Genomic DNA, 72,089 nt, shown 5'->3' on the forward strand with positions numbered 1-72,089 from the left:
CAAGAGAATAATAAAGGCCAAAGGGATGGGAAAACAATGGTGATTGGAGGGTGGTAAAAATTTGCATATGCAATCTGCAAGTTGTAGGAAAAATCTGTGCGGCCTATATCCAAATTTCTGATATGCACTTACTGGTGAATGAGACTTTCCCTTGAGAGTGTGAAATTTGAAAATTTTCACGAAATCAAAAAAATAGTCCTTAAAAATGCTTCATAACCTGGCTCACAATACCTCTGTAACTGCCTTCAAACCTATATTTCATTTTGTACCCTCTACTCTTCCAATTCTGTCCTACTGTACATCCTCTCTCCACTCCACCACAGTCCTATACTCTAGAATTATCTTTCTAAATCCCTCTTCCATCTCTCTCAGTTTCAAAAGATGCCTCAAATCCTTTCTCTTCAGCCAAGCCTTTCATCACTTATTCAAACCCATTTTCATTGGCGTCAGTGGAATTAAAAATTTGGGGCGATGTAATATAGACTGCCAATCCACTATTACCCATTTTCAACAATCATACAAAGACAAAATGTACCCCACAATTTTCTTGGAGGGGCCAGTGATGGCAATCAGAAGTGGGAATCCTGAGTAACTTTTCATCCTGTAACCATGGATATTGAGCCCAATTGTAGCATCTTCAGCACTCTCCTGACTGAAATCAGCTGACTAGCACAATCCTTTCTGGATTGTATGGTTCAACTTCTCATTGGATAAACTTACTGGCCTGTCAGAGTGCAACACCCAGCTTCGTTATTTGCAGCAGGAACTGCTTTAAAAATGATCTGGAAGTATTTATGCTATGGAGCAGATTAAAAAACATTAATTCAAAAATACCTTGATTCGCACAGATCTACTGCTCAATTACGTGGTAGGAAATAGTTTGAGATACTTTTCACTGGATCCTTCTCTTGATACTTGGCTATTAACTACTTCAATGCTAATCAATTCTACTAACCACTAAGTTATGTTCTAATGTGAATGGAGGTAATATTGATTAAAACTGATTAATGATCCAAAGTTCATTTTTATATCTAACCGTAATGCTGATCAACTATGACTACAATTGGAAAATCTAAGAAAATACTTCCCTGGGTTTCACCAGCTGTCATTTGATTAGCTGTCCTCTGCTATTTCGCAAAATACATAAAGTCAGTTCCATGTATCTACTTACTTACATGAATATGCTATTTCAAACCATGGTGCAAACAGGTGTAAACTTGGTGCACTAGGCCAGTTCCTGATGGCAGAAACTTATGCAGCTATTTTCTTCTGCGTTGTAGTTCTACCTTTCTAAGAAGAATTAAAGCAAGGAAATAATTTTAATGAAATTAATTAATCAAACCTCACTCATCCCCAGTCAGGGGGCCTCAAGTTTGGAAAAAGACCTTCAACAGGCTTTCCTAAGCAACAGCAGCAAATTATATATAATCAAGTACATTGGCACACAAAAGTCACATGGCTCTGTTTTACTTCCCCAGGTTATGCTGTTCCTTAGGAAAGCTTGTTGAAGGCCTTTTTCCAAACTGGAGACCCTCTGACTGGGTTGAGTGAGGTTTGATTAATAAATTTCATTGAAATTATTTCCTTGCTTTAATTCTTCTGCGGGGAGGACGTAGAGAGGATGCAAAGAGACATTGACAGATTAAGTGAGTGGGCAACAAAATGGCAAATGGAGTATAATGTAGGGATGTGTGAAGTTGTTCACTTTGGTTGTAAAAATAGAAAAGCAGAATATGTTTTAAAAGGTGTGAAACTGATAAGTGTTGATGTTCAGAGAGACTTGGGAGTACTTGTACAAGGAACGCAGAAAGTTAGCATGCAGGTGCAGCGAGCTATTAGGAAGGCAAATGGCATGTTGGCCTTTATTGCAAGGGGATTGGAGTACAGGAATAAAGAAGTCTTACTAAAATTGTGTAGAGCTTTGGTGAGACTGCACCTGGAATACAGTGTGCAGTTTTGGTCTCCACATTTAAGAAAAGATATACTTGCACTGGGGCAGTGCAGTGAAGATTTACTAAATTGGTCCCTGGGATGAGGGGGTTGTCCTATGATGAGAGGCTGAGTAAATTGGACCTATATTCTCTGCAGTTTAGAAGAATGAGAGGCAATCTAATTGAGACATACAAGATTCTGAAAGGGCTTGATAGGGTAGAAGCTGAGAGATTGTTCTCACTGGTCAGGGAATCTAGAACAGGGGTACACAGTCTCAGGGTAAGGGGTCAATCATTCAGGACTGAGATGAGGAGAAATTACTACCCTCAAAGGGTTGTGAATCTTTGGAATTCTCTGCACCAGAGGGTTGTGGATTATCCATCATTGAATATATTTAAGGCTGGGATAGATAGATGTTTGGTCTCGCGGGGAATCAAGGGCTAAGGGGAGCAGCAGGAAAGTGGAATTGAAGTCCAAGATCAGCCATGATTGTATTGAATGGCAGAGCAGGCTCGATGGGCCATATGGTCTACTTCTGCTCCTATTTCTTGCGTTCCTATTGTAAGGTAAAATCACAACTACTATCGAGTCTGGAGTGAAAAACAGTGCACAACCTGGAGCTGTGAAATGTGGTTTATATTTCCTTAGAAGGTAAAGCTGTTGTGGTTAGTGTCACTAGCATAAACATGAAAAATCTTTACAATCCATTGGCATAAATTACATACATTGCCATATGATTTCTGATTCTGAATAAAAACATATGCACTGTAATTCAAATGACATTTTGAACCTGAATGTGGAATTACTGCCATATGGTTCAGTGGATGGCGCTGCTCTTCAGCTTCCCTCGAACTTCTTTGTTGCGGGGGTCAAACCATTTGTTGCTGACCCTCAGTGGGAGACCGAGTGTGGCTTCTTTTTGTCGACATGTCAATCATCAGCCGCAAAATTTCACTGACCCCGTTATTTATAACATTGCAATTCTGAGAATGCTGTACATTGTAAGCTTCTATTCCCCTGAGTATTGTGATAACATACGGCCATTGGATTGTTTACTATAGTGTAATAAGCAATAAACATTTAATTAACTGAAACCAGACTCATGGCAAATGACGAAGTTGTATTTACCTTTGCATTTGTTTTGTCGCTACAGAATTTTACGAGCATTTAAAAAAAAATACACCCACGAAATACATTTTCTTCAGAACACATTGCACTGAATAATATTAATACTCTACAGCTCGCAGGAGAGCAGGCTTTAAATGTCATTATTTCACACAATTTCATGTTAATTTTGCTGTTGAGAAAAAAATGTTCAAATTATTTTCAAATTTCGTTTTAAATGCATTTAACGAAAGTCCACTGTATCGCTCCCAATGACTCAGTCAGATCGTGTTGCCAGTGTTACAGATCCTACAATGAGCTATCTGGCTGACCTCCTGAGTATGGCTCTCATCGTCTATATACAGCAGAACGGTACAATCATTCACTCCGCCTACGTGTGAAGCATTCTCTCTTCATCCCGTAACCTTTCCAAACAGCGTCAACGTGACAAGATGGAAACATAATCTGCGCTCAGCGATAGTTGCTTTGAGAGATGGAAGGTAATATGAATGTCACATTGATAGGTGGTCTTTACAGTTTGCACTTTCTGTCTGAAAGGTCACCCTTTCCCTCCCCTCCCCAGAAAAGCCCATTAAAATGAGGATGGTGATCCCCTCTCGAATCGTGCCTTTGCTCTTTCAGTGCAATGTATTTTTAGCTGGAAACAACTGGCTTCTTAAAATGGAGTTTGAAATGGTAAGGGAGCAGGAGGTTGGTATGTGAGGTATCTTGGCTCTGCCTCCATCTATTCTTTCTCGGGGGACTGTTCTAACTTTGCTCTCTCTCTCTCCCGTTTCTCTGATCAGGAGTTGCAACCAGGACTGAAGGAGAAAGGCAAAGCATTTTCGGTGAAGCAATTTTATGACCTCTGCCGGCTGTTCTTTTATATAACCGTAACTTTTACAATGAAAGCAGTCTGGCTCTGTTTGGCGACTTTCTCTGTCGCCTGCATCAATTGTAGAGCAGAGGATGGACTTGAATTCCCCAGGTATGATGGAAAAGACAGAGTTGCCCACGTCGACATGAAAAACTATCAGAAGGTTTTGGAAAAGTATGATATCCTGTGCCTGTTGTATCACGCGTCAGTCCCTGCAGGAGACAAAGTTGCTCAGAGACGGTTTGACCGGGCGGAACTGGTGCTGGAGGTGAGATATGATTCAGGGTTGGTGGGGATGGGGGTGATCTTCGAACTTTGACAGAAAATGGACACAATTACTTAAAATAATAAAGGCACTGTGATATAGTGGCACTGGACACATGAAACAAAGTGGTGGAAACACTTTCAGCAAAATGTTTACTGCTGACGGTTGACTGATCAACATAATTGGAGTGCAAGTTAAAATCTAGAACTTTGATAAACTCCATTCTTTTTCATTGCAATAAAGATATATATGAAGTTGATTATGTGACATCTGAACATTTCAAAACACCAAAGCTAACAATTTCTGTTTCCCTTCTCTTTTGGAGGCAGCTGGCGGCTCAGGTCTTGCAAGACAAAAACATTGGATTTGGGCTTGTAGATGAGAAGAAAGATGCAAAGCTGGCTAAGAAACTGGGTGAGAAACAAAATATTAAAACTCATTGACATTTTGTAATGCTAAATACTGAAAAAAACGCTGAGATATCCCTGCCCTACTAACTGCTGACATTGCTGAATATAATAGTGACCAGAGACAGTAGGGACAGTTATTTAAAGAAAAGCTTTATACAAAGAGGTGAGTTCATTTCCTTTCCGAATTGTTTATTTAAACCCATGCTTACTGTGCTAGGCAGTGTATTCCATAAATTAATAATTTTACTACTTATATACTACCTATATGACTACTTATCAATTTATAACCTTCCCAAAATTGCCTTCACCTTGTTCCTGCCAAAGAACCTTTCCATCTCTAGTCCATCGCTTCCCTTCATGATTTTAAATATTTGGATCATTTGCTTCCCTTTCCCTTGTTTTTTCTCCAACGAAAACAGATGTAGTCACTTTAAGTACTGTTTCTAGCCAGTCAATTCAAGACTGAATTCCATCCTTATGCTTAGAATTAGCCTGATCTGTTTTGCACATTGTTAGTGTAACTTCCTCAGACTTACCCTTTAGGCTTCTATTTGTACAATGTAACAATGAAAATACTGCCATGGAATATGACAATGATTCTCGCATTTGGCCAACAAACACAGCCATAATTGTTTTGTGCTGGCCTTTATTTAAGTGAAATACTTTACTTTTATCATTATTTTTAGCGCACAGGTGCATTATTTAACATTATTTAATATTAAACAATATTTATTATTCATCTGGCCAGTTGGTTTGGAGGTTCGTGATGTTGTCAAAACATTCTGATCTAGAAGTGCGATTGGGCCAGACTTGTTTATCAGGTGTATAAGCCTCCAATATGGCAGGCAGTAAGCACATTCTCATTTCATGCCAGAAGTGCGCTCACCACCGTATTGGATCAGGTTTCTCCGTAGGTGTCTAAGCACATGCTAGGACTATTTAAAGCATTGAAGAACATATAACTAAGAGTCTTATGCTGGTTGGAGGACCTTTTTCTGATTTTGGTATGCCCCTGCATCTGACCTGCCAGCAGCTTGTGCCGCTAACAGGCAGGAAGAAGGATTCACCAGCGCTATTTAAAGGGCTCATGCAGCACTTACAGTTGCTGGTTTGTCACTTCAGGTTGCTGGCTAACTCTTGGGTGTTTTTTGGCTGGGTTTTCTATTTCTATAAAGTTATATTTGACTGCTGAGAAGAGGTTTTCGCTGGTGTTACTTTGTTTTTGGTTGCCTTGGACAGAGTTTGTCTCCAGAGATGTGTGGTCTGGTAGGCCTCCCTTCAGGGTTGGAGGAGAAGGGATAGCAAAAAGAAAGGCAAATGAGAGAACAAGTAGCTGCAACAAGAGGAAGGAGGAAAGCACTGCATAGGAGAGCATACCCACAGTGGCTATCCAGGGAACAGTTCTGCATTAACTTCACTGAGGAGCAATGTCTGATGCACCTTTGCTTCACAAAGGAGGCTGTTTCCAAGCTATGTCATCTGCTGCAGCCATAACTTGAGTCTTGCACCAGGACATGGACGGCATCTCCTGTGGTTGTGAAGATTGCCACGGCCCTTAACCTTTATGCCATGGGCTCTTTTTAGACTGCAGCAGCAACATCTGACAGAGCAGTGAACTGCGAACTATCAGGCAAGTCACTGTGGCTCTCTACACAAGGAGGAACATCTATATCCCATTTCTTGTGAACAGAGCGATGAAGGACAAGAGCACATTAGGCTTCACCCACATGGCAAACTTCCCAAGTAGAAGATGCCATATACTACACCCGTATTGTCTTATGCTCCCCATCACCAGCCAAGCACCTTTATCGAAAAGGATTTGTTTCCCTCAACATACAGCTGGTTTTCAACCACAGACATAATTCATTCATCCTGTACCAGTCCTCTGTGTCACCTTTATTCTAGCAAGGCCATCAAGTTTCACAGAGGGCTAGCCCCTCCTGTCATGGCACCTGACTTCTGTTAGGAACCCAGCCACAGTTGCAGAGCAAGCCTCCAACAAGAGCTGTGCCACTGCAGCAAATGTTATTGAACAAACAATGGCGAGCTCAAGCAATGCTTCTGCCTAAACCAGAGGGGATGGTCATGAATATTTATGGAGGGAGAGATTGAGGGAGAACAGGAGAGCATTGAAGTCAGAGGAGTGAGGGCAAGGGATTCAGAGGAGCTGATATGGAGATTGAAATCACTGAGGATGAGGAGTCTCCCAGTGAGGAGGTAGGGTACCTGGGGGAGAAACCTGGGTGGGGCTTGAGGAAACAGTAGACAGTGACAATTTTAAAAGTGGATTGCGAGAGGTGGAACAGGGTAAGTTGCTGAAAGGAAAAGAAAGTGTCAGAGGAGTAGATGAAGAGACCAAGGTGTAACTAGATGATAAGGGCCACACCACCATTGCAACAGTTATGGTTGGGGAGGTGGTATGTCCAGATGAGGAGGTAAATGAGGTAACTGTCACCATTCATGATCCAAATTTCAGTCAAAGTACCCAAGAAGGGAGAAATGAAAAGATATCAATACTGGGTGTCAGAAAAAAGAGGACTTAAGACTAAAAGAAGGAGATAGAAGTAAAGGGCTTGGGTCCAGAGCAACAGCCAAAATATGCGTGCAAATGGCACACAAAGAATAAGTGCAAATAAGGTGAAATTTATGGAAAAATGGAGCCTATGACATTGCCATGTCATTACTGCCTTTTGGAAAAATTAAATCTGTTTAATTGTGACAGTCAATACTTTACCTTCCCTTATAAGGTTATGGAACAAGGGCTGCAAAAGTTTATTGTGACAGCATGGGATCTGCTCCAGTATGCTTGGAAACGTGATGCAATCAAATTCTAAATCTAATCTCTGCCCAGAATCTAATTCTTCTGGGCAACCAGCATTCAGATAAACAGCACAACCAAGCTTGGGCACTGCTCTGTCTTTAATATTGATAGCCAACTCTTGAATGTCTTTAATATTGAAGCATTGTTACCACTATATTTCCTCAACCATTTTCTAATTTGGTAATCTCCATTGGCACTGAAGATAATTTCTACATTTGCTACATCAGAAATGTACAATGGACCATTTGAGCCCATATGATTTTTTTGGACTCGTCAATGAACGAGGTAACTTAATTCTACAACTTTGGAGTCTCCTTCCAGCGAAGTTCTTTTTCAAAAATTCTGCATCAACTGAGAATACCTATCCATTTTAGAGAACTTCATAAACCATTACTTCTGAAGAATAAAAATAAAACAGCCTAGTTCTGTGAAACCAACCAATCCACCCAACTTTCATAAAATTAAAACAGAAAGTGTGTGAAATAGTCAGCAGGTCTGGCAGCATCTGCGGAGAGAGAAGCAGAGTTAACGTTTCAGGTCTGTGACCTTTCATGAGAACCAAACTTTCATGCTTGATCGTGTGAGATTTATAGTGTAACCAGGCAACAATGTAGATTTTGATTTTAAACTCAACAAAGTTTATGATATCAGAGTTTCAGGGACAGTAAGTTCAGAGTATGGTATTAGCAGTATAACTGTATCTGATTAGGGAATTGCCATTGAGGTTCCTGGAAAAGATGATGATGAAGGAAGTGATCACTGATGTGGAAAGCTCCATGTTAATTCTTTTGGGGAGCCTGCATTTAGATAAGCAGTGCGACAGTGCCTGTGCACTGCCTTATCTTTAATATTGATAGTGAACTCTATGATGCCTTTAATATTGGACTAGTAACCATTGTTTAGGCAGTGCTTGTCCAAAGATGTCAGAGATTATTGACAGCAAAATAATTGGTACATGTTTGTTGATCAAGTGAAAGAAATGCTCATCAGCTACAAAAATATACATTGTACCAATCCTGCCTTACCTCTGAGACATTCGACTGGCTAGACATGCTACCAATTTGTAGGAGGAATCGCAAGAAATTACACTCCCTGTATAGCCATTCATTTTCTGTCAAATAACAGTGAGGCTCAGGGCCATCAATATTGCGCAAATGCTATAGCATAGCAGGTGAAGGCAGATGAGTAGTTAAACACGGAAATCCAAAAGTTTCTATCCAAATTGTGCTGTTAGCTTTGCAAAAACAGCATCTCACTGTCTGTCTCACCGTTCAAATGCATTGAACAGCATGAAGTTCCTGTACATGTGCAGTAGATACAAACTAAGCTCACCATAGAAAATGATGTCTTGTCCATTTCAGTCTAATGACGTAATAAGTGTTAACTAAAGCCAACCAACCTCTCTGGCACTGAAAATTAACTTTTACAGGTGTGGAATCTCATTCCTTAAGGTTTAAGTTTTAGAGATTTTAAAAATATAATTTTTTTAACGTTTCCTTCCTGTCTCTTTTTTCTCTCCCTTTTAATGCAATCTTTCTTTCCCTCTCATTGTTTCTATTTTTTTCCCTTTTAATCCAATATAAAAGCAAAATACTTCAGATGCTTGAAATCTGAAGTAAAAACAGAAAATGCTGGAAATATTCAGCAGACCAGGTAACATCTGTAGAGAGAGAAACAGAATTAACATTTCAGGTCAATGATCTTTCATCAGAAACTTTTAATCTAATTTTTCTTCCCCTCTTGTTATTTCTCTTTCTGTTCATTTTAATCCAATCTTCCTTTCCCTCTCTTTATTTCTCTTTCTGTACCTGATTTACCAGTGAATTTGGTCATTTACGCTTACCTCTCATTCTGCGCTGTTAATTGCGCAATCCTTCAATCTGATTGGTTAAGGAGATACGTAATTGCTTCAATTGTTCACTCTGGTCCCAGATGCCTGGTTTTCCTCATTGCAACTTTATCAGCTTGCACACTTGCGAAGCAAAATATCAACACAATTAAACAGAAAAGGGCAAGTTGCTCTGCTACAGCATATTATAGCCCATCATTTGAATTTGTTTCCTCTGAAGGAATATTAATTTAATTTAAAAAGCTGCAATATATCTGGTGCTGCATAAAAGGATGGTATTTGTATTTGTGGCGCTCATTTTCCTCACAGTCATCAATAAATACCACATAGGCAGTCATCACACTACCTCCTGATAACCATTGGAAGGAATCTGAAGAATCCTGAAGGAGTCTAAAGTGTGAGTAATTATCCTACTCATTCCTGCTGTTCTGTAGTGAAATTAAACTTTATTAGAAGGCTCTCCTGTTCCGAAGAGAACACACTTATAAATATAAATAAATACATATAAACCATAGTTTTAGATGACATGATTACCCTTTATGACAATTCTTTTGAAGTGTTACAACTATTTATCTATATTTTTAAAAAATAGGATGTTTTTGAAATAGGATTGCACTTTGTATCTTCATTGTTATGAGCTCTTTAAAAAGATGCACAAAATCACACTTGCTGGCAGCTTAAAGTAAAAACCAATCAAAACTAAGACTTTAAGAACTAACATGTATTCTCTTAAGTTGCTGTGCTACAGTAACAGATTTTGCAGGGGTCCAAGCTGAGACTGCATAGCTCCTATTTGAAATAAAATGACGACTGGAAGTGTGACCAGATTGCTGTCAGGATGTACTGCCAAGTAACACTAGTTGAATAGAGGTGTGAAAAAGTGATAACAATAACAGTAGTTTTCACGTGATATGGAAAATGTTCCTCAATATGAATTAAGTGGTAGGAGTACATTATTATCTTGCTTCAAAGGAACAACATCTGGTATTGCTCCTATAATGTTTAATAATTGTTATTGTAAGTTGACTTGGCTGTTGCTAACCTGTACCTAGACTCCATTTGGATTTAAGTAAGCATTCCATATTGGGAAAACAGGAACTTTTCCTATGTGTATCTGCCTTCTGTATGGATTTTTCAAATAGTCCTCCAAATCATCTGAGTAATTAAACATTGCTACAAATGCAACTTGGCTCTTGTGCATGGAGTAAACCCAACGGGGCAAGCCAAATTTCTTACCATCAGGTCCAAATTAAAGGAAATTAAATGTATGGGGGCAAATATTTATTTCAGCCTTTATAAAGCTTCAAAATTAATTTCAGTTATTTGACAGCTGTAGCCAAAATGAGGGAGAGGGAGAAGCGAAGGAAACACAATATAGATGTACTAAATTGACCCTGTGGGTAAGTGATTGAGTGGTACAGTTTGCCCTTTAAGGAGTAGGTTGCATGAGTTCCTGAAAGTCAAGGACTTGATAGGTGTCAGGTAACTTCAATTAAAGGTATACATTACTGCATTCTCCTGGAACTTGCTTGATTATCTTCAGGGGTCAGAGGAACTTCCGAATTATTTTCTTAAATTGGCGTACTTTTTTTCCTCTTTCCGCTCTACTACTCCTCTCCCAGGTAGTTGCATTACCGAGCGAGGGAGGTTGATGGTTCATGTAGGTTTCGTTATGCCTGGATGGGACATGCTGGATGAACCAGTGTGTCTTTTCCTGTCCTTTTTATATGCTCATTGCTCCTGTTTCCCTGTTTCAGGATGGCTTAATGGACATCCAGCTGTATAAGGTGGGTGTGAACCAGGTTGCCCAATTTGGCATTGCAGGGCACATTTGGCCATGTGCACCTTAGCGTACACGACCTGCAGGACTGGGGAACAGATGAGGAAGAAAGTAGAAACAAAGAAAGAACTTGTATTTTTATAGCACCTTTCTTGCTCTAAAGACGTCAGAAACAAATAACTACTTTTCTAATTAGGTTACTACAGCTATGTAGGCAAATATGGCAGTCAATCTGCACGTGGCAAGACCCCACAAACAACAATGGCTATTTAATCTGTTTTAGTGGTGTTGGTTGAGAGATAAATGTTGACCAGGACATCAGCTCATTTTCAAATAACACCATGGGATCTTTTACATCCAGCTGATCAGGTAGACAGAGCCTTGGTTTAACATCCCACCTGACAGATAACACCTCTGACCACATAACACTTCCTCAGTGCTATACTGAAATGTTAGAAAAAATTGTGTGCTCAAGTGCCAGAGAGGGTCTTGGAACGACCTTCTGACGATGTGCAAGTGTGCTATGACTGAGCCAGACTGAGAGGATGGTACATTTAAAGGACTTTGGCAGGGAAACAGCACTCAATAGTACCACATATCTCATGCATTACCTTAACATAAGGCATTTATGCTGCCTGTTTCACATGCACTGCATACTAGTGCCATTTATGGCACACATAGAGGTGTAATTTTAGATTATAGTCAGCCTATGCAAATTGAATTTTGCTGTGTAAACAAATGGAGAGTTAGATGAAAGCTCAAATTGTTATCCCTATTTATCTCTGTCGTTTGCCTACATAACAAGTCACTTAATTCCAAAATAATTTATTGCATGATGTGTGTACAACATGTGACTTGAAACATTAGCATCTGATTGGGTGCAATATAAATGTAGGTAATATATACTTTAAAAACTAATGAAATGTAAAATTGCAGTACATTTACAGCAGCGAGTGAATTATAATGAAAAAGAAACGATAAATAGCTAAAAACTCGCCTGCACCTCTTTTTGGGTGCAGGGTTGCAATTCGTGATTTGACAACACTTGGTCCAGTTGATTAGATTAGATTAGAGATACAGCACTGAAACAGGCCCTTCGGCCCACCGAGTCTGTGCCGAACATCAACCACCCATTTATACTAATCCTACACTAACCCCATATTCCTACCAAACATCCCCACCTGTCCCTATATTTCCCTCCCACCTACCTATACTAGTGACAATTTATAATGTCCAATTTACCTATCAACCTGCAAGTCTTTTGGCTTGTGGGAGGAAACCGGAGCACCCGGAGAAAACCCACGCAGACACAGGGAGAACTTGCAAACTCCACACAGGCAGTACCCGGAATTGAACCCGGGTCCCTAGAGCTGTGAGGCTGCGGTGCTAACCACTGCGCCACTAGGTATACTGGACTCGAATCAGCTGCCTCCAAATGTCCAAGTGGCATTGTCAGTGTAGACTGCGGCTTTCTAAGGAGGCCGTCACTGACTTAGACGCCATGCTGCAGGATGAGTTGCGACCTATGGGATTTGGTGGTCACCCTGTGCCAGTGGCCTTGAAGATCACCATGGCACTTACATTTTATGCATCTGGATCATACCAAGGATCCACTGGGGACATAGGCAGCATCTCCCAGGCAGCAGCTCACTGCTGCATGAAGGAGGTGACCAATGCCCTGTTCAAGCAGGCCAGTGACTATGTGTGCTACCAGACCGACCCTTACAGAGGGTCATTGGACTCGGGATTCCTGCTGGATTCCCCCAGGTGCAAGGTGTGATAGATTGTATGCATGCGGCCATCAAGGCTCCATTGGACCAGCTAGCCGCCTTCATCAACAGGAAGGGTTTCCGTTCCATCAACGTTCAGTTGGTCTGCGATAACTGAAAGCGTTTCTTTCAGATAGAACCATAGAAAAGTTAGGGCACAGAGAGAGGCCATTCAGCCCATCGTATCTACGCTGGCTGAAAAACTTAGTCGCCCAATCTAATCCCACCTTCCAGCACCTGGTCCGTAGCCTTGCAGGTGCAGGTCCAGGTACCTCTTAAATGAGTTGAGGGTGTTTGCCTCCACCACCGATCTGGGCAGTGAATTCCAGACACCCGACACTCTCTGGGTGAAAAGGTTTTTCCTCATGTCCCCTCTAATCCTACCAATCACCTTAAATCTGTGCCCCCTGGTAATTGACCTCTCCGCTGGGGTCCTTGGGTCCTTCTTGTCTGCTCTATCTAGGCCCCTCATAATTTTGCACACCTCAATTAAGTCATCCCTCAGCCTCCTCTGTTCTAAGGAAAACAACCCTAGCCTATCCAATCTTTCCTCATAGCTGCAATTTTCAAGCCCTGGCAATATTCTTGTAAATCTCTGTATTCTCTCCAGAGCAATTATATCCTTCCGGGAAGCAGCCATAATGCCTACATACTTCAATAGTCCCTGGTTCTGCAGCTTTTCGGCCCCCCGCTTACCTTCAGGTATGGATTCTCGGGGACAAGGGATACCCATTTAAGAAATGGCTATTCACACCTGTGAGGAACCCTTACACTGCAGCAGAGGAAAGGTACAACAGTTGCCACTGGTCCCCCAAAACGACCATCGAGAAGGCCATTGGGCTGCTGAAGATGAGATCCAGTGCCTGGATTGATCCGGTGGAGCCCTGCAGTATGTCCCAGTGAGAGTCTTTCGTATTGTGTTGGTCTTCTGTGCTCTGCACAGTCTAGCCCTGCAGAGGGGGTTGGTAGCCTTTCCTGAAGTGGATGTGATTGATCGCCACTTCTTAATTGATAAGGAGGATGTGGAGTAGAGTAATGAGCAAGCAGCACTGGATGTTGAACCCCTTGCACTGGAGGCCAGGTACATTGAGCGACAGGCCAAGGAGGCAACAGGCAATCTCATACTTACCCACTTCTGGCCACCATGATGGCCTCTCATTGTGAAACCAATACTCACCTCAATACATTCAGTTTGTCGCCTCATTTCTATTTGGGTTCTGCGCCCAGCTCAACCACACACTGTGGCCCATGTGAGACGTTGACCAAAGGAGGGCTGTGCCTACACTGGAGGGTGAAGTCAGAATCCCACAATTAAGGCATGAAGGAATAGGCATTTTTCACAATGAATGTGAACTGTAATAATGATAGAACTTTATAACACAAAACGAATGGCAAATGTCAAACACCCATGAAGCCCCAAGTGTGTCAAGATGCTTTTCTTTATAGATTTTTGTGTCCTTCTACCAGGTGTGACCCTTGCGCGAGCAGCTGGGCTGAAGGCAGGCTGCTGATCAGGGTGTCCCTTGGCCTGTGATGACTTCGGCAGATGTCCTCTGGCTGCCTGAGGCCTGGAGGGCCCAGCTGCCTAAGGGCTTCATGCACAGGAGCAGGACTCTGCTCAGGCATCAAGGCTACTGGAGCTGGGCTCACTGGCGGAGATGCTGAGGAGCCGCTGTCCACACTCAGAGTGTCCTGAGTGGAGCCTCCAGCTGTGGAGGTCAGCCTTTCCTCCTCCCTTTCAAGGATCACTTGAGCTTCCCTACTGACCAGAGAAGGACAAGGAGGTGGAGAAGACACCAGGCGTTTTGTCGTTCTCTCTCTTTGCCCCTGCTGTGTTGAGCACATGACCAAGGCGATGGTATGCAGGTCTGTGCACATCTGTAGGATCTGGCTCTTCATGAGGATCACCAGCCTCTCGATGGAGGAAGCCTTGTGCTTACATGCCTGAGATATGGCAGCTCTCATGACATGGATGGACTCCTCCATTGTCCGTCATGGCCGTGCATTGCCTCTGGCATCGCCGCCAGATGTTGCCTTACCTCTCTCTGCAAATCCAGCATGCCCTGTGCTGTTGACGCCAGAGGCTCATCATCAGCCTGGGACTCAGCATGGGCCTGGCCACCCACAGTCCTCTTGACTGTCAGAGGCCTCAGTTTTCAAAGCCTCAGCCAGCTGCTGGGGCACGTGTGTGGTGCTCTCACCAGCTTGTGACCCTGATTCTAAGGCCAAGCGCAAATCCACCAAGGTGAAAGTATCTGCACTGGTGGAAGGTGCAGGAGAGTCATGGGATGGTGCATCCTCTGACTGTTCCTCCTCCTCAGAGGTTGATGGCTGCCCGCTTCAGCTTGAGCCTCCTGCGGACATAGACCTGCATGAGAGAACACAAACATCTGTGGGTTAGGCTGTGCAGATCTTGTCATGCCAACCAGAAGTGTGGTGGATATCGAATGAAGAGAATCTTCACTCTTTTGTGTGAAGACTCCAGTCTCACATTGAGCGGTTGTCCTGGGTCGCTGTTAACTCCAGATCCTCCTCCTCAGCCGTGGAAAGAGGCTAGATATCGGCTATTCGTCCGCCGGTCCTCGAGGTCTTCCTGGCGTTATGGGCCCGTTTGCCCTGCAAGTGTAAAGAGGGGCATAGTAAGACTTCGCACGATGAGTGGCTAGTGGCAGCCTCTCGTTCCCTGCTGGGGTTTCCTACATGGCTCCTCCTCACAGGGGACGTCATTGGGCTGAGCTGTGAAAGAAAGTGGCCTGTGGTGGAGATGGATTTGCCATAGCCACATGAAAGCCCCAAAGAGGAGAGAGGTTGGAGCGCTCACCTTGGTAGAATGAAGTAGGTCATTGACTCTCTTCCTGCACTGGACCCAGTTGTGTTGGGTGTCCCCACGGCTGCTGACTTCCTCTGCAGTCTTCATCCAGGCTTGTTTGGTCAAGCGGGAGGACCTCTTCTTGTCATCCCTTGGAAGGAGGACCTCCCACCTTTCCCTTGCAGCCTGGAGGAGAATATCGAGGGAGGCATTGCTATATCGTGCGGCCACCTGGTGTCTTCCACCTACATGGTCCATCTTGGCTTCCGGAGAACTCCTGGCTTTTTGACGCCTTAGTCAGCAGCAGAGGGACTGCAGGCAGGGGGAGGAGGGGTGGGGGGGTGCAGCAGTACAGCAGCAGAGGGACTCCAGGCAAGGTTGGTGGGGAGTGGGAACAGTCATCAGCATATAAGCAGAAGGACTCCAGGTGGGGGCTGGGGTCAGCAGCACAGAAGTATAGGAGCAAACAGCCTCCAGGCAGTGGGGGGTGGGTCAGCAGTACAACAGCACAGGGACTCCAGACACAGGTTGTAGGGGTTGGGGTGAGGTTGGGTTCAGCAGCTCAGCAGTACAGCATCAACAAAGGCAAAGCAGCATCAAAGGCAAAGTCAGTCAGTGAAGCAGCAGTTTAAGTAGGGCTGGCATGGCTTTAAAAATGGCACAGCATCCACGTCATCTCCGCTGATGATGCCATCGGTGCCTCGCCGCCGTCGTGTAAATGGACAGGCCTCACGTCTCCATTATGATAATTGGCCACCCGCCACATGACAAGAGACAATGGTGCCCACTTCCGGGTCTGCCACCGCGACCTGCGATAGGCTGACTAAATTCAGCCCACTGTGTGCATTTTTGTTTTCCTTACTGAAGGAAGAACATACTTGCCCTAGAGGGAGTGCAACCAAGGTTCACTAGACTGGTTCCTGGGAATTGTGCTATGAGGTGAGATTGAGTAGACTAGGCCTATATTCCCTGGAGTTTAGAAGAATGAGAGGTGAGTTAATTGAACCAAAATTCTTAAGGAGCTTAACAGGGTAGATGCTGCAAAAATGTTTCTGCTAGTTGGGGAATCTAGAACATGGGGCAACTGTCTCAGAATAGGAGATTGGCCATTTAGGACCGAGATGAGGAGAAATTTCTTCGTTCAAAGGGCTGTGAATCTTTGGAATTCTCTAGCCCCAGAGAGCTGTGGATGTTCAGTTGTTGAGTATTTTTGGATATGAAGGAAATTAAGGGATATGCGGATAGTGTGGGAAGGTGGAGATGAGGTAGAAGGTCAGCCATCATCTTGTTGACTGCCAGAGCAGGTTTGAAGAGTCAAATGGCCTACTTCTATATCTTATGTTCTTATGTTATGCTTGTAAGATGGCTGCAGCTGCACACCACACCTTGGAGATATGCTCCAGCATATATTGTAGGCCTCTCCCCAAGCTTCTATGCAGTGGAACTGTTGCTTGAGAATGCTGAACGTCTGTTGCATGATGGTTCTGATAACCGCATGATTTTCATTATATGCCCATTGTCCTCACGTGGTCGGAAGGTGGAGAGGGTTCACCAGCCAGGTGTAGAGGGGGGTAACCCTTGTCTGAGCAGCCACCCTCTACTACTGCTCCTATTTCTTATGTTCTTATTAAAACATCAAGCTTACGGGGATAGTGCAGGCAAATGGTGTTGAAGTAGAATATCAGCCATGATATCATTGAATGGTGGAGCAGGCTCGAGGGCCTACTGCTGCTCCTATTTCTTATGTTCTTATGTTCTATAGTTCTTCTTGGAGGCCTGAAGACAGCAGACTGCTTCAGGATGTAGGCATCGTGGCTACTGCCAGGATAGCAGCCATTCACCTAAATAATGGTTTACGCGTGGTCACACTCCAACTGCACATTGATGGAATGGTAGCCTTGTGGTTCTAATACATTTCTCCATCGACTTGTGAGGCCCACAGAGCCACATGTGTGCAGTCGGTGGCTCCCTTCACCATTAGGAATCCTGCTTTTCTGGCAAATCAATGTGCCCTCTCATCCTGCCGCTCTCTGCTGAGAGAGAATACGATGACATCACCTCTATTTATAAATATATTATGTCACCTCCTGGATATAGTGAAGGATGGCATATTGGGAGATGTACGCTATGTCGCTCGCACCCCAGAATGATCCGGTCACATAGACGTTTAATGTGGCTTCATGGCCATCCTTACCCTGCTGTGGGGCTGCAGGTTCTCTTGAAGAAGGTGGCACAGTTCTGTGACCACCTCATTGTTGAATCTGAGTCACTTCCTGCGTGAGGTGGAGGCATGAGAAATGGGGTGGGTAGGGCCTTCTGTGGTGATCCCTCCTCCTCCCTCTTCACAGAGCTTCCCCTCTTTGCAGTTTCTGCTCCATTTGTTGGCATGTTGCAGACCTAGAACTACTGCAATTACAGCCCCCATACTTCCCACTGACTTGGGGTGTACAGGTGACCAAATCCTCTTCCCTCCCTGAATGTGTGCAGCAGCTCACCAAAAGACCTCCAAAAACATGCCACAATATTTCCAAAAGGCTTACCACAGCAGAAGTAAGTCAAAAGCACCACACATGAAAGTTGCATGCCTGGCCCTATAAATAACACTAGTGGGAACTCCCTCGTACAGCTGAATGCATGTTTAGCTGAGAGCAATTAGCACATGCGTACACTGGAATTGCATGGTCCAAGTTTCCACAAAGTGCATCACATCAGCTGGAATGGCAGTTTGACATCATGATCTGAGTACTCCTGACACTTCCGTCACACGCACAGCACGCCCGCACTAGCGCCCTTCCCAGCATGTGGCCCCGCGCTGGTACGCGCCATTTACAATTATCTACAATTGAGTGACAGCTGTTTGTTGAAACATTGATGTTGCTCAAAGCTGAACAGTAAAGTTCATGGCAATGTAATTTTATTCTCTGTGGTGGTTCAGTGCTGTGGGATTCTAAATTGCTTCACCAAAAGATTCAGTTTCTTGATTGTGTTCTGCTTCATTTACAGTCCCCATTTTTCACAGGTCTGATAGAAATCGGGAGCGTGTATATTTTTAAAGATGATCATCTGATTGAGTTTGATGGCGAGTTGTCACCTGAAGTCTTGGTAGCATTTCTTCTGGATGTAAGTAAAATAAATTCTGTGAACCTTTCATAGTATGAATCTTATTTTCAAATAATTAAATATGTTTCATTTTGTCAATTTTCATGTGGCATATGATTTCATGATCACAAGTACTTTGCCCAAGTCGCCATTTTTCATGTGTGCATATTACTGTTAGCAGCGACTGAACCATGCAGAATATTACAGCTAAGTCCAAATTTTCCTCACCTGACATCCACTTTCCAGCAGAAGACATTGGATAGTGATCAGGATCAGAATCTCAGATTGATTTTTTTGCTCTCTACCTCAGGACACGAGGCCAATTGTGGCATCCAATTGCCACCTTAACTAACATAAACTAGGTAGAATGCTGAACACATAGCCAAAACTAGCGTACAGGCCAGAGGAATTGGTTCTAAAACTATATATTGCTCTGGTCAGGCCACATGTTGAGTATTGTGACTCACTCTGGTTACCAAAACAGGGGAGACATTCAAGTGCTGGAGACTGAACAGAGCAGAGTTACAAGGCTGATCACTAGTGTTAAAGATCTGAGTGAAGAGACTTGAAAGACCTGAGCTTTTTAGTCTTGTAAGGAGACATCTATGACATGAGGTACAAAAGATAGATAAGAGAATGGAAAAGGCAAATATGGAATATTGCTTTAAGTTATGAGTCGTAGGAGGGACAAAGAAACAAAGTAAAAGGCAAATTAGGACTGATATTAGGACGTACTTCACACAAAAAGTAATGAATACATATCCGGGACCCCTGAATAGATTAGTGGAGGCACAATCTTTATAGTTTATAAACAATAGAGTGGACTTTAGGATCTTTATGAAAGGATGAACTAAGATGGCCTAAATAGTCTTTCTCATTCAGAATTACCTTGTCATTAGAACAGACTGGAATCAAAATTCTGACCGTGTGGCCTATGTGACTTAACACATACTGTGTAGCACCTTCACCAGCCAATTTTTATTTGTTCCTAAGATATAGACGATGCTGACAAGTACAGATTTATTGTCCATTCCTAATTGCCCTGGAAAGGTGATGGTGGGCCTTCTAATTTACATGTCCTTGTAGTGATGAGACTCCTTCAGTGTTTTAGGTGGGAAATTCAGGATATTAACCCAGGAATGTTGAGGAAACAGTGCTAGATGCTCAAATCACGATGGTGTGCAACTTGGAGGGAACTTGGTAATGACAGTGTTCCTATGACAATACTGCTGTTGTCCTTTCTGGAAGTAGAGGTTGCAGGAGAGGAAAGAGTTATTGAAGTAACCTTGGTGTGTTGCTGCAGTATATTCTGTAGCCACAGTGTGCTGGTAGTGGAGGGGGTGAATATTGAATCAAGTGACAGGGATGATGATCAATCAAACTGTTGAATCCTAGCTGGTGTTGAGCATCATGAGTGTTGATGCATCTGCACCCATCCAGGGGACAGGTGAGTATTCTATCAACCTCCTGACTTGAGCCTTGTAGATGGTGAAGAGTCTTTGAGGGATACGGAAATGAGCCACTTATCACAGAATACTTAGCTTTGCCCTACTGCTCTTGTAGCCATGGTGTTGTAGTTGATTCAGTTCAGCTTCTGGTTAGTGGTGACCTCAACATGTTGATGGCAAGATACTTGGTGAGGGTGGTGATAGTGAAGGTTAGTTGGAGATGGCTGGGTTATCTCTTGTTAAAGGTGGTCATTATTTGGCACTTAATTGGCATGAATATCAATTGATACTTGCGAGCCCAAGTCTGGATGTTATCTGAGTCCTGTTGTGGTCTGAACTGGGCTGCTTCCTTATTAGTGGGGTTGTGAAAAGAGCTAAACACTGTGGAAATCATCAGCAAACAGCCCCACTCCTAACTTAATGACAAAGAAGCCATTACTTAAGATGGAAGCTTTGCTTTCAAATGATAACTAAATGCACTTATATTCTAAAGCTCTACATTTTAAATTGGGGTTATCAAAATCTTGAATTTAAAGCTGTGACACATCGGGGAGATTTTTACTGGCATTGCTGGGTCAGTGTTACTGAAAGAATGCCTATACCTGGTGCAGTGTGCATACTACTAATAGATCCTTCTTGTTTGATCTGTGGAATTAGATAGCTCTGCTTTCTGCTTTTATTTTGCTTTCTCTTGCTGCAAAAACAAGAGAGAGAGAAAGCAGTTGGGAGATTATTCATAATTATTTTAAACAAACCATTTACCATTTTATAAGTCCCAGGAATGTTGACCATTTACTGACCTTTTCACACCTGCCTAGCACTTCCATAAAAGCCTCCTCACTCAGATTAACAGAATTATTTTCGCCACAGAACAGGGGCATTGTGTGGAATAAAGCAATTAATTTTGTGTAGTGAACGCCTTTAAAAAGAGCTTGATAACTGTCTGATTACAAATTACATTGAGGATTAAAGAACAAATGACCGAAAACTACAGAACATGATACATGATATGATGGCACATTGAAATGGTCAATACTATACAATATACAATGAAAGTTATATATACTCAAGCCTTAACTAGTTTATCCTTCAAATAAGTCTCCTAATGCATGATTGGTGTACCCTGAAGCAGCTGACACTATCCAGTTCTACATGTGGCCTAACAGATGATTCCCCCACCCGCGATGATTCTCTCCCTTCAATTACTGCTGTTTCCCCGATTGTCGGCACTCTCTTCCAATCTCTGCCACTACCCCCCACCCCCAATCACTGCCTCTCTCTCCTCTGTTTTCCGCCATTCCCCCTCGGTCACTGCTGCTCTCCCCCGATTGGTGCTTCTCCCCCACCAAGCAAAGACATTCAGTCCATCGATGCTAAAAGCAGTTTTCCACTTTCATCAGACTGATGCAGGAGTAGAAACAGTGAGTAAGTGGTAATAAAACTGGAAAATGCCCTATAAACAGAGGAATACCTTAGGTTTGCTGTTCCTCAGCCATCACCTCCACCGATAAGAGCACTGTACGATCCTTCTCGGGAAAATAAAAGTGTTTGCAAAAAGATAATGGATAATGGTTAATAGTGGAGACCGGAGCTCCAGTTTTGAATTCTGGGTTACCATCCAGCGGGATACATGTGTCTGGTGCGTGTGATTGCCCCCTCCTGATTGTATGAGTTGTTTGATCCATAAAGCTCTCCTACAATATAGGACTAACTACCCTATCAACTGTTACACAGATAGAATTAGAATTAGAATTAGAATATTACAGCGCAGTACAGGCCCTTCGGCCCTCGATGTTGCGCCGATCATCTGACCTACACTATTCCATTTACATCCATATGTCTATCCAATGACCACTTAAATGCCCTTAAAGTTGGCGAGTCTACTACTGTTGCAGGCAGGGCGTTCCACGCCCCTACTACTCTCTGCGTAAAGAAACTACCTCTGACATCTGTCCTATATCTTTCACCCCTCAACTTAAAGCTATGTCCCCTCGTGTTTGCCATCCTCATCCGAGGAAAAAGACTCTCACTATCCACCCTATCTAACCCTCTGATTATCTTGTATGTCTCTATTAAGTCACCTCTCCTCCTCCTTCTCTCTAACGAAAACAACCCCAAGTCCCTCAGCCTTTCCTCGTAAGACCTTCCTTCCATACCAGGCAACATCCTAGTAAATCTCCTCTGCACCCTTTCCAAAGCTTCGACATCCTTCCTATAATGCGGTGACCAGAACTGCACGCAATACTCCAGGTGCGGCCTCACCAGAGTTTTGTACAGCTGCATCATGACCCCGTGGCTCTGAAACTCGATCCCCCTACTAATAAAGGCTAACACACCATATGCCTTCTTAACAGCCCTATTAACCTGGGTAGCAACTTTCAGGGATTTATGTACCTGGATACCAAGATCTCTCTGCTCATCTACACTACCAAGAATCTTCCCATTAGCCCAGTACTCTGCATTGCTGTTACTCCTTCCAAAGTGAATCACCTCACACTTCTCCGCATTAAACTCCATTTGCCATCTCTCAGCCCAGCTCTGCAGCCTATCTATGTCCCTCTGTACCCTACAACACCCTTCGACACTATCCACAACTCCACCGACCTTCGTGTCATCCGCAAATTTACTAACCCACCCTTCTACACCCTCATCCAGGTCGTTTATAAAAATGACAAACAGCAGTGGCCCCAAAACAGAACCTTGCGGTACACCACTAGTAACTAAACTCCAGGATGAACATTTGCCATCAACCACCACCCTCTGTCTTCTTTCAGCTAGCCAATTTCTGATCCAAAGCTCTAAATCACCTTCAACCCCATACTTGCGTATTTTCTGCAATAGCCTACCGTGGGGAACCTTATCAAACGCCTTACTGAAATCCATATACACCACATCCACGGCTTTACCCTCATCCACCTGTTTGGTCACCTTCTCGAAAAACTCAATAAGGTTTGTGAGGCACGACCTACCTTTCACAAAACCGTGCTGACTATCGCAAATGAACTTATTCTTTTCAAGATGATTATAAATCCTGTCTCTTATAACCTTTTCCAACATTTTACCCACAACCGAAGTAAGGCTCACAGGTCTATAATTACCAGGGCTGTCTCTACTCCCCTTCTTGAACAAGGGGACAACATTTGCTATCCTCCAGTCCTCCGGCACTACTCCTGTCGACAATGACGACTTGAAGATCAACAACAACGGCTCTGCAATCTCCTCCCTGGCTTCCCAGAGAATCCTAGGATAAATCCCATCTGGCCCAGGGGACTTATCTATTTTCACTCTTTCCAAAATTGCTAACACCTCCTCCTTGTGAATCTCAATCCCATCTAGCCTAGTAGGCTGTATCTCAGTAATCTCCTCGGCAACATTTTCTTTCTCTACTGTAAATACTGACGAAAAATATTCATTTAACGCTTCCCCTATCTCCTCTGATTCCGCACACAACTTCCCACTACTATCCTTGATTGGCCCTGTTCTAACTCTTATCATTCGTTTATTCCTGATATACCTATAGAAAGCCTTAGGGTTTTCTTTGATCCTATCCGCCAATGACTTCTCGTGTCCTCTCCTTGCTCTTCTTAGCCCTCCCTTTAGATCCTTCCTGGCTAGCTTGTAACTCTCAAGCGCCCTAACTGAGCCTTCACGTCTCATCCTAACATAAGCCGCCCTCTTCCTCTTGACAAGCGCTTCAACTTCTTGAGTAAACCACGGCTCCCTTGCTCGACAACTTCCTCCCTGCCTGACAGGTACATACTTATCAAGGACACGCATTAGCTGCTCCTTGAATAAGCTCCACATTTCGTTTGTGCCCATCCCCTGCAGTTTCCTTCCCCATCCTACACATCCTAAATCTTGCCTAATCGCGTCATAATTTCCTTTCCCCCAGCTATAATTCTTGCCCTGCGGTATATACCTGTCCCTGCCCATCGCTAAGGTAAACCTAACCGAATTGTGATCACTATCGCCAAAGTGCTCACCTACATCTAAATCGAACACCTGGCCGGGTTCATTACCCAGTACCAAATCCAATGTGGCATCGCCCCTGGTTGGCCTGTCCACATACTGTGTCAGAAAACCCTCCTGCACACACTGGACAAAAACAGACCCATCTAAAGTACTCGAACTATAGTATTTCCAGTCAATATTTGGAAAGTTAAAGTCCCCCATAACCACTACCCTGTTACTCTCGCTCCTGTCGAGAATCATCTTCGCTATCCTTTCCTCTACATCTCTGGAACTATTCGGAGGTCTATAGAAAACTCCCAACAGGGTGACCTCTCCTCTCCTGTTTCTAACCTCGGCCCATACTACCTCAGTAGACGAGTCCTCAAACGTCCTTTCTGCCGCTGTAATACTTTCCTTGATTTAACAATGCCACACCCCCCCCTCTTTTACCCTCTTCTCTGTTCTTTCTGAAACATCTAAATCCCGGAAACTGCAACATCCATTCCTGCCCCTGCTCTACCCATGTCTCCGAAATGGCCACAACATCAGGATCCCAGGTACCAACCCATGCTGCAAGCTCACCCACCTTATTCCGGATGCTCCTGGCGTTGAAGTAGACACACTTTAAACCAAGTTCTTGCTTGCCAGTGCCCTCTTGCGTCCCTGTAACCTTATCCCCTACCTCACTACTCTCAACAGCCTGTACACTGGCACTGCAATTTAGGTTCCCATTCCCCTGCTGATTTAGTTTAAACCCCCCCGAAGAGCACTAACAAATCTCCCCCCCAGGATATTGGTACCCCTCTGGTTCAGGTGAAGACCATCCTGTTTGTAGAGGTCCCACCTACCCCAGAAAGAGCCCCAATTATCCAGGAAACCAAAACCCTCCCTCCTACACCATCCCTGCAGCCACGTGTTCAACTCCTCTCTCTCCCTATTCCTCTCTTCGCTAGCACGTGGCACAGGCAACAACCCAGAGATAACAACTCTGGTTGTTCTCGCTCTAAGCTTCCACCCTAGCTCCCTGAATTTCTGCCTTAAATCCCCATCTCTCTTCCTACCTATGTCGTTGGTGCCATGGCCATGTTCACGTTGTGGTCTATCAGGCTGTTAATTAGCCTGGAAATTCTTGCACCACTTTACAATATTTGCCAAAGGGGAAGCGTATGAAGATATGAAAACAACAACAATAACCTTTCCTTCGAAGAGAATCTCCTACTGTACTAGTGTAGTAAATATCCAGCATTATGAGCAGGTGATACCCACAATACAGCTGTATTTAGTTCAGAAATAATTATTGAACAACATCTTTCTCTGCAGAAAATATAATATTGCTTAACAATGAGATTAATGAGAGCTTTTTTTTGTCAACAGGTGACAGAAGACCCAGTGGAAATTATTGAATCTCGGGCAGAGGTTCGCTCTTTTGAAAGAACTGATGAAGTAATCAAATTGATCGGGTACTTTAAAAGTGAAGCTTCTGAGCGTGAGTCACCATCAATGTTCCCTTTAAACTGTGCGGTTGCATAGCAATTGCGAAGGTACTGAACAGGCTGCTCACAAGCTACCCCATTTAAGATGTTGTGCGTGCCCGGCCACGCAGAAAAATCTAAAGGTACCACACATTGAGATAAATTGGCCACACACAACAAAGAAAATTTAGGAGGATCAGTGGTCACTATCAATCATAATCTGCAGCCTGGTGTGCCATTGTAACTTTGGATGGAAAGTCATCACTTTGAAGCTTAACTCTAGGTGTGAAAGATTTGGTAACTGTAGAAAACCTTCAATTAATATAAAATCATTAGAATGAATCGTAGAAATTTATAGCACAGAAGGAGGCCTTTGGCCCATCATGTCTTTGTTGGCCAATAAACAGCTATCCAGCATAATCCCATTTTCCGGCTCTTTGTGCATAGCTTTGCAGGTTAAGACACTTCAAGTTCATATCCAAGTACTTTTTAAATATGATAAGGGTCACCACCCTCTGGGTGAAAAATTTCTACTCAATTCCCCTCTAATCCTTCTACTAATTACATTAAATCTGTGTCCCCTGGATATTGACCCCTCTGTTAACAGAAATCGGTCCTTCCTATCCATGGGAGAGGTGGTGGTGTAGTGGTACTGTCACTAGACTAGTAACCTAGAGCCCCAGGCTAATGCCCTCAGGACATGGATTTGAATCCCACCAAGGCAGGTAATGGAAATTGAATTAATTTAATAAATCTGGAATTCAAAAGCTCGTCCAGTGGTGACCATGAAACCATTGTCATTTGTTGTAAAAACCCATCTGGTTCATTAATATCCTTTAGGGAAGAAAATCTGCTGTCCTTACCTAGTCTGGCTTACATGTATTGTAATGTGGTTGACTTCTAAATGGCCTAGCAAGCCACTCAGTTTAAGGGCAATTAGGGATGGGAAATAAATGCATAGCCAGCATCCCCTGAAATAATAAAAACATCTAGGCCACTCATAATTTTATACACCTTAATTAAACCTCCTTCAACCTTCTCTTTTCCAAAGAAAACAACCCCAGCCTATTCAATCTTTCTTCATAACTAAAATGTTCCAGTCTTGGCAGCAACCTCATAAATCTCCACTGTACCATCTAGTCCTAACACATCCTTCCTGTAATGTGGTGATGAGACTTGTCTACAGTACCCTATTTGTGACCTAACTATTGTTTTATACATTCTACCACAACCTCCCTGTTCTTATATTTCATGTCGTGGCTAATAAAGGAAAGTATCCTCTATGCATTCTTAACCACCTTATCTACCTGTCCTGCTACCTTCAAGGATTTGTGGACATACACTCCAAGGTCCCTCTGTTCCTCTACACTTCTCAGTATCCTATCATTTATTGTGTATTCCCTTCCCTTGTTAACCTTCCCCAAATACATACCTCACACTGCTCTGGATTAAATTCCATTTGGCACTTTTCTGTCCACCTGACCAGTCTATTGATATATTCCTGCAGTCTACAGCTTTCTTCCTCACTATCAACCACATGTCTAATTTTTGAATCGTTGCAAACTTCTTAATCATACCCCCTACATTTAAGTCTAAATCATTCATATATGCCATGAAAAGGAAGGGGCGTAGTACTGAGCCCTGCAGAACCCCACCCCACAAACTTCTAGTCACAAAAAAAATCCAACAACCATTACCCTTTTCTTCCTGCCACTGAGCCAGTTTTGGATCTAACTTGCCACTTCCCCATGGATGCCGTGGGTTTTTATTTTTCTGACCAATTTGTCATGTGGGACCTTGCCAAAAGCCTTGTTAAAATCCATGTAGACCACATTCAGTACACTACCGTCAGTGACCCTTCTTGTTACCTCCTCATAAATCCGTGCTGACTATCCTTGATTAATCCGTGCCTGTCTAAATGACCGTTAATACAGTCCCTCTGAATTTTTTCCAATAATTTGCCCACCACCAAGGTTAGGGTGACAGGCCTGTAATTACTCAGTTTATCCCTTTCTCCATTTTTAAACAGTAGAAATGCTGAGATATTAAAATAATAGAATTTATGAGCTCTGCATACATTATGGTTATTGGTAAAGTATTGTGAATGTATCTAAACACACCAGGAAGCTCACTGTGGACCTTCTGAATCTTTGCTTTGTATAAAGTTGCTCTGTGCGTAAAATTTAAAACATCTTTAAATTTGGGAGGATTATACTGGTAATTTAGTAAAAGAATTGAGGTTGGAAATTACTGTCAGATCTAATCATCAGAACAATTAACTTGCTCATAATTATCTGTTTTGTAGAATGCTAGGACGTATTGTATTCAGTGTACTTAGTCACTAACGAAGCATAAAGTGCGATTTTGCTGCACCAATAATTTATACGCCTGTGCACTACTTTGACCGTGGCGTAGTGGTAATGTCACTGAGCTAGAAATCCACACAGCAGCTGGTGGAATTGAATTTCAATTAACTAATAAAAATCTGAAATTGAAATCTAGTCTCGGTAATGGTGCCATAAAACTATCATCGATTGTTGTAAAAACCCATTTGGTTTACTCCTGCCCTTTAGGGAAGGAAATCTGCTGTCTGACTGCATGTGACTCCAGACCCACAGCAATGTGGTTGACTCTTAACTGCCCTCTGAAATGGCCTATCAAGCCATTCAGTTTTCAATAGGAATTAGGATGGGTATCAAATGCTGGCCTTGCCAGCGATGCCCACATCCCATGAAAGAATAAAAAAAAGGGGCATTAAGCAAGGGGCACTCGGCTCCAAACATCATTACAGACTTGGTCCAGACATGGAAAAAAGAGCTAAATTCCAAAGGTGAGGTAAGAATGACTGCCCTTGACATTATGGCAGCATTTGACCAAGTGTGGCTTCAAGGAGCCCTAGCAAAATTGAAGTCAATGGGAATCAGGGGGAAGACTCGCCACTTGTTGGAGTCATACCTAGCACAAAGGAAGATGGTTGAGGTTGTTGGAGACCAGTCATCTCAGCTGCAGGACATCACTGCAGGAGTTCCTCAGGATAGTATCCGAGGCCCAACCATCTTATAAGAAATAGGAGTAGGCCATTCTGTCCCTTGAGCCTATTCCACCATTCAATAAGATCATGGCCTTAACTCCACTTTTCTGCCTGCCCCCCATAACCCTTGACTCCCTTGTAGATCAATAATCTGTCGAACTCAAGCTTGAATATATTCAATGCCTTCTGGAGAAGAGAAGTCCAAAAATTAACAACCCTTTGAGAGAAGAAATTCCTCCTCATCTCCCTCTTAAATGGGATACCCCTTATTTTGAAACTGTGCCCCCTAGTTCTAGATTCCCCCACGAGGGGAAACATTCTCTCAGCATGAGCCCTGTCATCTGGTTCATCAATGACCTTCCCTCCATCATAAGGTCAGATGTGGGGATGATCGCTGATGATTGCACAGTGTTCAGTACTATTCACGACTCCTCAGATACTGAAGCAGTCCATGCCTGCATGCCTGGACAACATTCAAGCTTGGGTTGATAATGGCAAGTAACATTCGCACCACAAAACTGATAGGGAATGACTATCTCCAACAAGAGAGAATCTAACCTTCTGCCCTTGATCTTCAATGGCATTACCATCGCTGAATCCACCACCATCAACATCCTGGGGTTACCATTGACCAGAATCTTAAGAGACCAAGGGACCTTGGTGTCCTTGTTCATAAGCCACTGAAAGCTAACATGCAGGTACAGCAAGCAATTAGGAAGGCAAATGGTATGTTGTCCTTTATTGCAAGAGGATTTGAGCACAGGAGTAAAGAAGTCTTGCTGCAATTGTACTGAACCTTGGTGAGACTGCACCTGGAGTATTGTGTACAGTTGTGGTCTCCTTACCTAAGGAAGGATATACTTGTCATAAAGGGAGTACAACAAAGGTTCACCAGACTGATTTCTGGGATGGTGGTATTGCCCTATGAGGAGAGATTGAGGAGACTGGGCCTGTATTCTCTGGAGTTTAAAAGAATGAGAGTTGATCTCGTTGAAGCATACAAAATTCTTACAGGGCTCGACAGGGTTCATGCAGGACGGATGTTTCTCCTGGGGGGGGGGTGGGGGGAGGTCTACAACCAGGGGATACAGTTTCAAAATAAGGGGCAGGCCATTTAGGACTGAGATGCGGAGGAATTTCTTCACTCAGAGGGTGGTGAATCTTTGGAATTCACTACCGCAGTCATTGAGTAAGTTCAAGACAGACATTGATAGATTTCAAGATATTAAAGATATCAAGGAATATGGGGATAGTGTAGGAAAATGGCATTGAGGTAGAAGATCAGCCATGATCTGGTAGAATGGTGGAGCAGGTCGGAGGGGCTGGATGGCCTACTCCTGCTCCTATTTCCTATATTCCTATATAAATACTGTGGAGGGTCAGAGGCTGGGAACTCTGTGGCGAGTAACTCACCTCCTGACTCCCCAAAGCCTGTCCACCATCTACAAAGCACAAATCAGAAGTGTGATGGAATGCTCTCCACTTGCCTGGATGGGTGCAGCTCCAAGAATACTCAAGAAGCTCGACACCATCCAGGACAAAACAGCCTGCTTGATTGGCACCCCATCCACCACCTTAAACATTCACTTCCTCCACCACTGCCGCACTGTGGCTGCAGTGTGTACCAGCTACAACATGTACTGCAGTAACTCGTTAAGCCTCTTTTGACAGCACCTTCCAAACCCACAACCTCTACCACCTAGAAGGACAAGGGCAGCAGACACATAGGTCCTGCAAGCCCAACACCATCCTGACTAGGAACTATATCACCTTTTCTTCACTGTTGCTGGGTCAGAAACCTGAAACTCCTTTCTTAACAGCACTGTGGGTATACCGACACCACATGGACTGCAGCGGTTCAAGAAGGCAGCTCACCGCTACCTTCTCAAGGGCAATTAGGGATGGGCAACAAACATTGGCCTTGCCAGCCATGCTCACAGCCCATGAACGAATTGAAACAAAGCCATGACTCTTAGGTTAAAATAGTGGGCAAAGGAATTTGTACAAGGGTTCAAGGCAGACAGTAAGTTCTGCCTGATATTTCGTAAATTTATACACAACGAATATAGCCCTATGTTTTGAACAGTTTTAAAACATATTATGAACATCAAACCTGATCTCCCTGCAAAAAAATCTCAATACCACATTTGTGTTAAAATATCAACTTATATCTTAGACGAGAAGAAAGTTCCAAAAATCTGCTGGTCTGACTGGCTAACTGGCTTTGAAATAATCAGAAGCAAAATCCAATTGTGTGGATACTTCAAATTGAAAAAATGTTCACTGCTGACAGGTTAAGCAGCTGCAAGTTATATGATAGCTTGTCTTTTTATTGTACATAGCATTTCATCCATTATCAGTCTAGATTACATTGGGTGATGCACACAAACTGACAAAGGTTTTTAACAGTGATGGCATATATGATTCTCTGATGATACCGATGAGAAATGGCAGCAATTTGTAATATTTTGATTAGATCAGAGCTTACTTTACATTGGTTCATGAAAACGTGCTTTTATTCCTTTTAAAAGTAGTTTATAAATCATAAATCTGACATCCTAAATTCAATTCAAGAATAGATTTCCTCAGTAAATCTAAAATGTTAATCTATTTTGTGCACCATGTTAATATTGATTGTTGCTGTCATGAAAGATTTTCAAGATTTTAGAATCAACAAATGACATTGTTACGACTGAGGTGGGTGGAGTACACTGTTTATTCTAGTCCCACTTCTCCACAGGTCACAACATATATTTAAATTTTCCCATTTACCGATATAGTCAATCATATACTCTATTTTTCCCAGAATAAAACACCAACCAGGTTTCTTTAATAACCAAATTATCAGTTTATTATAAAACAAGTCTAAACCAGTAATGAAGTAAAGCATAAACACACAGATTGAAATATTACAGTTCCCTTTTTACCTTCGTCCCTCACGCTCACACACGCACACACATACACTGGTTAACTGGAAAAATAAAAGGGATTGTTGTTTAGAGCTCTGTTACAAGAAAAAAACAGACACAAAAACCACTTAGGCTGAATACTTGCTCATTCTTGATGAAAAAAACAGATGAGATATGTTGTGTTCCAAAGCTGGCATACAGTCTGGCCTCCGAGTATACATAGACGGGTCACAGGGATCTTTCAGGCGGCATTGAGAATTAATTTAGCAGGCTTTTCTTCAAAGACAGAAGATGAAATAAGTTGACACAGTGGATTGCTCAGGGTTGATTAGAGAGGTGCTAGAAATCTGAGCTGGGTTGTGGTCTTCTCTTCTTTCTTGGGAATTCTCTTCTCTCCTTGGAAGTTCTCTTCTTCTTCTTCAGGCTTTTTAAAGAGATGGAACAGGCTGGGCTGAGCTGGGATTCTGTCCTTCAGGTTTATTTTTTAAAACTCCAACCCATTTTAAACAGTTCATTCTCATCTCCAAACAATTCAAAGTGATGCCGGAAACAGAAAGTCCACCTTCTGACCTGTCACTTCTCTGCACACATCGTCCCCAGTTACCAGGGTTACTGTTCTATTTTTAATTTGAATCATGTGACAACCAGTAAATTTGTTGTCAAACAAGTCCTTTCAGTGTCCTCTTGATGACCCTCTTGAAAAAACTGGTCCAACATTTCTTCAGTTTGATTATGAATTCCTCAAAAAATATATTTAACAAAAACAGAAGCACTTTCATAACAACATGAAAATAGAAATGAGAAGATAGATTATACATATTACAGCCATATGGATCTATTATTCAGGGCCCCTCAGGTTCACTCCGGCTATAAATTCAGCAGAAATCTACTGCAAATCCACTGCAAAATTAGGGTGGCACCCGGATACTCAAAGTTGCAGTCTTCTCGGGAGTTTTTGAGATGGCTTGTTGGTGGTGGAGCCCCCATCTGCCCCAAACAAAGCTATCAATACAGAGGAAAGGGGTATGCAGGGGCTTCTTACATCAGGAGCTCCCACATTCCTAGCCCTCAGTGAGACCAGACATACCAAGTTGCCAAATAGCAGAAGTAGGCCTTACCTGAGGACCCAAACCAGGGTCATGACCTGCACCAAAATTCAAAGCAGTTCCTCCTCTCCACCTCCACCCCTTTACACAGGAGCTGCTGGGTCACCTGTCTTTCCTATCTGGGGTGACAGGGGTGAGGGGAGAGCTCTCATTAACTCCCTGAATCTGGCAAGTTGTGCCAGACTTCAAAGCCTTTCCACCATAAGGGGTATAAATGCACTCCTACTGGCATGGGTATCTGTCGGTACTATAGTAATGAAAGGACCTCCCTCTGATTCCATGAATGTTAGAAAATCAATGGCAGAGGTTCCAGGCAGTTGCATCCCAGAACTTACATGAGGATGTTGCTCCCCATCCTCTTCACCCCCACCCCTCCCCATGGAATTTTAGAGCTTATGTATAAAATTCTTACATAATCACACCTTTTCAAGATATGTGAACTATTCTTATCTGTATTTCTATCTTCATGTTCCTTTATCTTGTCTTCTCTTTCTAATGCAGATTACAAAGCTTTCGAAGATGCAGCAGAGCACTTCCACCCTTATATCAAGTTCTTTGCAACTTTTAATAAAGGGGTGAGTAATTAAAGCGAGAATTAAAGTTCATTTGAAGGCAAATTATTGACCTTGTTAGGAGATTGGTTAGGCAGTAGCAGACAGAGAGTAGGGACAATGGGTGGAAGTGGAAGTGCAAGGAAGTGACTAGTGGTGACCCACAGGAGCTATGCTGGAACGCAATGATTCACTATATTTGTTAATGACTTAAATAACTCAATAGAAAGCTGTATATCTAAATTTGCCGCTGACACAAAGGTTGGTGGCTAATAAATAAGAACATAAGAACTAGGAGCAGGAGTAAGTAATTCAGCCCCTCGAGCCTGCTCCACCATTCAATACGATCATGGCTGATCTCATCTCGGCCTCAACTCCACTTTCCTGCCCATTCTCCATAACCCTTCAACCCCATTACAAATTAAAAATCTGTCTATCTCCTCCTTAAATTTACTCTATGTCCCGCCATCCACTGCACTCTGGGGTAGTGAATTCCACAGACTGACGACCCTTTGAGAGAAATAATTTCTCCTCATCTCTGTTTTAAATCTGCTACCCCTTATCCTAAAACTATGACCTCTCATTCTAGATTGCCCCACCAGAGGAAACATCCTCTCTATGTCTACTTTGTCAATCCCCTTAATCATCTTATATACCTCAATTAGATCTCCTCTCATTCTTCTAAACTCCAGAATAAAGGCCTAAACTGCTCAATCTCTCTTCATAAGACAAACCCCTCATCTCTGGAATCAATCTAGTGAACCTCCTCTGAACTGCCTCCAATGCAACTACATCCCTCCTCAAGTAAGGGGACCAAAACTGTACACAGTACTTCAGGTGAGGTCTCACTAATGCCTTGTACAGTTGCAGCAACACTTCCCTACTTTTATACTCTATTCCTTTAGCAATAAATGCCAAAATTCCATTTGCCTTCCTTATTACCTGCTGCACCTGCATACTAGTTTTCTGCGATTCATGCACGAGGACACCCAGATCCTTCTGCACTGAAGCACTCTGAAGATTCTCTCCATTTGGATATTAATTTGCCTTTCTATTCTTCCAACCAAAATGGATAACCTCACACTTATCCATGTTAAACTCCATCTGCCAAATTTTGGCCCATTCACCGAACCTATCCATATCTATTTGTAAATTTCTTATTTCTTTATTGCAACATACTATCCCACCTATTTTAGTGTCATCTGCAAATATGGCTATAGTACTTCCTATCCCTGCATCCAAGTCATTAATATAGATTGTTACTAGTTGGGGGCCCGAGGACCGAACCCTGTGGCACCCCACTAGTTATATCTTGCCAACCAGAAAAAGACCCATTTATCCCAACTCTATTTTCTGTTGGTTAGCCTTCATTTACCCTTCATAAAACCATGCTGACTCTGATAAATAGTGTAGATGGAAGCATAAAATTATAAAGAGTCAGTGATAGATTAAGAGAGTGGGCAAAATTGTGGCAGATGGTTTACAACGCAGGTAAATGTGAGGTCATGCATTTTGGATCAAAAAAGGGTAGATCCAGTATTATTTAAAAGGAGAAAAGCTGGGAACAGTGGAGGCCCAAAGAGATGTCAGGTAGGAAAAATAATTAAAAAGGCTGCTGAAATGTTAGCATTCATAATTAGAAGGCTGGAATATAAAGGGGAGGATGTTTTGCTACAGATATACAAAGCCTTTGTTAGACCACATCTGGAGTTCTGTGTACAGTTCTGGACACCACACCTTATAAAGGATATATTGGCCTTGGAAAGAGTGGAGCACAGGTAATGTTACCAAGGCTCCAAAGGTTAAATACTGATAAGAGATTACATAAACTAGGCTTGTATTCCCTGGAATATAGATGGTTAAGGGTGATTTGATTGAGATTTTTAGGATTTTGAAAGCAATTGATGGGGTAGATAGAGCGAAACATTTTCCGCTGGTCTAAGGAGTCTAAGGCAAGGGGATATAACCGTAAAATCAGAGCCAGGCCATTCAGGAGAGATGTTAGAAAACACTTCTTCCGCAAAAGGTGGTAGAAGTGTGGAACTTTCCCATAAAAAGTGGTAGACACTAGCTCAATTAATAATTTTAACTCTGAGATTGATAGATTTTTGCTAGCCAAGGGTATAAAGGGGTATGGAGCCAAGGTGGGTGGGTGAATGAAATTAAGATACAGATTAGCCATGAGCTCATTGAATGGCAGAACAGACTCGAGTGGCTGAATGACCTACTTCTGCACTCACATTCCTAATTCTTTTGTTTCTGATTATTTATCTGTTCCATGGAATGTTAGGATGTCTTGTCTTGGTAGTGTGTTCCATGTGCATTTAGGAAATAATGAACAAAAAGTTGTGTATGCCATTGCGATTTTACTGTGCCAGCCATTGTTTTAGCATAAAACAAAGCCAAATGGCAAAGCAATCTGTAAAAATATGCTGATCTACATATACTTTTTGACTCATTAGTCCCATTAGATCCAATTAAAAAGTACAAATTTAAGCCAATGAGAAACCACGGAGTAACATTGTCGCTAATTATATTATGAACAGTTAAATGGAACACTCTGAAACCATGAATCCTTCCAAACATCCATGTCCAATTTGCAGGAGTCCACTATTGCGTTGTATTGTCTGTCTCATTGTCCCTGCTTCATTCACCCTTTCTGTTTAAATCTCTAAGTTTATCCCTCTGTTTCCCTATATCTTTTACTTTATCCCTTTCTCTAACTCTATCTCTCTATTTCTATCTTTTACTGTCAATGCCTGCCTGTGTGGTTCTCTGTCGGTAAATAAGCACCACCTAGAAAATGTATTCATGTTAAAAGTTATTGAAAAAGCTCTGAAGTTCATGCTTTACCTCGTTTTAAAGCTTTTATGAAAAATAAACTCAATTATTATTTTCTGTCTATCTCAGGCTTTGATTTGTATTTTTCTGTAGACCTGGGAGTTTTCTAAACAGTGCACATGCTAAGAATGCTACATGCTGGGAATTGTAGTTGTGTGCTTGTAGTTGGAGTTGTTATTAATCTCTTCAGCCACCAGTCATAGCTATGGAAGCCCATGGACTCTAGACCTAGGCTTTTTCAGAGAGGCTAACATCACTAAAAGAAAAGCATTGTTATACATAGTTTAAGCAGATAAGCTTGCTGGACATTTTTTAAATTATTTATATCTTTATTATATTACAAACTATAGTTTAGACACTGTGTTGAATTGTAACATTTCAACTAAGTGTTTTAGAGAAAATTTACTTGAGTTACAGTTTGACGCTAAAGTACCTAGCACTACTGGGAGGAGATTCTAGACTTTGGAGTACTGGAAGTATAATCCTGGGAACCTGGAAATGGTGGAAAGGTTTGCTGTGTTGTAGCAGTATGTGGGATGGCATGTGGGAGCTCTGGGGCAGCAGAGTGTTGGACAGTTGCAAAGGTGGTTACCGGAGGAGACACTGGGCATGTAGGAATAAGAGCTGTACTATCTCTCTGGAGTGGCAGTGGTGGGAAAGTGGTATTGTAGTTTTATAGCACTAGGAGGGATTACTGGAGTTTAGGAGTAGTGGAACAGAGGTCAATGGGTACGCAAACATTGGATATGGGATTTTGGGCCTTAAGAGTAATGGAAGGGAATGACACGGAGCCTTGGAGGTTTGGGGGTAATGAGAGGGGGATAATGGGATTTAGGAGAAGCAAATAGGTTGCTGGGGGTAAGAAACCATTGTAAGGACTCATGGGATCTGGAACAGGATGGGTGATCCCAAAGATTTTGCATCTAAGAATATTAATGAGTGGGAGAGACTTCAGATCTGACAGAAAAGACTGTCTGAGAGCAGGGCCATATTTTTGGGTATGGCAGAACAGGAGCTGTTAGCACCAACCCCTTCCAGAAGTTTAGAAGCATTTGGAAGGCCGATTTCTCAGATGTAGTTGTTTGAATTGATTATTGTGCTTTACTGATTCCAGGGCATAGTGGTATGACCTTGCTCAGGACAAAGTCATGTGATGGAAGAGATCAACAGGTGGAGAGTGACCACTGGCTCTCAGGGTGGGAACGGGTCAGTGACTGGAGAATGACCACACCCCCTCTCAGGGTGGGATGGCTCAGTGAATGGAAAGGGACCACTGGCTCTCATAGTGGGGCAGGTTATTGATTGGAGAGTCATTACTGGCTCTCAGAGTAGGGCAGGTCAGTGAATGTAGAGTGACCACTAGCTCTCAGAGTCGGGTAGGTTAGTGATTGGAGAGCGACCATTGGATCTCAAAGTTGGGTAGGTCAGTGAATGTAGAGTGACCACTGACTCTCAGAGTGGGACAGGTCAGTGAATGCAGAGTGACCACTGATGCTCAGAGTGGGCCAGGTCAGTGAATGGAGAGTAACAATTGGCTTTCAGATTGAGGCAGATCAGTGAATGCAGAGTGGCCTGTGACTCTCAGAGTTTGTTGGGGGGTGTAATGATTGGAGAGTGACCATTGGCTCTCAGAGTGTGTTGGGTGAGAGGTCCAATATTCGCATGCTTCAGGTGGTTGGAGCTGTCAAAATCAGCATCACGTGTACTTAGGGCATGCATCTCAAGCGCTAGAAAGACTGGAATTGGAATGAGTTACATGGGGTGAATTAGCCAATCAGAGGTAAGTATAAACAATATGGTAAATAACAGGTTCGATGGGGAGATGTGGTCACAATGTTGCGGCAGACAAACAATGACAGAAAATGTTACACTTATAGGGCTGGATTTTACCAAACCCCTGACGTCATGATCTGCAGTGGGGGGGGCGGGGGAGGTGCCTGAAGATGGGTCTGGAATAGGCCCGGCCCTATCCTCCCAGCGGTGACGAGGTTCCTTGGCGGCACTGCCCCTCACCCCGCCGCTTGCCTACGGGACCTGGATTTGAATATTTAAATAGACGCTTACCATACATTACTATGCATACTGCTGTGATTCAGCCATTAGGTCACGATCTTCAGCCCGATGTGCAGCACTCACGTGCCTTCAATTTCACGTCCGAGAAAAGCCAACGGCACTGATGCGTCAGTCCTTGTAGCTTGTGAAGGTGGGTGGGTGTGTGTTGTGAAGAGGGTCTCAACTCTGCATTCATGAAGGGAGGTGGGTGGGTGGCTGTAATGAAGGGGGTCTCAACTCTGCATTCATGAAGGGAGGAAGCCCATAACCTTCTTCCATAAAGGGGACCATTCTACTCCCATTAATGTTTATGGGGGGGTGGGGGGAAGTGGGCTGACCCTGCATTCGGCCAACTATGTTTGGGGGATGGGGGGAACAATGGCAGTCCAAGACTCCTATATGTGGCATGAGGGCCACAAATGGTAGCTAGTTTAAGGTCATGTTGCCGGTGGTCCAATCCAGGCAACTGCAATAATATGACGGTGGTCATGCTGACCCGCTCTTATTTAAAGCTAAGACGGGCAATGTCATGCCATACCATATAGGCGAATGCTGGAACACAGCTGAAGCACCAATTCATATCACTCTCTGCCCCTCTCTGCCCTGATAGGTGCCATTGACCTACTGAAGGAACCGAGTTGACCTCCAGCATAGAGATAGGGCTGGTCCACCCTGTCTTTATTGATCCACGTGACATGAGGAGCCATATCCGTCAGAGGCGGAACCAAGAGGCAGGCGCAGCGCACGTGGAAGCTCCCAGATGCAAGCAGCACCAGCCATCAAGGCGCCTTCGAGGCCAAAGAAGACAGCAGGTCTACAGGCCCCGCATGACATACCTCAGATGTCAGAGCGCCAGTGTCATAGGCGACTGCGGATATCCAGAGAGGCAGTGACACATCTCTGTGTACTGCTGAATGATGACCCGCAACAAATGGGCTTTGCTGGACACCCTATGCCTGTGGCCCTCAAAGTGACTGCGGCTCTTAACTTTTACGCTTCTGCATCATTCCAGGGATCCACCCGGGAAACTATGTGGGGTTTTCACAGTCAGTAGTACACCACTGTATCAGGAAGCCTTGTACGGGAGGGCCAGTAACTGTATTCGCTTTAGGACAAACCCTGAGAGTCAGGACCAGAGGGCCGTCAGATTTGGGTCCATTGCAGGATTCCCACAGGTGCAAGGGGTTATCGACTGCATGTATGTGGCCGTCAAGGCTCCAGCCGGACAACCAGCCGCATAGCTCAATAGAAAGGGCTTTTATTCCCTCAATGTGCAGCTAGTATGTGACCACAGGAAGCGCTTCATGCAAGTGTGTGCCCACTTTCCAGGCAGCTGCCATGACTGTGCTGGGTGGCACAGTGGTTAGCACCATAGCTTCACAGCTCCAGCAACCCCGGTTCGGTTCTCAGATCCAGGGGTGGATTCTTGGAGACAAGGACTCCTGATGCCGGTGAGAAACCCCACCAGTGATGCCTGCCACGACTCCACATGAGCTACCATCGAGCAGGCCATTGGCATGCTGAAGCTGCGCTTCCACTGCCTGGATAAATCGGGTGAGGGGGGCCCTAAAGTACACACCAGAAAGGGTTGCGCGCATCATTGCTGTATGCTGTGCTCTGCACAACTTTGCAATATGGAGAGGGGAGGCCTTGCAGGATGATGAGAGATGGGAGCAGGAGACATCCCCGGATGATGAGGACACAAAGGGGTTGCAGCTGCATGGGAGGGCGGAGAGCATCGATGCAGTGCCAACATGGTGAGCAATGAGCAAGGGATGCACGACAACGCCTTATTGCTGAGCACTTCCACAATCCCTGAAGTGCATCATATGTCACACACCACCATCCTTCATCTGCTCTGCAGTCTTCTGCATCTGTGACATCTCAGTCATGTCTCCACCATTACTGGCAGCTGACTGAGCCATTGCCCATGTGATTGCATCCATGCAGTGCCTCATCACGCATACTCACATGGCAATGATGTTATTCCATACATTGGCAATTCTGTCAGGTCAATGGTGTAACGGGAGGAGGCATGATTCGTACATGCTGGCACACATCATTCACACAGTAAAAAAGAGACATGTTAGAAAAGCACATTTAGTGAGAGGGAATTAATACATAGGCGTGTCATGGTGTCTTCTTAAACCATTAGCGGCTGCTCCTTCGCAGTGCTACTTCTGTGCTAACAGCTTGACTAGAGGTAGGCTGCTGATCAGGACGTCCTTTGGCTTTGGATGACTTGGGCAGTTGTCCTCTTGGCGCCTGAGGCCTGGAGGGCCCTGGCTGTCTAAGGGCCTCCTGCGCCAGTGCAGGGCTGTCCTCAGACGTCGTGGCTGCTGGAGCTGGACTCATCAGCAGAGGGGCTGAGGAGCTGGTGTCCACATTGGAATCACCCTGTGGGGGGACCACAGATGTGGAGTGCTGGCTTACCTCCTCCCTCTCAAGGCTCATAGGAATCTAGCTGTTCTCCTGAGAAGGACCAGTAGCAGAAATGCTCTGTAGGCCTCTAGTTCCTCTCTTGCCGAGCCACTGCTGTGTCCAGCTCATGGCTGAGGCGTGGGTTTGCAGGTCTGCGCACATCTGTGGAATGTGGCTCACCATGAGGGTCGGCCAACCTCTCCATGGAGGAAGCCATGCACTCATTTGCCCAGGACAGGGCAGCTGTCATGGCCTGGATGGGCTCTCCCATCGTCTGCTCAAGGCTGCGCATGACCTGTGACATCTCAGCCAGATGTTGTCTTACCTCTCCCTGCAACTCCAGCATGCCCTTTGCTGTCGACACCAGAGGATCATCATCAGCCTGCGGCTCAGCATGGGCCTGGGCCCCCACAGTCCTCCGACTGTCAGACGCATTGACTTTCTCAGCCTCAGCCAGCTGTTCGGGTGCACGTGCAGTGCTCTCACCAGCTTGTGATCCAGACTCAAAAGCCGAACAAATTCCCGCTGAAGTGAGTGTATCTGCGCTGGTGGAAGGTGCGGGAGTGTCATGGGATGCTGCATCTTCTGAGGCTGTCTCTCCCTTAGAGAAACATAGAAACATAGTAAAATAGAAGCAGGAGTAGGCCATTTGGTCCTTCGCCATTCAATAAAGATCATGGCTGCTCGTCTAATTCAGTACCCTGTTCCCGCTTTCTCCCCATATTCCTTGATCCCTTTGGCATTAAGAAATATATCTATCTCCTTCTTGAATGTATTTAATGACTTGGCCTCCACTGCCTTCTGCGGTAGAGAATTCCACAGGTTCACCACCCTCTGAGTGAAGAAATGTCTCCTCATCTCGGTTCTAAATGGCATACCCCGTATTCTGAGACTGTGATCCCTGGTCACCATTCAGATAATAATCTGCCTTACAGTTTTTACAACCAAAGAGGATAACATCACATTTACCCATGTTAAACTACATCAGCCATGCATTTGCCCACTCACCCAACTTGTCCAAATCACATTGGAGCCTCTTTGCATCCTTCTGACAGCTCACATTCCCCCCAGCTTTGTGTCGTCTGCAAACTTGGAAATGTTACATTTAGTTCCCTCACCCAAGTCATTAATATAAATTGTGAATAGCTGGGGCCCAAGCACTGATCCCTGTGGTACCCCACTAGTCATTCCTGCCACCTGGAAAAAGACCCGTTTATTCCTACTCTCTGTTTCCTGTCTGTCAACCAATTCTCAATCCACGCCTGTATATTGCCCCTAATCCCATGTGCTTTAATTTTGCACACTAACCTCTTATGTGGGATCGTATCATAAGCCTCTAAAAATCCAAATACACCACATCCACTGGTTCTCCCTTATCTATTCTACTAGTTACATCCTTACAAAACTCCAGTAGATTTGTTAAGTGTGATTTCTCTTTCATAAACCCATGCTGACTTTGCCCAATCCCATTTATGCTTTCCAGGTGTTCTGCTATCACATCCTTTTATAATAGACTCTAGCATTTTCCCCACTACTGATGTAAGACTAACTGGTCTATAGTTCCCTGTTTTTCCTCTCCCTCCTTTTTTAAATAGTGGGGTTACATTTTCCACCCTCCAATCAGTAGGAACTGCTCCAGAGTCTGGAGAAGTTTGGAAGATGACCACCAATACATCCACTATTTCCAGGGCCATTTCCTTTAGTACTCTAGGATCTAGATTATCAGGCCCTGGGGAAGGTGTTTGGAAGTCTCCAGGGCTTCCAATGCCGATCAGAGCGTCGCCCTGCAAGATACAATGTGAACAGCCGAGTTTTATGTTTTATGGTGCACATGTCACAAATGTGACAGCATTGTGCCCAAAAAATAAATGTTTTGAGAAATCAGTGTATTTGTCAAAGAGCTGTATGTTCACCCGGGACCCCAAGCTCTACATGTGAAAAGCACATCCTCCCTGGCTGCCAGCACCAGGGCCTCCTTCTCAGCCTGTGTTAGCAGTCTCATGTCTGGCACTCCTCCACCAGTCCTGGAGGCCTCCCGCGCATTGTGGGCCCTCTTCGCCTGGAAGAGCAAGGATGCAGATGTTGAATATTGCCAAACAACAACATGATGCATGTCACAACAGGGGTGCAAAAACAAAAGGTCGGGGAAGCTCAGTCTGTAATACAAACTCAGCCTGTCATGTAGATGCCATGCTCTGAGCAGCAAACGAGGGTGAGTTTTTTCACACATGCAGTACTCATGTGGCATCAATCCTCCCTGCCCGGCTTCCCTGTCTTTGACATGGCAGTGACACCCATGTGCCACACTGTGTGGAGACACCCAGGTCAAACGGAGCTGTACAACAAAGTGCCACTTAACTTTGCTGAGCCCATGAGATGTTCACCCTCCTGTGGCACTGCACCCAGTCATGGCAGATGACCCTATGGCAGCTTACCTCCTCTGCGATCTATGTCCAGGCTTGCTTGGTCAGGCGGGAGGACCTCTTCTTACCATTACTGGGGAAACGGATTTCCCGCCTTTCCCTTGCATCCTGGAGGATAGTGAGCAGGGAGGCATCGCTGAACCGTGGGGCCACCCCCCCATCAACACCTCTGCCATTTCCGGTGCCTTGCAGGAGTTGTTGTTTGACAGATGGGGCTCTTCAGACATCACTGCTGGCTGGTCAGCTCCAGCAGCAAAGGTTTAAATGTGAAAGAGGCTGTATGCAGGGCTGACTGCCATTTAAATATGGCCCCAGCATCTGCTGATTGGTCAGCTGATGCCGTTCACGGCGTTGTACGGCCCTCCCCCTCCACATAATTGGGGAGTGCAGACCAACCCAGGCATGCCGAGATCGGCGGCTGGCTCATAAAATCCAGCCCATAGAAACAGTGTGTTATATCCAAGATTTTTAAAAAATTTATGCCTCTCTGTGGATGTTTTTCTACATTAAGGGTATATAAATGCAATTTGCTATTGCATATTAATACATAAAGATACAATATGCATGAATGCTTTCTATTAGTTCTGCCTTATGATGCCTTTTAGATTTTTTAAATGATTTTCATGAGGTCTGTGGGCCCTCCCTGATAATAACACTGTGTATTCAGCCATTTACAACATAATCTAAAGTTGAAATCTATCTACTCAGCACTTCATTATAAGTATTTATGATTTTAGTAAAGTTACACAGTCATTTTAACTAAAGCATGTGAAAATACTTCCAAGTGGAAAACTGTACCAAAATGCAATAAAACAAAAGGGCAGTTGTGCTTCTTAGTGAGAAAGAAATAATCATAAATGCTTTTACAATGTGCTTTATTTCTGTTGTGTAGCAGTGCTATGAATTCTTGCCTTCACTTACATGTGGAAAAATTGCTTTGTATGGCATTGTTGTTATATTGCATTGCCATGTTTTATGGAGACTTATATTAGCTTGTTGTGAAATATACATTTTGTCACTTTCCACTGTTCAGGTTGACATGCCAAATGGCGTTGTTGCAGGATTGCTTACGATTCTATTACTGTGGTGTCTGTTTAAGTTTATCCCTTTGTGTTCATCATTTTATTCGTTGATGCACTCTCTTCTGGGTAGGTCGCAAAGAAACTCTCACTGAAGATGAATGAGGTGGATTTTTACGAGCCTTTCATGGATGATTCGGTTACTATTCCTGATAAACCCTATTCAGAAGAAGAAATTGTGGAATTTATTCAAGAACATAAAAGGTGGATAACTGAGTGGCTGTATTGTGAAATTGATTTCATTTAAAAGTAACTGTGTCTGGACTGGAGTGATGATCTATTAAAATGAGAGGATGCAAATTTGCTGCTGTGATTACCCCATGTTCAGCTTTCAGTCTGTGGAAGCTACAGGAGGGGTTGGAAATCTAAGGAAGAGTCACTGTCATATAGCTCTTAGCAGTGTTCATACAGAAGATCATTTATTATATTCCCTCCTGGTTAGGCCATCATAGGGAGGTTCCGAGGGGACATTGGATTCAATTTCCAATTTTCTGCGAAAGTCAGCAGCTGAATCAGTAGTGAGGCAGTATATGAACATGGTCGAGCTAAAGACTACACCCTTACTAATACAAGCAAGAAGTGGTAGCCTGGACAATCTTTTAAACTAGAACATAGGAACTGTTTTTGAAACCGTGTTTGTTCTATTTTCAGATCAACCCTCAGGAAACTGCGTCCAGAGGATGTGTTTGAGACTTGGGTAAGACAAACCTGAAGTTAATTTTCAGGTCATTAGCGAGAGTGGGAAATTGGTAAATTTAGAGTTTAATTTATTTTTTCAGTAAGAAAGATATAAAAGAAAGATGAAGAGACACAAGACAAGTACTGAGGAATAAGGTAACAGAGGTGGAAGGCGACTAGGTAGAACAAAGTAGAAGCCACAGATTGGGAGAACCAGATACTCAGACTTCTCTTCCTTTCTCAGGAAAATACAGACACAAAATGTACTCAACGGTATCATAATATATGATAGTATAATTTCAACATGGCTCAGTGGTAGCACACTTACCTCTGAGCCGGATTATGGGGCTTATGCCACTCTGCAGAGCTTGCGCATGTAATCTCGGCTGACAGTTCAGTCCAGCATTGAGGGAGTAATGCATTGTTATCTGCCTGTTCAGGTGGATATAAAAGATCCCATGGTACTACTTAAAGAAGAGCTTAGGAGTTGCCCAAGCTAATATTTATTATTCCACCAAAACAGATTAACTGGCCATTTACTTCTTTGCTGTTTGTGGGACCTTGCTGTGTGCAAATTGGCTGCTGCATTTGTCTACATAACAACAGTGACTCCACTTCAAAAAATATGTTGGCTGTAAAGCACTTTGTGATGTTCTGACGATGTAAGCGCAACTAACTAAATGCAAATTTTTTCTTTTAGCATTAAGAAATATCCTCACAAAGTAACACAAATTTGTGATTTTTTTTGTATAGGAGGATGACATGGATGGGATCCAAATTGTTGCTTTTGCTGAAGAAGAAGATCCTGGTAAATTCTATTAAGCTGAACATAAAATATTAATACACAGGAAAAGGCCATTTAGCTAATCATAGGCTGAATTTTATTAGCGCGCCACCATGGATTGAACTCGGTGACCTTCCGGCGCCACCGTGCAGGCACCACCGCCATTTTTAAAGGGCTTCAAACCCTTCAGTAACATTTTAACATTTAAAGGTCCCGGTCTCTGGGAAATAAAAATACTATTTTATTTCAACTCTAAATCCCGTCTCCCAACCCCAATGGGTAATTTATATGTAAATTGCCCTCTCCCTCAATAATAAACTTTTATTGATATCCCAAACTTTCCCTCCCGAAATTTGTTCCCTTTGACCATCAACCCCTCCCCACCATCCCCACAGCCAATAAAAATTGTTTTTCCTGCTCCCCCACCCCTCCTGCCCTGAAAAGCTTATTCCTCCCCCCTCCCAACAAGGATTTGTGGCAGAAAATTCCCCATTCTAACTATAACCTGTGCAAAAATTTTTCACTAAGCTCACCTTTAACTCTTATGTTAAATTGGTATGGATATGATTTTGTGTGTGCATTTATATATGCATACTGCGTAATCTACACACAGTGGGCTGAATTTTACTGGCCCCTTGATGCCGCGGGTTGCGGTGCGGGGCTGGTAAAATGCTACGGGGAGAGGTGCACCTCAACCCTAAATGTCGAGAAGGGCCTGCTGCATATTACCGGCGGCAGCGGGACCTCAGTGTGGCCCCACCACCCCCCCCCCTCCGGGCTGGCGGCGGGCCCTTCATCGGCATATTTAAATTAACATTTAACATTTGTAAATAAACTTACCTGCAGGCGGTGGCCATCCCACGCCGATTTTACAGCCTCCGTTCCGCCTTCACGCGCCTTCGGATCTCCAGAGTTCGGAGTTCCAGGTGAGGATCTGGTGGGGAGGGAGGAGGAATAAAATTTTCAGGGCGGGAGGGGTGGAGGAGCGGGGAAATCAATTTTTTTTGGAGGTAGGGATGGTGGGAAGGAGTTGGAGGGCAAAAGATTGATGGTTGGGAGCGGAAGTTCGGGTATTTAAACAATCAATTGATGGTCATTTAATTGCCTGAAATGATCATTGGGGGGTGGTTTGGGAAGAGCCTCTATCACTTATTTCTATATGTAACAAAAATCTTTTCTATTTTCCCTTCAAAAATTATACTTATTTGTAATGGCTTAAAGCCCTTTAAAAATGGTGCCGGACGCCGTTACTGGGGACACAGAGGCCGCCCCCTCTACGTCATCGGGGGTGGCGGATCCACTCCCTCTGTTTAAATGAGCCCCCGCACGTGGACGGCGCATCCACGGTGCACTCATAAAATTCAGCCCAGTGTATCTGGACATGTGAGATAATTCCTTCAAATGTGAGATGATAGTACTTTCACAAGTTGTGGTATATTTAATATATAGCACTTTTTAATATTTTTTATGTACATTAAGTAATTTTGATCTAAGGTACCATGATAAAACAAGCCAAAAATACCCCTGATTGGGTTTATAGCAGTAGTTTTAAAAGGAATTGTTTAACTTGTTTCAACAAGTCATGTTCTATCCTCACCAGATACTGGGAGGTTTGCTGCTGAGGTACCTGAAGCTAGTTGAAAGGCTAATCAGGGGTTAACAATAATTGATATTTTCTAGAGATGTTGGTCTTTAAAATTCAAGAAGTGGTCTGGGTGATCAGTACAAGTCAGTGTATTTACTTCTTAAACTCATACATTTGTTGAAATATCTCAAAATGTTACAAATGCAATGAATCACTTTGAAGTCCAATGATTTGTTATGTGGACTGTTGTTACTTGACATTGTTATGCACTTCCTCCATTACAATGGACAGTGTTTGATGTATTCTTAAAATGTGTCCATACCTATATCTGCACAAACTAGTTGCCATGTTTGCCTGATTTTGAGAAGATCTGGGAGAGGCAGGGAGCAGCAATTCTGGCTGGGAATTGTTCAGCTGTCTTCCTGCAGCCTGCTGCCTCTTGTGGGACTTTCTGCCAGAAATGAAAGCAAGTATTGAATTTATCCACCCAAGAACAGAATGCATATTCAAATGAGGCACTAATGTTGGGATTATGTAATACGATCCATTTTCTGCCCTCAGTGCCATAGCGACACTGGACACTAGGAACACAAACGTGTTCATGGCATACAGGGAAGGTTGGAAATGTAATTACCCCCACCCTTTGAAGGAAGGGTATCAATTAATTTCCCTTTGCGCAGTAAATTGTTTTCAGCTGCCATGTCCTGCCCTGACAGCAGAAGGCTGAAGTCCACAGCTGGAAAGTGATAGGCCACAGGGGCTGGTAGAAGTCACACTCTGCAAATGTTGTGGCAAGATTTCACACAAGTATAAAATTCTGCCTATGAGATCCTAAAAAACTGGATTCAAAATTTGACACTTGTGGAATTTTTTTTTCTTTCAGTTTACTCTGTTGAAGAATGACAATATCTTTGGTCATTTTCTAATTTTTTTACCCAATGCTATGAAAACTGGAATTGTTGTTTCTGTAGGAACATTTCCTTGTGCTGAGTGATTATTGCAGAACAGTTTTTTTATATTCATATCACTACATTGTATTTCATTATTGAGGAACTTGGGTGAAAGCTAATTATTGGCAATATGAGGAAGATTTCCTATATTTGATAGGTGTAATGAAGTCTTAAACCTCTTTGTAAAGTATCAGCTTACAATTTTCCTATACTTAGTGCACAAAGGAAGTCTTCCATTGTGTTACTGAATAAGTAATACATACGTCACTGTTAAAATCTTTTATGGAACAGAGCAGACTAATTTAGACATAAAGTAAAACAAAAACTGCAGATGCAGGAAGTCTGAAACAATGAGAGAAAATGCTGAAACACTCAACGGGTCAGACAGCATCTGTGGAGAATACTGGTCAGTTAACCTGCAAACCATACATCAAAAATTCATCAGTTATTGCAAATGTAGATCATTTAAAAAGAATAGGGCAGGGAAAAACACACACAGGGCAGGATTTTGTTATGCCCTTGAAGGCATGCATGGAGGCAGGGGAGGGGGGCAAACAAAATGGCAGGGAGAGCCATTCCTGACGTCGCCTGGGCTCCCTGGCAGAGGATGGCCTTCCTGTCCCAGACTATTTGAGGCCCTTAAGTGGCCTCCACCTCAATTTTGTTGAAGGCAGAGGGTCCCGCTGCCGTGGGGAGATGCTGTCAGGTAAAGCCTGGCAGTCTGCTAGCGGGGTTGAGGGGGTCCCTCCTTTGGGGGCAATCCAGGGTGCCTACAGTGGTGATGGCACCCCCCCTCAGAAGATCCCCTGCCGCCCACCCTAACTCAAACTCACCCCCCACCCTGTTGCCGGGTCCCAGGGTCTCCTTCATCGCTCGGGACTGCAGGGTCTCCTACAGTATTTAGCAGTGACTACCGCTCCTGGTTGCACTGCAGAGCTGCTGACCTTCCAATTGACCATCAGCTCTGGCGGCAGGAGCTCGTCCCATAAAGGTCGGCGTCCCCAATGGTGGGCAGTTAATGCTGCCCACCATGAAATAGCAATTGGGGGCTGATGGAGGGCCAAGGCGGGTATTGCCCCACATTCCGGCCTGCCGCCAGGATCCCCATCGCCAGAATAAAATCCAATCCCCAAACACACATGTGAAATGGAATAAAATGACCTGTAAAGTGCTTAAATTAAAACCAGAAGATGGATAAATGGATAAGTAATATTAGCATCAGATAATAAGAGGCATAATGAGAGATTGTTATCAGGCCCTGCTCCCTCCCCCCCACCCCCACCCCCACTGTTCTGATCCACCGCAGAACCCTACCATATTATGATTGTTAAATTTCAATCCAAGTATGCTGTGGACCCACAGCAACTCAGGGACCTTTATTATTCAAAATAAGACTAGAAATTGCTGATGGTAATTTTAGAGTATGAATGCTTACCATATGTGCCATGGGACATTTTTTCTACGTTAAAGGCACTACATAAATGCAAGCTGTTGCTGCAGTTGTTTTAAATGGGTTATCAACTCCATTCTACAGAATCTTCAGAAAGGACATAGAAATTGTGAAAGGAAGAGGAGAACTAAGAACATAGGACTAGGAGTAGACCATATGGCCCCTCAAACCTGCTCTGCCATTTAATACAATCATGGCTGATCTTCTGCCTCAACTACATTTTTCTGCCCACTCCCCATAACCCTTGGTGCCATAAGAGATTAAAACTCTATCTATCCCAGCCTTGAATATACTCAACAATGGAGCAATATTGATAAAATACACAATTATGGCAGTGGAAAACACATACTTCAGTAAGGGTAAATAGGCAGTGGAAACAGTATACATTAAACTAAGTAATAGTAACTCTCTCCCAAAAGGCTGTGGATGATAGGTTAACTGAAATTTTTAAGACAAAGATTGACAGATTTTTATCAACGGGTATAGATCAAAGGTGGCTAAATATATTTGAGGTACAAATCAGCCATGATCTAATTGAATGGCAGAACAGGATTGAGAGGTTGAATAGCCTACTCCTCTTCCTATCTTCCATTCAAATCACAGAATGCCATGCAAATACGTTAAATGTCAATTTACTAATAATGGCAACAGTTATTTCAAGGTATAGTATCTATCTCACAAATTTGATGTCTCAATCCACCAAAAAAGTATTTTATAGGCAGCTACAGTGGAATTGATATCTGTGGAATATTTGCTTGTCTAAATAATTCTTGGTCTCTTGCATGAGGATAATTGGGAGATTTCTATTGCTTTACAGATGGTTATGAATTTCTGTCAATTTTAAAAGAGGTAGCAAGAGAAAACACTAACAATCCAGACCTAAGCATTGTGTGGATCGACCCTGATGACTTCCCTCTAGTGAGTACACATGTCACATAGTAATGAATAGGCATTATATTGCAGGCATGTTGTAGTAATTTAATCTTATATTCCTTTTATGACTATTCCAGTTGTTTACATACTGGGAGAAAATTTTCAAGATTAACCTTCACAAGCCTCAGATTGGAGTAGTGAACGTCACTGATGTAAGTAGCATCAGCAAATTCCAACCATTAGTCTAGTGCTCTTACAATCTTTTTAATATAGTTTTAATTTTCCATGATCTATAGGATTTTGGGGGTGCATGTCCATGTTTTTATGTACATGTATGGCTTTACAAGTATGTCTAATTGTGATTTTGTACACCAATTTGTGACTATACATGGATATCACTACATATTTACTCATGTGACTCTCTACTTCTTTACAACTTTGGGCACATGTGTGATGTTGCTTTTCAATTCTACTATCCACATAGGCTTATATGTATGTGTATAGCTATGGGTATGTGTATATGCAAAAATATAGATTTGCAAGGAAATGCATGTGCAAATTTAGAGCTTTAGATGACTGCAAGCTGTGCAGTTGAACAAAAGGAGAGCTATCGTTTTGCTTTGAGGACATTTTGGAGGAAAGGCATTGGTAGCTTTCTACAGTGAGTGCAAAAGAAGGACTAGGATTCATTTTTATTTATTAATCATCTTCCTAAAACTGATCATAAAATCATAGAATGATACAGCACAGAAGGAGCCCACACAGCTCATCATGCCTGCTCTTTGAAAGAGCTATCCAATTAGTCTCACTCTCGCTCTCTTGCTCCATTGCCCTGCCAATTATTCCCCTTCAAGTATTTATCCAATTCCCTTTTGAAAGTTACTATTGAATCTGCTTCTGCAGTTCCATTATAAATCATAACAACTCACCGCGTAAAAAATGTTTTCCTCACATCGACTGTGGTTCTTTTGCCAATTACCATAAATATATGTTCTCTGATTACTGACCGTTCTGCCACTGGAAACAGTTTCTCCTTTTTTATTGTATCAAAACCCTTCATAATTTTTAACACCTCTTCTAGGGTAATGGTGGCATAGTGGGGTTATGTTACTGGACTAGTAATCTAGAGGCCTGGACTAATGATGTGGAGTTTAAATCCCCCTCTGGCAGCTGAGGAATTGAATTTCAATTAAATAAATAAATAAGGAAGGAAAAAAAGCTATGGTGACTATGTAACTACCAGAATGTCATAAAAACTCATCTGGTTCATTAATGTGCTTTAGGGAAGGAAATATGCTGTTCTGACCTGCTTTGGCTTGCATATGATTTCAGACCTCCAACAGTGGGGTTGACTCTTAACTGTCCTCTGAAATGGCTTAGCAAGCCACTCAGTTGCACCAAACTACTACAAATACAGCCTAACTGACTACCTAGCATCAACCTAGGCATCGGATTTGCACACTACAAAGGCATACCCAGCCCAGTTGACCTTGCAATGTCCTCCACACTAACATTTGAGGACTTGTGCCAAAATTGGGAGAGCTGTCCCACAGACTAGAATCATAGAATCAAAGAATGATTAAAGCACAGAAGGAGGCCATTTGGCCTGTCATGTCCATGTCGGCTCTCTGCAAGAGCAAGGCAAGGGAGTTCCACTCCCCTGCCCTTTCCCCAAAACCATGCAAATTTTTTCTCTTCAGGTGCTGATCCAATTCCCTTTTGAAAGCCATGATTGAATCTGTCTCCACCACACTCTCAGGCAGTGCATTCCAGATCCTAACCACGCGCTGCATAAAAAAGTTTTCCCCCATGCAACAGTCTAACATAGTCATACTCACAGAATCATAACTTTCAGCCAATGCCCCTGACTCCTCCATCATCATCCCTGGGTATGTATTGTCCCACTGGCAGGACAGATCCACCAGAAGTGACAGCACAGTGGTATACAGTCAGGAGGGAATGGCCTTGGGAGTCCTCAACATTGACGCTGGATGCTATGATGTCTCATGGCATCAGGTCAAACATGGGCAAGGAAACCTCCTGCTGATTAACACCTACCGCCCTCCCTCAGCTGATCAATCAGTACTTCTCCATGTGGAACACCACTTAGAAAAAGCACTGAGGGCAGCAAGAGTACAGAATGTTCTCTGGATGGAAGACATCAAAGTCCATCACTGAGAATGACTCGGTAGCACCACTACTGGCCTAATTGGCCGAGTCCTGAAGGACATAGCTGCCAGACTGGACCTGCAGGAAGAGATGAGAGAACCAACACAAGGGAAAAACCTACATGGCCTCATCCTCACCAATCTATCTATTGCAGATGCATTTGTCTGTGACAGTGTTGGAGGGATTGCCCACTCGCTGCACAGTACTTGTGGAGACAAAGTCCCATCTTCACAATGAGGACAATGTCCATCTTGTGTGACACTCAAGAGGTGAGGTAAGAATGATTGCTCCGGATATCAAGGCAGCATTTGACTAAGTGTGGCATCAAGGAGCCTGAGCCAAACTGAAGTCAATGGGAATCAAGGGGAAAACTCTCCACTGGTTGGAGTCATAGCTATCACTAAAGGAAGATAGTTGTGGTTGCTGGAGGCGAATCATCTCAGCCCCAGGACATTGCTGCAGGAGTTTTGCAGGGTAGTGTCCTAGGCCCAATCATCTTCAGCTGCTTCATCAACGACCTTCCCCCATCATAAGGTCAGAAGTGGGGATGTTTGCTGATGATTGCACAGTATTGAGTACAACTCAAACTGCTCAGGTACTGAAGCGGTCCGAGTCCAGATGCAGCAAGACCTGCACAACATTCAGGCTTGGGCTGATAAGTGTCAAGTAACATTCGAGCCACACAAGTGCCAGGCAATGATCATCTCCAAGAGGGAATCTGACCATCTCCCCATGACATTACCATTGCTCAATCCCCCACTATCAATATCCTGGTGGTTACCATTGACTAGAAACTGAACTGGAGCAGCCACATAAATACTGTGGCTCTCAGAACAGGTCAGAGGCTGGGAATTCTGCGGCGAGTGATCTACCTTCTGACTCCCCAAAGCCTGCCCACCAAAAGACAGTCTAACCACTTCCCCTTGACATTCAATGGCATTACCATCGTCAAATCCCCTACTATTAACATCCTGGGATCACCATTAACCAGAAACTTAACTGGATCAACCACATAAATACTATGGCTACAGCTGGATATTCTGTGCTGAGTGGCTCATCTCCTGACTCCCCAAAGCTTTTCCCCCATCTACAAGGTGCAAGTCAGGAGTGTGATGGAATATTCTCTATTTGCCTGGATGAGTGCATCTGCAACAACACTCAAAAGCTCAACATCATCCAGGACAAAGATGCCTGCTAGATCGGCAACCCATCCACTACCTTAAGCATTCATTCCCTCCTCCTCCACTGCACCTTGCCTGTAGTATGTGCCATCTACAAGATACACTGCAACAACTCACCAAAGCTTCTTCAACTGCAGCTCCCAAACTTGGAACCCTTACCACCCAGTAGGACAAGGTCAACAGTGAGTGGGAGCACCCCCTCCTCCAAACTCCCCTCCAAGTTACATGACATCCTGACTTAGCAATATATCACAGTTCCATCATTGTGGCTGGATCAAAATCCTGGACCTTCCTATCTAGCAGTGCTGTGCCATGGACTGCAGCGATTAAAGAAGGCAGCTCGCTATCACCTTCACAAGAGCAATTAGGGATGGGCAATAAATGCTGGTGATGTCCACATTCCATGAATAAATAAAAAAAAAACAAATCTCCTTTAAGCTTCGCTGCTCTAAAGAGAACAATCCCAACTGTCCAGTCTCTTCACATAAAGGTGCAATACAATGAAAGGAAGTAAAACAATTGGGTACTAATCTATTGAATTGGTGTTGAATGGTCCACCAGTCTGCATAGCTGCGTAATCAAGAGCTCCTCTCAGTGCACTACTGGTGGACAATAAGTTGCACCTGACTCAACAATGGAACATCAGCTCTGACTGCAAGTCTTTAGTTCTTCTACATTGTGGGGTTTGCTTTTATCCTAATTGGATTCAGTGGTGAATAGTTTTTCCTGATTTATTTGAAGTTTATTCTATTTTCTGCGAATAAATTTTCCTGATGGATTTATTCATAGGCTCACCACCACCTTCTCAAAGTTAATTAGGGATGGGCAACAAATACTGACTTTGCAAGCGACGCTCAAATCTCATGAAACAAATACAAAAAAAATCCTTTTTGATGTGGACATCATTGAAGGATTTAATGTAACATTTGTAGATGTATATATGATGATGTCTGTACTTGGGCAAAAGTGCCTGAAAGCTTATAGTTTGTAACTTTTGTTATGAATGCTGGACTTTGTAGTATATTTTAAAAACTGTGGTCTTTAATGCAGTGTAAAATGGATTCAGCAGAGACATGTGACCTCATACTAAGTCTGCCCAGGGACAAGCCAAGGGTCTTGGTCACCATGAGAACCAGGAACCTAGATCAAAGACCCTTTTGTAAACAAGGTGCAAGGTTATAACACCTAAAGGACAATGGGTTTCGCTCTCCTAGACTCTCAGATTGTAAACAGGGAGCAAGGAGCTCCGAAATGCAAATTCGAGTTGCATTTGTTAACACCTGGAAACAAAGTAAGGCCCAGGTGGTTTTGCTATGGTCAGCCTTATGGACTCTGAAAATTTTAAAAGGCAAATGACTTTTTGTTCTGGATAAATTCAACAGGCCTTCCTCAGTTTGGCAGGATGTAAGGAAGAAAGGAAGACCAGCAAGTAGTCAGCAGCAGCCACAAAAGAGAGAGGGAGAGAGAGAGAAACAGCTGCTCTCAGATCACTGATATAGTGAAACGTTGCTATGATTTGAACCCGATTCAAAAATTGAAGTTTGCAGAGGAGAAAAGACTAACTGGGTCACCAGAGATTGCCTTATTAATGGCAGCCCAGACAAATGTACTTGGGAGAAGTGAGTGACAAGGACATTGGTTTTGAGAAGGACATTGGGTGATCCAACCCATTGCAACTGGGAGGAGTTTGGCACTTTTAACTGCAAGGATACCTTTTTGAGGAGAACAATGTATAATGTATAAATTTGCTGTGGGGGTTTCAAGTGTGTTAATAAGTTGATGGCAAATATCTTTCTCTGCAATTTAGTCTATTAGCTACCAATAAGGGCGGCACGGTGGCTAGCACTGCAGCCTCACAGCTCCAGCGACCTGGGTTCGGTTCTGGGTACTGCCCATGTGGAGTTTGCAAGTTCTCCTTGTGACCGCATGGGTTTCCTCCCACATGCCAAAGACTTGCAGGTTGATAGGTAAATTGGCCATTGTAAAAAAAAATTGCTCCTAGTGTAGGTAGGTGGTAGGAGAATTGTGGGGATGTGAGAGGGAAAATGGGATTACTGTAGGATTAGTATAAATGGGTTTTTGATGGTCGGCGCGGACTCGTTGGGCCGAAGGGCCTGTTTCGGTGCTGTATCACTCTATGAACAAGTGCTGTTTAGTTAATGTTGATTTTTAGTTTAGTTGTTATAATAAAAGTCTTAAAATGTGGAATCTTGCCATGTAATTCTTTAATCAGTCTGGGGAGTTCAAATCGCTTGTTTTAAAGTTAACTGTCTCTACTGAGGTCATAACACTTTCCTCATGGATGTGTAATTAATTGTGCTTTAACACTGTGATTTTCACATTTATATCCTTACAGGCTGATAGTGTCTGGATGGATATAAAAGATGATGATGATCTCCCATCAACTGATGAACTAGAAGAATGGCTCCATGATGTTCTCTCGGGAAAAGTCAATACAGAAGATGATGATGAAGATGACAACGATGATGACGATGACGATGATGACGATGACGATGACGATGACGATGACGATGATGACGATGACGATGACGATGACGATGACGATGATTAACTGTTTCAGTTTATTATTAATTATCTATAATGTGAACAAAATATCTTCAAGTTCTAAATGTTTAAAGGTATTTTGAAATTGATATATTTGTAGTTTGAGATGAGCACTTGAAAATGAATACCAGTTCCCATGGTGTGTAACTAATATCCTGGGATGAAAGTAAAATCTCGGATATTTAAAATGGAAAGCAACTGATTTATAAACTTGCTCTCCTTTTATTTTTTTATCTATATTTTCTTCATTTTCCATTCCCAATTCTCCGTACTTATACAGAAAGGACTTGCATTTATATAGTGCTCTTCACTACCTCTGGACATCCGAAAGCACTTCGCAGAGTTCAGATGATAGGTCACAGACTTGAAACGTTAACTCTGTTTCTCTCTCAACATGTGCTGCCAGACCGGCTGTGTTATTTCCATCATTTTTTGTTTTTATTTCAAATTTCCAGCATCCACAGTATTTTGCTTTAGGCAGTACTTAATATTGCTTTATACTGGGCTGTTAGCCAACACAAAACACTGCACAATATATAGAGCTGGTAGATAATACCCAGTGCTGTTTGACAAGAAAATATATGATTTTAAAATTATTTTGATCTTACATGACCAAGAATATGTCATTATGCACAAAAGTGAAGACTGATGACATGCAAGTCCACTTTTGTCACTTGAGTCAACTATTTACCTGCTAAGCTAAAAACTCCAATCCATTGTTGGCCTGTCTTATTTATTTCTAAAATACAATGAAAATGGGATAAAGATGAAAAAAAGCAGATTCTCTGAACTTTAAGGGCTTCATCAGCTAATAATGTTCAGATGTATTTTAAATGTAAAGTGAATATATTTCCACAATGTAGCTTATGTTAAATATGAAGTGGTGCACCACGTCTAGGAATGAAACCCATTTGCCTCCGACTGTATGTAGTGCCTTATAGCATCAGCAGGTAGTATATCTGTCCTGTTGTCTACTCAGCACTTGAAGAGTTTTGACTGCTAATGGCATTATCAAGAAATAATTGAATTGTTTTTCACTAACTATAGTAATCACAAATATTATTTCATTTGAATTGTACTCTATGCGAATCAGTCGGAGCCAACACAGCCTAATAGGCATCCTGAAGTTATTAGATTAATAATGCAAATCCATCCCCAAAAGACTGGTAGACAGTGTACCAGCAGATTCATATAACATATGCATGGACTGGTATTACTGCCAGCTCATTATGGGAGCCCCAACTTCTTCCAAACTTGGAGAATCAGTATGCACATACAAGTAAATACATAATGCTCAGCGCATCTGCAAATACAGATTGGTACAGAGTGTTTCAGAGGAATGCGAACAACATAATACAAGGTCATTATACATAAAGCTGAAGCAGTGCCGTCATTGCCTCATCCTGGATTAATCCCCTTATTGATGTTACTTTGGCTTTTGCATACTGTTGAGTGACTTCTCCAAACAAGTTGTAGATTGTACCATTAGCATTCATTGTTGGGAACCTAGGAAACCACCCACAGAGAGACAGCCATAACGTTAAGAGTGTTTTAACTAAAATCTATTGCAAATGACTTTTTAAAAAGTGTTGAACATAACTTCTAATATGTCATTAATTATTCAGCATTATTTTTGTTGAATGTTGGAAAATTGTATAAATTCCAGGCAGGATTTTCCAGTACAGTTATGTTGGGAATCTGGGGTATGAAAATCAATCATAGAGATTTTCTTTCAGAAGTTACAGGAAGGCACTCACCCTAATATGGGCAAGTGTTCAGGATTGATATGGTTGCAGGAGGTATTTAATATTTAAAGGTCCACTTTAGCCTAGGCAACCAATTATGGAGACTATGGCAGTATTTTAAAAAAACTTTGGGATTAACCCTCAAAGCCAGTGACCACACAATGTTAAGGCAGGCAAGCCCTACCCTCTTTGGTGGGCTCCCTAAAGGAAGCAGGAGTCCCATCAGGTGTCCAAGGACAATATATTAAATAACCTAACCACAAAAGTCAGCTAGGGTCAGGAGTGGATGAGTCGGGCAGTGCTGGAACTCCCTATCAAATATGGATCAAAATTCTAGCAGAAATATCTGGTATTATGTCAGAGTATAGGTTCAGACTAAGAGCTGGGAATTTTCTATCATGTTCCTGTTGAGGTTGTTTGATTTTTCATAATGGTTATGTAGTTTAACCAGAGATGTTTAAAGCTGACATGATTTTACATGATAACATGTTACTTCCTCAATATGAGAGTAAGGAACATAATGCAGCAGGCTCTGGAAAGTCATAGTTCATGTTGGAATCAATGATGTAGAGAAGAATAGGATTCAGGTCCTGCAAATAGAGATCCAGGAGTTAGTAGGTAAAAAGAAAGAACAGCTTACTTTTATATAGTGCCTTTCAGACCTCAGGGTGTCCCAAAGCACATTACAGCCGATGAGGTATATTACAAGCAGGACCTCAATACTAGCCAGATTAAGGAGGGAAATGAATGGTTAGGGACGTGGTTTGAGATGAAAGAGTTCAGTTTACTGGGGCACAGGATCAGTTCTGGGATAGGAACAAACTGCAGCAACAGGGGACAGTTTACACCTGAACAGAGCTGAATGCAATAATATTTCACAACAGATTAACCAAAGTTGTGTGGGAGAGTTTAAACTACCATAGTGGAGGATTGGGGATGGCGGAGGTAGGGGGAGGAAAAATAAGATTACAGTAGGCAGCTAGGAGGGGAAAGTAAGCTTTTGTACAGGTAATAAGCAGATGGAAAAGGCTTAAAGAAAGCAGGATAGGACAAAGGAAAAATGATCAAATGAAAGGAGTCAAAAGTGACGTATATTAATGCACAGAGTGTATGAAACACAATTTGAGTCACTATAATACAAAATTAAAGAATAGCAGTAACTTGAGCAGGGCTACAGCTGGGTTAGGATTGGCAATTAAATATATTAATCAGAAACAATATTACAGCATTGGACCATAAAGGATTCAAACATTTTTGATGTTTGCATGATCAGTACACATAACAAGAAAGGAAAATAAACCAGAATAGATGTGTGATAACTCTAAGCAAGAGTTGAATCTGTTTCAGTGCAATAGCATTTGGAAAAGCATTGATATCCTTCTCATCATTTTATTAAGCAGCGTTGTGCTGCGCTTCTCTTCTCAGGATTCTTTCACGCCATCTATGGAAAGGTTTGCTTGTGGCTATAAACAAATATCTCTCTGCCTATTTCCTCTCTGTCACTACTAACCTGATAGTGTGCTGAAAAATGCTTCTATATCAGACTCTCAAATGTATCACACTTTGGAGAACACCCAGCCTATAAAACAGTAGCATTACGATCGCTCAATCGTCGACTATCAACATCCTGGGGGTTACCATTGACCAAAAACTGAACTGGATCAGCCACATAAATGCTGTGGCTCCAAGAGCAGGTCAGAGGCTAGGAATTCTGTGGTGAGTAATTCACCTCCTGTCTCCCTGATGCTTGTCCACCATCTACAAGGCACAAGTCAGGAGTGTGATGAAATATTCTCCACTTGCCTGGATGGGTGCAGCTCCAACAACACCCAAAAAGTTCGACACCATCTAGGACAAAGCAGCCTGCTTTATTGGCACTCCATCCATCACCTTCAACATTCACTCCCTTCACCACGGATGCACAGTGGCAGTAGTGTGTACCATCTACGAGATGCACTGCAGCAACTCACCAAGGCTTCTTCGACAGTACCTTCCAAACCTGCTACCTCTAACATCTAGAAGGACAAGGGCAGTAGATGCATGGGAACACCACCACCTGCAAGATCCCCTCCAAGCCATACCCCATCCTGATTTGGAACTATATCTCTGTTCCTTCATGGTTACTGGGCTAAAATCCTGGAACTCCCTTCCTAACAACATTATTGGTGTACCTACATCCCAAGGACTGCAGCAGTTCAAGAAGGCAGCTCACCACCACCTTCTCAAGGGAAATTAGGGATGGGCAATAAATGCTGGCCTTGAATGAATAAAAAAAATTCTGAATGTTTCTAACTAATGTTAAGATTATTATCATTAAGATTAACTTCTACTTCTGTAACATTGCCCACCTCCATGCCTACCTCAGCCCATCTGCCACTGAAACCTTCATTTCGGCATTTTTCACCTCCAGGCTCAATGACCTGAATGCTCTCCTGACTGGTCTCCTATCCTCTGTGAACTTCAGCTCATATAAAGCTCTGCTGCCCACATCTTATTGTGCAGCAAGTCCTAACACTTATCATCCCTGTCCTTGCTGACCTACATTAGCTATCAGTCTCCCAATGCCTCAGATTTAAAATTCTTATCCTTATTTTTAAATCCCTTTGTGATAACAATCAACATCCCTCCACATCTTTCCAGCCCCAGCCAAGCACTACATTCCTAGAATGGCTTCTTGTACATCACCCCCTCTTTGCCCTATGATTGGCATCTACGGCTTCTGCCACACAGGTTCCACTCTCTGGAATTCTCTTCCTAAACTCCACTCCCTCTCCACCTTCTTTAACGCCTTTCTTAATACCCAACTCTTTATGACTAAGCTTTTGATTACCCCTCTAATCCTTTCTCTGGCTCTTTTATTCTTTCATAGGATGTGGGTGTTGCTCACAAGGCCAGCATTTATTTCCCATCCTTAATTGCCTTTGAGAAGGTGGTGGTGAGCCACCTTCTTGAATACAACTAAGGGGGTTGTTAGGCCATTTCAGAGGGCATTTTTCCTGATGCTTCTGTAAAGTACCTTGGGACATTTGCTATGTAATCCCAATTGTTGAATAAGAATGAATCACCTGCATAATACATAGTACTGTTATGAATAATGAATAAATTTTTATTAATACTAAGCATATCTAAATATTAATGGTAATCACTCCAAACATTATAAAGCATGTGGCTGAGCACAGTAATTAGTTTGAGAGTTGTTTAATTTTACAGGCATTTATTACCTTATGAATACTAATTGTAGGGAACTATAGCAGGAAGAAACAAGGCTGTTGGTCGGACTTGTTAAATAAATCTTTTGTAAGAGACTCTAAAATAAATGTTTAAAATAAGTACGATTACTTTCTGGGAAATTTTAGATCAAAAATGCTCCCATACCTTAGGAATGTGCTCATAGTCCCCAGATGCAGGTCAGTTGAAAGGCTGTTTTATATGTATATGCATTTACATAATGTCATAGAGTAAGAGATTATGTTTACAGTTCACCAAATGACATGTTTCTCAGTCTCAGTCAAGTTGTTAGTCGAGGTGCTGAATAGAAGCGTTACTCCACACAGAAGAAAGAAACTAGAAGATTCTTCATTCCAGCAAATCCCAGGGGCAACCATACAGTTGGCTTGGTAGTGTCTTTTGGTTGCGTTCAAAACAGGTCATTGCCCATCGTCTCAATTAGGTGTCTGATGTGAGAGACCAAAAAGAAAATGAATAAATGGAAACCTATTTTCAGGTTCGATATGCTAATTTTGTTGGCAAAATTAAAGACATTTTAAAATTTGTTGAAAATATCTTTAAATCTTAATGTTTTTGTTTTCTTATTTAATTAACTGTCACTGTTTGAAGCAGGCAAGAGAGGGGAGAGGAGAGGACAGGAAGTTTGACAGATGTAGGACATCCTCTTTGGCCCAAAAATGAGGGGATGGGTCAATTGTGAGCTCAGCAGATATTTGAGTTGTATATAATGGCTCTTTTTGAAAATAAACTGCAGAAAGCTTTACAGGATGGATAAAAAAAAAGTGAGCATTAAGTAGGAGGTACAAAGGAAACAGAAGCTGGGCAGGTGGAAAGCACAGAAGAGAATAGTTCTTAACAAAGCTTTTGAAATGAATTGGTAAGGCGGAGATATTGAGGGAGTATTTGAGATGGTAGTGGCTGGAAGAGCATTCATTGATGGTGGAATGGAGAGAAGAGGAAAGGAGGAAAAATCAAATGTTGGATCACAGAATCACAGAATAATAGTGCAGAAGAGGCCCTTCGGCCCATCGAGTCTGCACCGATGCATTAAAGACACCTGACCTGTCTACCTAATCCCATTGGCCAGCACTTGGCCCATAGCCTTGAATGTTATGACGTGCCAAGTGCTCATCCCGGTACTTTTTAAAGGATGTGAGGCAACCTGCCTCTACCACCCTCCTAGGCAGTGCATTCCAGACCGTCACCATCCTCTGGGTAAAAAAGTTCTTCCTCAAATCCCCCTTAAACCTCCTGCCCCTCACCTTAAACTTGTGTCCCCTTATAACTGACCCTTCAACTAAGGGGAACAGCTGCTCCCTATCCACCCTGTCCATGCCCCTCATAATCTTGTACACCTCGATCAGGTCACCCCTCAGTCTTCTCTGCTCCAGCGAAAACAACCCAAGTCTATCCAACCTCTCGTCATAGCTTAAATGTTCCATCCCAGGCAACATCCTGGTGAATCGCCTCTGCACCCCCTCCAGTGCAATCACATCCTTCCTATAATGTGGCGACCAGAATTGCACACAGTACTCCAGCTGTGGCCTTACCAAAGTTCTATACAACTCCAACATGACTCCCTGCTTTTGTAATCTATGCCTCGATTGATAAAGGCAAGTGTCCCATATGCCTTTTTCACCACCCTATTAACCTGCCCTTCTGCCTTCAGAGATCTATGGACAAACACGCCAAGGTCTCTTTGTTCCTAGGAACGTCACAGTGTCAGGCCATTCATTGAATACTTCCGTGTCACATTACTCCTTCCAAAGTGTATCACATCACACTTTTCAGGGTTAAATTCCATCTGCCACTTTTCCGCCCATTTGACCATCCCATCTATATCTTCCTGTAACCCAAGACACTCAACCTCACTGTTAACCACTCGGCCAATCTTTCTGTCATCCGCGAACTTACTGATCCTACCCCCCACATAGTCATCTATGTCGTTTATATAAATGACAAACAATAGGGGACCCAGCACAGATCCCTGTGGTACGCCACTGGACACTGGCTTCCAGTCACTAAAACATCTGTCTGTCATCACTCTCTGTCTCCTACAGCTAAGCCAATTTTGAATCCACCTTATCAAGTTACCCTGTATCCCATGTGCATTTGATTTCTTGATAAGTCTCCCATGTGGGACCTTGTCAAAGGCTTTGCTGAAATCCATGTAAACTACATCAACTGCACTACCCTCATCTACACACCTGGTCATGTACTCAAAAAATTCAATCAAATTTGTTAGGCATGACCACCCTCTGACAAAGCCATGCTGACAATTCCTAATCAAATTTTGCCTCTCCAAGTGGAGATAGATTCTCTCCTTCAGAGTTTTCTCCAATAGTTTCCCTACCACTGACGTGAGACTCACTGGTCTGTGGTTCCCTGGCTTATCTCTACAACCTTTCATAAATAGTGGGACCAAATTAGCTGTTCTCCAGTCCTCTGGCACCTCCCCCATGGCCAGAGAGGAATTAGAGCTCCTGCAATCTCCAACCTCACCTCCCACAGCATCAAGGGACACAAATCGTCTGGACCTGGAGATTTGTCCACTTTTAAGCCTGCCAAAACCTCCAATACCTTGTCACTCCCTATGACAATTTGCTCAAGAACCTCACAGTCTCTTTCTTTGAGTTCCATATCTACATCCTCATTCTCTTGGGTGAGGACAGATGTGAAGTATTCGTTCAACATCCTACCAATGTCCTCTGGCTCCACCTACAGATTTCCCCCTTGGTCACTAATGGGTCCTACTCTTTCCCTGGTTATCCTCTTCCCATTGATATACTTATAGAATATCTTGGGATTTTCCCTACTTTTACCAGCCAGAGCTTTCTCATATCTCCTCTTTGCTCTCCTAATTGCTTTCTTAAGCTCCATCCTACACTTTCTGTACTCCACTAATGCTTCCGTTGATTTGCTCTCCTTGTATTTGCTAAAAGCCTCTCTTTTCCTTCTCATCATACCCTGAATGTTTCTGGTCATCCATGGTTCTCTGGGCTTGTTGCTCCTACCTATTACCCTAGAGGGAACATGTTGGGCCTGTACCCTCCCCATTTCCTTTTTGAATGCCCCCCACTGCTCTTCTGTAGATTTCCCAAAAAGTAACTCTTTCCAGTCTACCTTGGCCAGATCCTTCCTTATTTTACTAAAATTCGCTCTCCCCCAATCCAAAACCTTTTTTTGCAACTTGTCTATTTCTTTCTCCATAACAAGCTTAAATTGTACCATGTTGAGGTCGCTATCACTAAATTGCTCCCCCACCAACACATCAACCACCTGTCCGGCTTCAATCCCCAGAATTAGGTCCAGCACTGCACCCTCCCTTGTTGGATCCTCTACATATTGAGCTAAAAAGTTCTCCTGTATACATTTTAAGAACTCCACTCCATTTAAGCCCTGAACACGGTGATTATCCCAATTAATGTTGGGAAAGTTGAAATCACCTAATATAATTACCCTATTATTTTTACACACCTCTGCAAATTGCGTACATATTTGCTCCTCAATTTCCCACTGACTATCTGCGGGTCTATAATAAACACCTAGCAATGTGGCTGTTCCTTTTTTATTCCTAAACTCTACCCATAAAGCTTCATTTGATGCCCCCTCCTAGATATCATCTCTCCTTACTGCAGTAACTGACTCCTTAACTAATATTGCAATGCTCCCTCCTCTTTTACCCCCTCCTCTGTCTCGCCTGAAGATTCTATATCCCGGGATATTGAGCTGCCAATCCTGCCCCTCCCTCAACCATGTCTCCGTGATGCCTACTAGATCACAATTCCACGTGTCAATCCTTGCCCTTAACTCATCCGTTTTACCTGTAATACTCCTGGCATTAAAGTAGAGGCCATCCATCCTGGTCTTACTCCCTTGAATCTTACTTCCACTGTATTCCCTCTGACTTGTTTGCTTTCCTGGGTTTAGCTGTGTCTCTATTCTGCTAGGAGTCTGCGTCCCCTCCCTCTGCCAAATTAGTTTAAACTCCTCCCAACAGCACTAGCAAACCCGCCAGCAAGGATGTTAGTCCCCCTCTGGTTCAGATGTCGACCGTCCCTATAACTGGAGCGATCACAAAGGTAGGGTAGAACAGAGGTTCTTGAACTTTTTGCTTCTGAGGTTCCCCTCCCGAGTTATAAAAGTTTACAGATCCCCTGTAAGTTAACCCAATTCTTTTTTTTTTAAGGGTGGCTCCTGTCATATGGTAAAAACCAGCAACAAATTTGTGCGCAGCAAGAGCCCCACACCAGCAAATCAGATGAATCACTATAAACAATGTGCATCTAAGCTACAGGTTCACTTTCCAATATGAAAAAAGGTCAATTTTCAAGGCCGCCTTGCGTGAGTGGTGCCCTTGGGACCTGGACCCCGGACCACGATCTCCCAGTGGCAGCGGGCAATTTGCTCAGCTGCCTGTGATGTGCTTGGCTCTGTAAATAGTTGCCATGGATAAGCAGCGGTCAGCTGTATAAAGAGTGAAACTTAAAGTTAGCTGAACATTCATCGACATTCTGATTAATTCTTAGCCCATTTACCCCAGGAAACGAACATCAAACCCTTCTGACCCATTACTCCACATACCAGATTTAAACAAGTCAGCAGGAGAGCGTCAGCCGCGTGGCCTGCCGGAAAAAGAACCCGCTGCCAATTGTCACCAACAGATTTGTGGAGGAGAGAGGGTGGTGTCTCCTCTCCTCCAACAGCGGCAGCGCCAAAGGCGCATTGGCCCAGCCTTACATTGATGCACTGAATTAAACTCTACTCCATTCACGTCAGCTATTTCCAGGTCTCATTGTTAGTAATAAACGGCACCACTGCATCGGTAGTGATCAGTTTCACTCTATTATTGTTGACCCTGCTCACAGAATAAGATTTTTCAAAAGATTTTATTCTTGGAAGATGCTGATTTGGCAGATGTGTGGAAAACTTCTCGCAGACCCCCATTTGAGAACACCTAGCCGAGAAGACACTATGAAGGGCTTTGAAAGTGAGGGTTTCAGCCTTGGTTAGACCACACTTGGAATACTATGGACAATTCTGGTCTCCATATTCTAAAAAGGATATAGAGGCACTGGTGAAGGTGCAATAGAGATTCATTAGGATGATACTGAGAGGTTAAAGCTATCAGGAAAGATTGAACAGGCTGGAGCTCTTTTCCACAGAAAGGAGAAAACTGTGGGTTGACCTGAAAGAAGTCTTTAAGATTATGAAAGGGTTTGATAGGGTAGACGTAGAGAAGATGTTTCCACTTGCAGGCGAGACTAGAAATAGGACCCATAAATATAAAATAGTCACTAACAAATCCAATAGGGAATTCAGGGAAAACGTCTTTACCCAGAGAGTGATTAGGTTGTGGAACTCACTACCACATGAGTGGTTGAGGTACTAGCATAGATGCATTTAAGGGGAAGCTAGATAAGCACATGAGGGAGAAAGGAATAAAAGAATATGTTATGAAGTTAGATGAAGAAGGGTGGTAGGAGGCTCAGGTGAAGCATAAACACCAGCATGGACCTGTTGGGCCAAATGGCCTGTTTCTGTGCTGTAAATACTATGTACTATGTATTAATGTCAATCACTGGAGCATAAGGATCCAGTGGTGCTTGACAAAGAAGGTGGTGGAGTTGGTGTGGGATTTTGGAAGGGGACAGAGGCAGCCACCTTTTAGATTTGACAGAAAGCGACCTTGGCAATAAATGGGATGTGGTGAAAGAACTCAGCTTGGGGTTGAACAGGATTCTAAAGTTCATACTTTCACGTTTTGCCTCAGGCCACCAAGAAGATTGATGGAGTATAGTTTAGATGCCAGTGGGAGCCAATGAAGATTAAAATTAGTCATTATGTTGAGGTTTGGTAGATTTTTATTGAGGTAGTTTAACTTTTTCATTTTGGTTTAATGACAGTCGAAATACTGTATTACGAGAATATAAATGTGAGCAATCCTGGCGTGTGGTTTTACCTCTAATTACCAGTAACAGACTCACAATACAGTTTGTTCCCACCAGTTAGCTTTATATGTTTATCATATAATATTTCTGGCTCTCGAGTAATTTGTTTCCTTGTGTGTGTTGCACACTGTATCTCATCCAAATTCTTCGGTGAAAATGATACTTTTTTTCAGGAATCCTGTTGTGTTAAATTCCAGTTGTGTTTTGAGCTCTGATCTTCAAATAATAGCGAGATCTTTATGATCTGCCTGAATGAACATCATTTCTGATAATGAAGCATTACCTTGGTGCTTCTTTGGAATGTCAGCCTAGATTTTCTGCTTAAAACTGGGAATGTGGGTTGAACCTACAAACTACTGACTCACAGGTGAACTGAGGCAAGCTGACACAAGTATCCTTCATTGTAACAACATTTTGTGATGCATGATATTGGTGGTCAACATGCTGTACATATATGTGTACAACTGGTATCCAAATAGCTATCTTAAGCAGAATATGGGTGTACTGTGTATTAAATAATGTTCTTATAATTTCGCTTTTGCAGCTCAACATTTTCAGCTTAATTTATCCTATTAAGCTAATGGTCATGCAATATATTTTTTAATCCTCCTTGGATATTGCAGTGATGCCAAAGGACTGGAGGATTGTAGATGTTACACCCCTTTTCAAAAAAAGGGTAAGGGATAAACCTGGTAATTACAAGTCAATCAGTCTAATGTCAGTAGGTGGGAAATTACTAGAAACAATTGTCAAGGACAAAATTAATTCTCATTTGGAAAAATGGGTTAGTAAGGGACAGCCAGCATGGATTTGTTAAAGGCAAATTGTGTCTGATGATAATAAAAACAGAAATGTTGGAAATACTCACCAGGTCTGGCAGCTTCTGGGGAAAGAGAAACAATGTTAACGTTTCAGATCAATGACCTTCCAGAGAACTAAATCTGTGAATTAATGTATATTATTTGCATGAATTTCAAAAGGAATTTGATAAATTTCTATCTGTATAGTATTTTAAAGATGGTCCAAACTCATGAAATTAATGACAAATTAGCTGGCTGTAATGAAAGCTTGCAGTAAAAGGCATAAAGTAATAATAAATAAAATGTTTTATCTGGGACAGTGGATAATGGAGATCTCCAGGGATCTGTTTTCGGCTACTTGTTATTAGAAGTAATAATAATAATATAAATAGATAAATGTAAAATATGCTGATAGCACCCTGCTTTGTAGCCAGTTAACTAATATAAGAGAGATTAATAGCATTCAAAGGAATACAAGCTGTATTTTTGACTGGATAAATATTGGAACAGGAAACATGAAGGGTTACTGACTTGAAACGTTAACTCTGCTTCTCTTTCCACAGATGCTGCCAGACCTGCTGAGTATTTCCAGCATTTCTTGTTTTTATTTCAGATTTCCAGCATCCACAGTGTTTTGCTTCTATTATATGACCCAATTGAATGGATACCTGTCCCTTTATCCTACTAATTTAAAGCTGTTATCAATAAGGATAACAGGGTCCTCAACCCTAATCAAGGCAATTTTAAAGGCTTAGGAATAGTTGATTGCCTTCCTTATGGGATTGGAGGTGTTAAATAGAGTCCATGACAGGGAAAATTACACATGGTCAGTAGACAGAACAGATTTAGTGGGCTGTAATCTTATTTCTCATTCTATTCCTTCCCCACTGTGATACATGTATTTGTGTTTATCCAGGTGAGATTTGTACTGCTGGGTTTCAACCATTTGACCACTTTGCAGCCACTAATTACTGTTAAAGGGCAAGGAACATCTGAGAAATTTTTTTGTTTTATGCAAAGTGTGAAATATGTATATTCATAAAAATATTGATTGACTTCCAATGAAAACCTACAAGGTAGGGCTGTCTTGTGACTAAACTGCTTCAGTAATAGTTGCGAGCTGAAACATACTGGAGTGGCTCCATTGAATGCTATGAAGGCTGTTCTTTTGGATAGGCCTAAAAAACAATCTGGAGTTTCTCAACCCCATGAAAAAAATTACCAACAGAGTACACAGACAGAAGCAATCTTTTTTTAGGTCCAGGCAGCTCCAAGTTGGCTGTCAATTAATTCAACGGTGCTGCTCTGTGAGGGATGGGGTACCTCAAGTCAGCAATGTCACCAGTACAGGCCAGGGGCAAAGACATCTGACTTGGCAGGGTCCCATTCCAGGCAAGTATTAAAACTCCAGCTTAATATCTATTTTAAAATCCAATATGGAGCTCCAGGACTAGCTGTGCCTCCAGCGAAGCTCTTCCAGTACAGCTACAACATTGGCATCTATCCAACAAAGAGGAAAATTTCCCAGGTTTGTCCTATTTACAAAATGCAGGACAAATCCAACCGGCCACTTACCAGCCGACCAACCTATCAATCTACCCTCAATCATCAGCAAAGTGTGATGGAAGGTGCCATTGACAGTGCTATCAAGTAGCACTTACTCAACAATAACCTGCTCTCCAATGCTCAGTTTGGGTTCTGCTATGCCTACACAACTCCTGATCTCATTACAGCCTTGAATACAAACATGGATAAAAGAGCTGAATTCAAGAGATGAGGTGAGAGTGACTGCCCAAGGTAGCATTTGACAGAGTGTGGCATCGGGGAGCCCCAGTAAAATTGAAGTCAATGGGAATCAGGGGGAAAACTCTCCAATGGCTGAAATCATATCAAGCACAAAGGAAGATGGTTGTAGCTGTTGGAGGCCAATCATCTCAGCCCCAGGACACTGCTGCAGGAGTTCCTCAGGGTAGTGTCCTAGGTCCAACCGTCTTCAGCTGCTTCATCAATGACCTTCCCTCCATTATAAGGTCAGAAGTGGGGATGTTTGCTGATGATCTCACAGTGTTCAGTTCATTTGCAACTCCTTAGATAATGAAGCAATCCAGGCCCACATGTGGCAAGAATTGGAGAACTTGCAGGCTTGGACTGATGGGTGGCAAGTAGCATTTGTGCCTCACAAGTGCCAAGCAATATCCATCTCCAACAAGAGGGGGTCTAAGCACCTCCCCTTGTTATTCAATCGGATTACAATCGCTGAATCCCACACCATCCACATCCTGGAGGTTTCCATTAACTGGAAACTTAACTGACCCGCCACATACATACTGTGACGACAAGAGCAAGTTAGAGGATGGGAATTCTGTGGTGAGTATCTCACCTCCTGACTCCCCAAAATCTTTCCACTACCTATAAGGCATGAGTCAGGAGTGTAATGGAATACTTCTCATTTGCCTGGATGAATGCAGCTCCAACAACACTCAGAAGCTCAACACCATCCAAGGGTGGCACAGTGGTGCAGTGATTAGCACTGCAGCCACACAGCTCCAGTGACCCAGGTTTGGTTCTGGGTACTGCCTGTGTGGAGTTTGCAAGTTCTCCCTGTGACCACGTGGGTTTCTGCCGGGTGCTCCGGTTTCCTCACACAGCCAAAGACTTGCAGGTTACTAGGTAAATTGGCCATTGTAAATTCCCCCTAGTGTAGATAGGTGGTAGGAGAATTGAGGGAAGGTGGTATGTGGTAGGGAATATGGGGTTAATGTAGGATTAGTAGAAATGGGTGGTTGTTGGTTGGCACAGACTTGGTGGGCCGAAGGGCCTGTTTCAGTGCTGTATGACTCTATAAAGAAGCCACTTGATTGACACCTCATCCACCACCTTAAACAATCACTCCATCCACCACCAGCAGACAGTGACAGCAATATATACCATCTACAAGATGCAGTGTAGCAACTTGCCAAGCCTCCTTCAACAGCACCTTCTAAACCCACAGCCTCAACCACCTAGAAGAACAAGGGCAGCAGGCTTGTGGGAACACTACCACCTGCAGGTTCCCCTCCAAGTTGCACACCATTCTGACTTGGAACTATATTACTGTTCCCTCACTGCCACTGGGTCAAAATCCTGGAACTCCCTCCCTAAAAGGACTTTGGGTGTTACCAAAGTAACAATGGTTCAAGAAGACAGCTCACCACAACCTTCTCAAGGGCAATTAGAACAAAGAAAGAAAATTACAGCACAGGAACAGGCCCTTCGGCCCTCCAAGCCTGCGCCGATCCAGATCCTCTATCTAAACATGACGCCTATTTTCTAAGGGTCTGTATCTCTTTACTTCCTGCCCATTCATGTATCTGTCTAGATACATCTTAAAAGACACTATCGTGCCCGCGTCTACCACCTCCGCTGGCAACGTGTTCCAGGCACCCACCACCCTCTGCGTAAAGAACTTTCCACGCATATCCCCCCTAAACTTTTCCCCTTTCACTTTGAACTCGTGACCCCTAGTAATTGAATCCCCCACTCTGGGAAAAAGCTTCTTGCTATCCAACCTGTCTATACCTCTCATGATTTTGTACACCTCAATCAGGTCCCCCCTCAACCTCCGTCTTTCTAATGAAAATAATCCTAATCTACTCAACCTCTCTTCATAGCTAGCGCCCTCCATACCAGGCAACATCCTGGTGAACCTCCTCTGCACCCTCTCCAAAGCATCCACATCCTTTTGGTAATGTGGCGACCAGAACTGCACGAAGTATTCCAAATGTGGCCGAACCAAAGTCCTATGCAACTGTAACATGACCTGCCAACTCTTGTACTCAATACCCCGTCCGATGAAGGAAAGCATGCCGTATGCCTTCTTGACCACTCTATTGACCTGCGTTGCCACCTTCAGGGAACAATGGACCTGAACACCCAAATCTCTTTGTACATCAATTTTCCCCAGGACTTTTCTATTTACTGTATAGTTCACTCTTGAATTGGATCTTCCAAAATGCATCACCTTGCATTTGCCCTGATTGAACTCCATCTGCCATTTCTCTGCCCAACTCTCCAGTCTATCTATATTCTGCTGTATTCTCTGACAGTCCCCTTCACTATTTGCTACTCCACCAATCTTAGTGTCGTCTGCAA

General features: G+C 43.0%; 1 protein-coding gene across 1 annotated transcript; it reads left to right on the plus strand.

Annotated features, from left to right (window-relative positions):
* Positions 1 to 3,478: 3,478 nt before the first annotated feature.
* Positions 3,479 to 56,241, plus strand: casq2 (calsequestrin 2). The gene is made up of 12 exons (XM_068039914.1): positions 3,479 to 3,536; positions 3,843 to 4,181; positions 4,508 to 4,592; positions 18,636 to 18,736; positions 25,489 to 25,600; positions 33,134 to 33,207; positions 44,073 to 44,203; positions 44,651 to 44,696; positions 45,431 to 45,485; positions 50,264 to 50,364; positions 50,457 to 50,531; positions 56,026 to 56,241. The coding sequence occupies exons 2-12, from the start codon at positions 3,942 to 3,944 to the stop codon at positions 56,239 to 56,241; spliced, it is 1,236 nt and encodes a 411-aa protein (XP_067896015.1). The 5' UTR covers positions 3,479 to 3,536; positions 3,843 to 3,941.
* The last annotated feature ends 15,848 nt before the right edge of the window (positions 56,242 to 72,089 follow it).

Source organism: Heterodontus francisci, chromosome 10 (genome assembly GCF_036365525.1).
Source record: "Heterodontus francisci isolate sHetFra1 chromosome 10, sHetFra1.hap1, whole genome shotgun sequence".
In the NCBI taxonomy this organism is placed as follows: Eukaryota; Metazoa; Chordata; class Chondrichthyes; order Heterodontiformes; family Heterodontidae; genus Heterodontus; species Heterodontus francisci.

What these genes read in the sequence shown, in the direction of transcription:
- casq2 (XM_068039914.1), top strand. Translation starts at nt 3,942, where the DNA reads ATGAAAGCAGTCTGGCTCTGTTTGGCGACTTTCTCTGTCGCCTGCATC. An exon ending in TTTATTCAAGAACATAAAAG is followed by an intron (nt 44,204 to 44,650) that starts GTGGATAACTGA and finishes TTCTATTTTCAG; the next exon opens with ATCAACCCTCAGGAAACTGC. An exon ending in ACCCTGATGACTTCCCTCTA is followed by an intron (nt 50,365 to 50,456) that starts GTGAGTACACAT and finishes TGACTATTCCAG; the next exon opens with TTGTTTACATACTGGGAGAA.